This window comes from Zea mays, chromosome 6, assembly GCF_902167145.1.
Source record: "Zea mays cultivar B73 chromosome 6, Zm-B73-REFERENCE-NAM-5.0, whole genome shotgun sequence".
Lineage (NCBI taxonomy): Eukaryota > Viridiplantae > Streptophyta > Magnoliopsida > Poales > Poaceae > Zea > Zea mays.
In genome coordinates this window covers 115879128-115950689 of record NC_050101.1, presented here as the reverse complement: position 1 = coordinate 115950689, position 71562 = coordinate 115879128, and the positions used below count along the sequence as shown (strand labels likewise).

Genomic DNA, 71562 nt, shown 5'->3' with positions numbered 1-71562 from the left:
CCGCGCCGAGGAGAGGGTGCAAAAGGTTGTGGAGAAGATGTCCCACTCCGACGCACTGCTTCCACCTCTGAGTCCTTCGCAGCGCTCAAGGCCCATTGTCCCCGCCTCCCCCTCCCGCGCCGCCTAGGTCTCGTTGGACAAGATGTCGATCCGGGGTCGACGAGCACTAGACCTTCTCCGATTCTCTAGCGACCCTCCCCCACAACCACGGTCTCGCGCGAGCTTGGTCAGCTTCGTCAGCGAAGCTGGGCAGCAGGCATGGGCAGTCGGGCTGGTCTAGGGACGCCAGCTCGCATCTGGCGGTTTCCGTCCGCAAAGGTAGCAGCAGACGTCGCCTTTGACCGTCTGTGCCTCGATCCCGCCGATGCTTTCCGTGTTGTTAAGCTGCTCAAGAACCCCCACTTCATGGCGAAGCCCGCTGCGATTGACTCGATAAGAAGCATTATTCAGGTTTGAACTCTTGCTTTTGTGTAAGCAATGTCAATCCACTAAAACCTCTTCATGTGTAAGCACAATTTCACATGTCTTCCATGTTATACAGATTACTTTGCATATTCATCTGACCTTGTAATCTGTATCAGAAAGAAACATTCTTCTGTGTAATACTTGTTATTTAATTAATGGTTAGTCATATTGGAAATACTGCAATCTTTCTACAAATTCGCATGCCTTTCTTGCTTCAAAAAAACTAAGGTTCATGCGTTGCATTGCTAGATTTATGGGTCACTAATATATGGTGTAAATTCAACAACACCTCTTAATGTCTTTCATGACGTACAATAACAATATTCATCTTCAGTTCGATTTCATAGCTTGTAACTACCAATCTACCATAGGATCTTACATTGTGTTAGTCTACTTATGCGCGGAGATGAGGCCAAGAGGGTCTGTCCTGGTATTAATCTTGTTCAGGTCCCAGTGGCGCGTGGCAAGGCTGACCTTAATCTTTACAGAAGTGCTGGTGCTGAGGTTGGTTCACCATCGTAGACTAATTTACTACAAGTTATAATTGTGCAGGACTTACATGGCATATTATTATAGAACAATAAGTTTATATTTTGCACCTAAACTTTCAGGTTGTTGCAATCCTTGCAAGCAAAGGGAAGTGCGAGCGGGCATCCATCGACGAAGTTTATCTTGACCTTACTGATGCAGCAAAGGAAATGCTCTTACAAGCTCCCCCAGATTCACCAGAGGGGATTTTTATGGAGGCGGCAAAGTCAAATATCTTGGGCCTTCCAGCTGTAAGAACGCTCTCACAGTTAGATTTGTTACTACTCTGCTATTTGATGTAGCATGGTCATAGGCCATGATATATTCAGGATGCCAGCGAGAAGGAAAAGAATGTGAGGGCATGGCTTTGTCAATCAGAAGCTGATTACCAGGACAAGTTACTGACATGTGGAGCTATAATTGTTGCACAGTTACGAGTCAGAGTTCTGGAGGAAACCCAATTCACATGCTCTGCTGGGATTGCTCACAATAAGGTTTATAATGAGTCATAATAGTGAGTAGATGCTTTTCTTTCTATTGACAAAAATGTTCAGTAGCCCATGGTTATTATCGTGTTAGTTTTGATGTGCTCAGGAAATCAGCTAAGGTTCATGTTTTTCTGTTTTCTGCATTCCTTTATTCCTTTCTCTTGCTATCTTAGTTTTCCACTCATTGTTCTTATACTGTGCAGATGTTAGCTAAACTTGTCAGTGGAATGCGCAAGCCTGCTCAGCAAACAGTTGTCCCTTCTTCATCAGTTCAAGACTTACTAGCATCACTACCTGTGAAAAAGATGTAATGATCTACCTCTAACAAGATGCCTCTGTCCTTTATGGTTCTTGCTTTCCTGGGAAAAGTTTTTGAGACTGTGTCACTATTAGATCACAGAACATTGTGCTTTAGTTGGAACTCTGCATGTGAAACTGAATTTTCTCTGCCCTAAAGTTTTATTTGTTTAAGCAGCCTCGGTTCATACTAAGTTGAAGCGTTGAACCGAAGAATCTTCTCCCCTTTGTCGATGCTGATAGTGTGTAAATTGAACTATATGATTGTCACGTCGATTTACAACACTGGAGCTACTTGAACAGCTTATAGGGCTGGAAGCTTACAAAATAAGCATTACGATTTGGCACATAGCATATCCAGTTAAGAACATTTCTCCTTTTTAGTATGATCAGTAGTACCTGATTCGTTTCCAAATATTATATACATATATACATATCCAGGCTGAGTTCCAAATATTAGTTCTTTTTAAAGCTCATTTCTGTTATGTGATTTTTTCAGGTACCATGTCCATGAGAAGATCACTAATTTCATGGCACCGGAGCCCATGGTTCTTCCTCCAATGGCTCCGAAGTTGTTTGAGAATTTATTTGGGAATAGCAGCTAGAATCCATATACTGCAGTAGGTTAAATTTCACATTTCTTGCTGTTGCTTTTTCTACTTCTATAAACTGCACTCGGTATGATGTCACTAGACTAAATTGAAAGTTTTGATGGCCTCATCAGTTTTGTGCGCACACAATTTTTCTGGATTCCGTGTGCATCTCACTAGATGTATCAGGTACGTAGTCTGATTTGCAGATTTTTGTGGAGATGTATAGGTTTTGGTTACTGGTTTGTAAGCACTTCTGAGTTCTTAGTGAGAAAAGAAGAAAATATGTATTGTCAAACCCATGTGATCCATGGAACTGAATTTTGGTATGCATTATGGCAGTTTTTAAATGATGGGGAGTGTAAGGATAGATCATCCTCTCGGTTGATTCTGACTTCAATCTAGCCTCCTGTTTACTGATAAGCACTGTTGCTTGTCATGTTGTCAGATTCTCTTTGTTTCTGGCGTCTTGCTGACCATTGGGTCAAAACCAACTGTGCAGTTCTTCACTAAGCCTAAGGATCACAAGGTACTGATCTTCTCCCTACAAAACCCGAGTTGTTTTAGTTCCATTTATATTTATATATGAGTATTACAAATGAACCTCAAACTATGCAGGGTTCAATATTTTTCGGGTTTGGCTTTTTCCTGGTCCTCATTGGATGGCCTGCTTTAGGCATAATGGTGGACTCGTATGGCTTCATCATGCTCTTCAAGTTGGTAGTTTCTTTCATGTTGTTCTTGCATGATCTACTCAACAGTTGTAAATAGTTTGTTATGTGATTTATAGAAACTGTAGCAATGCATAGGCACCAAACTATATAACTAATGTCCATCCTCTGGTACACACCAAAACACACACACAACCAAAAAGAAAATTAAAAAATTAATTTATCAAATAATTTATGTGTCGTCACTCATGCCCAGTGCCACCAAGGTAGTACCAATTACCCCGATTAACTGACAGCTCATCAACATTGCATACACAATCCTTTAGAATGTTTGGAACAGGCTTGGACTTGTGCAAACTTTGTGAATCATGGTCACAGTGCTTCCTAAAATGAGACAAACCTTCATGGACAAAACTTCTCTCGATTCCAATTGAATGGGAATGTGAAGATCTCGACGGTGGTCAATCAGTTCCTCTAGGTTTTGTATGGGGTTCAGTAGATGATTGATATTTAAAACAGGAGAATTTATCCTAACCACTGAAAACATCATGCCCTTTACTCCTAGGAATCTACAAACAACACTCCTTGGGTTGAGGACGGAAAGGAGGTGGTGGAGGTGTGTTCGAGAGATCATGGGGAACGAGTCAAGGAGAAATTAATCTGTGCTGTACTGTAATTGATTTGTGTAACCATGTATCGGTACCAGACACCACAATAAGAACATGTACAAGAGATTCTTTAGCATCCATTGTGTGTAAAAGCTAGGGTTTGTGGTTGCCTTTTATTTCGTTTTTCCTCAGCTGTCATAGGATGGTACACCACAACAAGAACATGTACAAGTATGCCATAGCTTGTCTTTCTTGCTTCTTAAGACATTGTTATGCCTTTTGGCACTTATGGCATATGACTTTTTCACAAATGGATTACGAAACATTTTCTCATAACGGTATAACACACATTCGCATATAAATTATCTTAGTATTATATATGTTTCCGTTGCAACGCACGGGCACTCACCTAGTAAAACATAATTTTCAGCAAGGTATAATATATAGTAGAATATAGGTTTGGTCGGTATGACCAACTTTTGAAGGGATATTAAAGTCAAGGCAGGGACAGAGGTATATAATCCTTAGAACGACCATTCTACTCTAGGTTAGCGGTCCTACAGTCAGCACAGCTTTGATACCACTTATGTCACACCCGGTTTTAGAAGGCAAACCGAATGCAAACCATGTACGTGCCAGGATCAGCAATTCACGTACACAGCATTTACATAACATGGACATCATCACAAAGTGCTCAAATAGTATTAAAAGGGAAATAATAGTCGATTACATCATATGTCTGAGACATCCACATAGTCTTTACAATAAATCAAAGTGCGGAAAAGAAACGTAGATAAACGCGGCCTTCACAGGCAACCGACTGGGGGTTGCCGCTAACCCACGCCTAGAACTCGTCGTAGTCTTGGAACTCCTGGAAGTCTCCTTCCACAGCTTCATCTTCTCCTGAGTAGTGGTTGCAGTGCTGACAACCTGGGGATGGGGGGGGGTTGGTGTGTAGAGCAAGGGTGAGTACACATCAACATACTCAGCAAGTATCCTGTTTGGCTGTAGTGGACTAGCTTTATGCGGGGGTAAGTCAAGCAGTTGCTTTTAGTTGGTCAGATTATTATTTACTAGTAGAAAGCCAGGTTTTAGCATTAACCCAAGTTATTATCCCGATGTACCCTTTCCAAACGGAAAGAATACCACTTACCAGCACCATAGTCAAAACCAAGAACCATCAGTCTCATTGCCACCTGTAAACCAAAATGTCTCTGATCAAGTACCACTAATCACTGGAGCTCCCTTGGCCGCTCATAACCGCGAGCACGGCTGATATATCAGTTTTCAAACACTCTGCAGAGGTTGTGCACTTTACCCACAAGCTGTGATTCCCTTTCTGCCCGGAGATCATGACTCTCCATTGATCATTACCAAGGTGACCCAGCAGGGCATCACTATGTAGCCTTTACAAAAAGATTCCCCGGGGCTGTAGCCACCCGTTAGGTTTCCTAAATGCACCGCACTCCTCCCCAAGGGGCGAACCCAAGCTTGGCAGAGCGAGCCGCATACACCGAGCCCCATTGACGGCACAACGGCTAAGCGAACTACACCCCGGATCCTCTAATTATTCAGCTAAGGGCACCCCATTCCACCCTCATGGTTGCACTGTTTTCCCGGGCGGTCATCCAAAGAACAGGTCCTTACGGAGAGGCACTCGAGAAACCACTCGAGCCCCCTTGAAGACCACAAGTATAACATCATAATAAAAGAAGGGAAAACAGTGTATCATTGATAATTCTCATCATGTTCATTGATTAGAGTTGGGCAATAGCATAAAGCTAAACAATAATAATCCAACCCAAATAGGTAAACAAGGACATGGATAAGCAAAGCTAGTAAATCCTTAGGTATAAACGTGTAATGCGGGAGGTGAATTAAAGAATGTATAGGACAGAGTTAGGTCAAGGGACACTTGCCTCCACCAACCGACTGCTGCTCAGGGGCTTCTCCTGCGAGTTCTTCGGGCTCTTCAACCGGATCGTTCTCTATGCGAGTGCAAACATACATACATCCATCCATTCAAATTAGGAAACAAACAGTACACCATACAAGAGAACACGTAGATTAAATGTGCATAGAATATGACATGCGACATTGCATTTACCATGGTTAGAAAGAGACAGGGGAGGGTCTCGCAGGGGTTTAAGCTTATGCTCGAGGCGCATTACGGGTAGAAGAATAACTAAACGTTACGTGCTCTAGTTCTACTTAGCTCCAATAGTAAGGATTAGCTACATGCACTAATAGAAACGTGACCACTTTTAGTAGATCAACATTAAATGAGATAGACGGTTAACTATATACATTAACTAACGTAACCAATTTCTAAATTGAGTTTCCTATTTTATTAACATGAATAACGTGATTAGCACACATAAAATATAGGGGGTAGACAGACTCGTCCAGGGGTAGACGAAGGCACGGCGAGCCGTGCCAAGGCACTGCGCACTACGCGAGCACGCGCGCGAGGCCGCACGCACGAGCCGTGAACTAGCCGCGCGCACGTCGGGGCCGCGCGCTGGCCGAGCTCAAGGCCACGCGCCATAGGCACGCTGGGCCGAGCTCCAGGCCGCGCCGGGGCCGTCATGACGCGAGCAGGACACGCCGGGGCAGGCGGGCGAGCACAGAGCACGGGCGGGGGACGGCGCGGGCGCGACGGGCAGGGGCCGCCATGGCCGGGGACGGGCGCGGCCGGGGCGGGCGCGGCCGGGGCTGGGGGCGTCGGGGCCGGGGCGGCGCGGGGTCGGGGCGGCGCGGCGGGGCCGGGGGCGAGCGCAGCCGGGGGCGATCGGGCAGGTGCGGGGTGGCGCGGCCGGGGCCTGGGAGGGGGAGAGGAGAGGGAGAGGGCTTACCGCGCGGGGGAGGGCGGCGCGGCGGCGGCGGCGCGCAGGGGGAGGGGGCGGGCGGTTGGGCAGGGAGAGGGAGAGGGGGGAGAGAATGACGGGCGGGGCCTGCAGGGGAGGGGAGAGAAATTTTGGGTGGAGGGGGGGCGCGGCTGGGCCGCTTTGGGCCCAAAGCGGGGGCGCGGGGGGGGGGGGGGGGGCGAGGTGGGCCGCGGCCAGGCTGGCCCACGGCGCGGGGGAGGGAAAGGGGAGGGGGCCGGCTGGGCCGGGCGCGAGGGGGAGGGGCGGCTGGGCCGAAATGGGAGGAGAGGGGGAAAGAGAGAAGAAAAAGGTTTTCCCTTTTTTAAGACCCATTTCCTAGATGAATGCATTCACATTTTCAAACAATCAAAAAAATGCATGGTTCGGCATGGTGCATCAAACAAAATAAAGTATTTTAGGGTTTTGCTTTACATGGGATCTCAAGCCGAAACCCGCTATAACTTTGGAAAAGATCAAGGTTTAGCGAGGAGAAAAGGGAAAAGGAAAGGGTAACGCCCGAATTTGGTGAGGGAAAAGAAGAAAAATTCTACCCCCAAATTCAGGGCGTTACAATCATGATCCATACTCGTCAATCGTAATCGTAATCAAAATCAGGATCTAGTTGCTTTCATCGATTTAATGGACGTCAAATAGCTTTCTTCTTTCTCGTCACTCGTTTTCTTTTTGGAGGAACCTCTACATCATTTTGATCGCCTAATAAAGATCCTTCCAACATTTCAGTTTGTACATTAAACGTGCTGGTAAGTTCTTCGTCTTGGAAAATCTCAGCAGCCCCCACTTCCTGCTCGATTTGACTTTCAACATAACCAGCATCACAAGGAGCATATAGTCGTTCACGAGGATTAACTTTGTACACTACCCTCCAATCAACCAAACCCTTTTTCTTAGATGGATATGTCATATAATACACCTGCTCGCATTGGTGGGAAAGGATTATAGTGTCGTGGCCTTTTAATCTATCGTTGTGTTTGACTTCCACCATGCCATATTGATTTTCTCGCGTTGTATTTGGAGAAAACCAATCACAATCAAAGAACACCACTTTGAGTTGTTTATCTCCAAAAAACTTGTACTCGAGTATATCATTAATGACTCCATAATAATTAGTCACCTTCCCTTCATCATCGACAGCTCTAGTTACAACTCCGGAATTTGTCGTGGCTGCTAGAGGATGATCATCTTTGAACCTTGTGGAACGGAATCTAAAACCATTGACATCATACCGACCATAACGTCTGCCAGTTACTGCTCCTAGGGATAATTGTCGAAGGTCCGGGTGTATATTATCATTTTTATCTACATAATCTCGAAACCAACACAAGAAATTAAGTCCCCCATCGTTTCCCTCTCGACGAATCTGGTCACCTTCACAGCCAGAGATGCAATTTTGAGAATCAAATTCCCTGTTAGTACAAGGAAACAAACCTTTTAGTATAACAACAAAAATTCTAGCGACAATGACTAAAATAAAGTTTACACTTACAAGAGAAACTGACTCATCTCTTCCCTGTTGTTATACAAGTAGAGTAAAGCAGTCTTCCATTCGTCATTGGTGAAACAGTATGTTGTGCTGGGTCCTACAGTTTTGCCCCTCCATTGAAAAATTTCAGTATCACTGATAGGGGGCTCGTCGACATGATACCGCAACGTTGGGCATTGACATTGTGTTCCTCTGCAAAGTACAAGCCCGTGAACGATGCTATCTCTTTGTATTTGAATTCTTCAGCGATGCACCCTTCAACTCGTCTCTTATTACCAGCCATTGCCCGTAGCTTCTTTAGTGTCCTTTCGATGTGATACATCCATCTATATTGCACAGGACCTCCTACCTTAGCTTCGTATGGTAGGTGAACAAGTAGATGTTGCATCAGATTGAAGAAACCTGGTGGAAATATTTTTTCAAGTTTGCATACCAAATTCGGTATTTGTTGCTCAAGCTTCTCCATAATCTCTTTCTTTATTTCTTTAGCACAAAGATGTCTATAAAAGTAGCTTAGCTCCGCTAATGCTTTCCAGACATCATTTTTTACAAAACCATGAAACATAACAGGAAGGAGTCTTTCCATTATTATGTGGTAGTCATGACTCTTCAACCCAAAAAACTTGCCCGTCTTCAAATTCACAGACCTTCTAAAGCCCGCAGCGTAACCATCTGGGAACTTTAAGTTTTTCAACCATTTCATCAATTGTTTCTTCCTTTTAAGTTTAATACTGAAAGGAGCACGTGGCTTCTTCTGGTTCTCTACTATCTCCATAGTTGGTCTTCTACAGATTAAGGCCAAGTCTTTTCTAGCCTTAGGGTTGTCTTTTGTTTTGTCAGTGATATTCATGCAAGTGCTGATAATGCTTTCACCCATATTTCGTTCCTGGTGCATCACATCAATGTTATGCATTAGAATCAAGGCTTTCATATAAGGGAGTTCCCATAGACCACATTTGTGAGTCCAATTATGCTCGGTTCCATAACCTTCAAAACGATTTCCATGTTCGTTTATTTTCAAATCATTAAGTCTCGCGAGAATCTCTGCACCACTAAGACGCTTGGGTGGTCCCCTCGTCACAATCGTGTCCTTTTTAAAAGCGTTCCTATCGAACCTGAACGGGTGATCCTCTGGCAAAAAACATCTATGGCAATCGAAGTAACATATCTTTCCACCAAACTTTAGTCGAAAGCATAAAGTGTCTTCAACGCATATCGGACATTTCAAAATCACATGACAACTCCATCCAGCAAAGATACCATAAGCCATAAAATCGTGAATATACCACAAAAACACGGCTCTAAGGTTGAACTTCTGTTTTTTGTAACAATCGTACGCCTCGACTCCTTCCCACAAAATTTCCAATTCTTCAATGAGGGGTCTCATCATCACATCGATCTTTGTTCGAAGATGATCCGGACCAGGTTTTACAAGACACAAGAAAATAAATTCATATTTCATGCAAAGAGCTGGTGGAAGGTTGTATGGAACAACAAAGACGGGCCAACATGAGTAGGACGTTGCAGTTAGATTGAAAGGCGAGAAACCATCTGTTGCTAAACCGAAGCGGACATTCCGCACTTCATCAGCAAAGCTGGAATCAAAAGCATCTAGTGCCTTCCATGCATCTGTATCAGCTGGGTGTGCCATGACATTTGGATTCTCATGTACCCCTTCTTTGTGCCATCTTATGTGTCTGGCTGTATTTTTGGAGATGAACAAACATTTCAATCGAGGTATAAGAGGCATGTAACGAAGCTGCTTACGTGCAATCTTCGTCGTCACAGTCAAACCATCGTCGTTTTCAACCTCAACGAATCTACGCTCACCACATACAGTACACTTCTTCTCACTCGCGGTCTCCTTCCAGAAAAGCATGCAGTTATTGTCAGAGACATCGATTTTTTTCGTAGTCCATACCGAGCCCAAAGAGCAACTTTTTGGACTGATACATGTCCTTTGGCATCTTGTGATTCTCCGGAAGTACATCACGGATCAAGTTCAAAAGCTCCTTGTAGCAGTTGTTTGAGAATGCAAACTTAGACTTAATAGCCATAAGTCGAGTCACAAATACAAGGACGGTCACTTTCGTGTGCTCATGCAACGGCTCTTTGGCAGCTTTAAGGAGCTCGAAAAACTTCTGAACCTCAGGTGTAGCTGGATCCTCATAATCGGTGGGTTGACCAGGGTTCTCCGAATCGACGGTTAGAATCTCATGGCGTACATCGTCAAGCATCTCTTCCATCCTATCGTAGTCCCCCTCTTCATGTGACTGAAATTCCGATACAATATGAGCAGGTGGGTCCTCACCGTGGTGCACCCACACCTCATAGCCTAGCACATAACCGTTCTTGCAAATATGTATCGACATAGTCCTCCTGTCAAGGAAATTAATGTTCCGACACTTGCTACAAGGGCACCTAACATCGGTTCTAGTCTCTGACCGAGCAAAAGCACGGTCGAAAAAAGCATCAGTCTTGGCAACTCACTCACTTGATAGAGCACATCTTTTCTTCCAACCTTCATACATCCATCGACGATCCTCCTCCATACTAGATACGAGACGTTAACTTAATTAGTTATGATTACTAATTAACCACACTAATATAAATAGCCACTAATTAACCACACTAATACAATAGCACTACAAAAAAATCATTTCACGGGACCCTAAATCAAATAAAACAATCTTATTTCCGAGGGCTTAATAATTACCCTCGGAAATTAAAAGTTTAAATTATATAGCCACTAATAAATAACTTAAAACAAGTTAATTTAATTGCATAATTAAATTAAGTCGTCGGACATAACAAAACTAAACATTGCTAGTAGCAAACAATATATGCATATACAAAATTATACGAAACATTATAAAATTCCTTACTTTGTCGGACGATTAGCCGGTGAAGCGGACGCCGGTGGGGTCGGGGACGGGGGCAGAGGCTCCGGCGGCCGCAGACAGCGTCGGGGCGGCTCCGGTGTCGCTTGGGCGGTGGTGGAGTTGCCGGTCGACGTGGACAGAGGATCGGGCGCGGGCTGGGCGTCGGGACGGGGCTGGAGATCCCCGGGAGAGGCTTCGGCGGTGCCGGGCGACGGCGGCGGCTACGCATGTGAGCGGGAGAGACAGAGAGAAATGAAACCGACGCGGCCGCGGGGTCGGTTAAAATCCATTAGTTCCGACGGCCACGTAGGAGACCGTCGGACATAAGCTTATATTCGACGGCTTGTCTGACAGCCGTCGGACATAAGCTTATGTCCGACGATCCGCCTGCCAGCCCTCGGATATTCTCCCTTATGTCCGACGGCTGCCAGGGGTCGTCAGACATAAGCTTAAGTCTGACGGTCTCCTAGGCAGCCGTCGGACATAACGGAGCCGTCAGATTTGTATCGTTTTCTGGTAGTGCTGCATGCACTCCTGAGATACTCCGGCGACTTGGCGAGGAGCCGTGTGGAAGTTTCGCCGACCGACGGTGTCACACAGATAGGAGAGAGAGAGAGTACACCACAAGCGGGAGATGGCCGGACTCGATGCAGGATTCAACGTTACCTGCTAAATTTAAGCTGGAAAAGCTTAAGCATGTGCGAGATATATATAAATATATGTGTTAGCTAGCTATTTATGTCTAACTAGGCGAGAAAATATACAATGTTAGACGCGCGCGCTTACAACATGCTGCTTCAGTCACTCGACAAATTCTTGAAAACTCCCGGCAAAGTCTTTGCTGGGTGTGACTAGATCTGGGCAAAGAGATTTCAGTGAACTGTACATCAGAACGACTTCTTTGTCGAATACTTTTTATCGGACATTCGGCAAAGACTTTGCTGAGTAGCACCTGGTGCACGGCAAAAAAAAGTCACCGCCACGACGCTAAGTGACGGTGACAGAGCATTGGCCGACTGTCCTCTCTAACACTCGGCAAAGAAGCCCCCTTTGTCGAGTGCTTGATGGCCTGGCACTTGGCAAAGAAGGCTCCAGGGGGTCCTTTTACCAGTCCCTTTGCCGAGAGTGCAGGAGGCATTCGACAAAAAAGCCTCCTTTGTCGAGTGTCTGCTGGACTAGCACTCGACAAAGAAGGCTCCAGTCGGCCCCTTTGCCAGTTCCTTTGCTGAGTGCGTTGTAAGGCACTCGGCAAAGCAGGGAGTTTCTTTACCGAGTGTCGGAACCACAACACTCGGAAAAAAGGTTTAGCGGTTCCCAGGTGTGCCTTTTTTGCTGAGTGCTTTGGTCGTTATTGGGATCTTATTTTTAATTGCTACATGGCATCGAAAACAAGGCAACGCAAGTTAAGTTCAAACCTCCATTCATAAATTATCACTTCTCCGAAGGGATAATTCAAGGACGAAGGTACGAAGAAGGGTGTGAATATGATAATGTTTAAATGGAAAGATGTTAAAAAAACGACATGAAATACTCATCTCGTATGCCTGCACAATTTTATTCCATCTTCCTTCATATTAAATACATTTGTAAACATACCCTCGGCTTATTAACACAAGATAGCTCGAAGATTGCGCGTACAAAATGAACGATGCCCAACGACATTGGCACGTCATTTGTTGGTCGTTCTCATTTGCTGTTAAGGCTTGCTATACCTTCGAAGCTTGCTTCGAACGATTTGACTGCCTTCAAACAAGCCTTAGCTAGTTGCGAAGCACACACTTTTTCATTAGAGATGGCTCAGGAGCGATCTGTCCCAGAGGTGCTCTTGCCACCTTCGTCGAATGCACCAGAGGCAAAGCTTGGTGATTTGAATGAGGCAATAGAGGCCACCACCTGCTAGACCGAAGTTGTTGCCGTGGATCCTTCTGAGGACAGCGACGATATTGACATTGAGGAGGACAATACCATCATCCATCCAACAAAGCCAAGTCATGTGGACTTTGGCAAATCAAAGATCAAAGAGGGATATATTGAGGTACTCAATCGATTTGGTTATATTGACTGGGTTTGACTAGGAGGCGATGATTTAGTGCCAAAGCCAAAGGAAGACATAGTTGTTGTCTTCCGAAGCTTCCTAAGAGTTGAGCTTATATTTCCATTGCATAAGGAAATAGTTGCTAAATCTCTATGTGCATATACTTCCAGAAGGTGTTTTGCCATATTGAAATAGTTTTACAAAGATCAGTGGAACATATTTCTAAAGTTAGAGCTTGTAGAAGATTCAATACAATCTAGATCCAGAAGATCAAAATATGCCCTGATGATAGTTATTGTACTCCTGTGAGTTTTCCTGAAGTTTCTCACATAAGGTTTTAACGAGGCACCAAAGTGCAAATGCAATACGCATCACCATGTGCTCTTTCTCCATATTTTCCACTGGGTTTTTAGAAGTTTTAACGAGGCATATGTTGGTCGCGGTATTCGCCCAAGGGGGAGTGTTAAGAAACCTAACTCTAAGGTTTGGTGGGCTCATACTGAATATACCCCTAAGGGATACCACATCTCTATATATAGAATTTATACCCCTCATATGGAATAGAGAAGAGAAAGAGGTTAAAGGCTCAACCCTATATCATGTCTCTTGTGTGTGTTAATCTGTCGTGCTTCTGGAAAAGGAAACTAGAGCTACAGCTTCTCCGCGCCTAATCTGCTGATGGACGTGAAAGGAACAGATTTGGCGATCTATGTAACGTAGTTATTCAACAAGAAGCATAATTAAGTGGAATTGTTTTCATACCATTTCGTGGGCTGTGTAGAGCCCGAGCAGTCCCACCCCACCCCACCCCACCCCACCCGTAAAGTCATTCTGGGCTGCTGGCCCAAGCCCAGTACACCCAAACTACACTCCCACGAACCACGACCAAAAATGCCCCGCTCGGACAAAATGAAACTGAAGAGGCATTCTTTTGCCAACGGGCAGAAGGGAGAAGACCAGGAATAAAAAAGAGGCGTGGTAGTGGACAGTGAGAGCTGACAGGGACAGTGCCCACCAATGGTCCCCTTCTCACGGTCACGCTAGCAGCAGCAGCCCTCCCCCATCACCGAGGAGAGAGAAGCCTGTCGCCGCGCGACCGCCCCACATGGCCACCGCGCTCGGTGGGGGGCCCAACCCCACCGCCGACGCCATGGAGGTCGACCCTCCGCGCGCCTCCGCCGACGAGAAGGTGAGTGCGCGCTTCACTTCATCTCTGCGCTCGCCGGCGGGGAGGGGACTTCTGCGCTCTAGGGGCTATGGTTGCTTGCTTGTTGCTCCCCCTCCTGCGTGTGCGTGGATCTGCATACGCGCCGCGGATCTGCTAGTTGCGGCGTTCTCGGTTCCCTGGACGCGGTCCTGGTTCTCGTCTAACTGCGACATCTGTGCTGCTGCTTCTCATGATTTGGGCTGCTCGCTTGCTGCTGCTTCGCTCCAATGGCTTGCGCCCTCTTTTTTTTTTGTGCGCATTTGGATGCAGATGGATTCTCGTTGGAGACCGTTAGAGCTGCGGTAGCATTGCTTTCGGGGGAGGGGACCTGCTGCTCGATGCTCTCTCCTCTTCGGCCAACTTTGCGTGCGCGCCATGCTAGCGTTCCCACTCTCGTGTTGCTTTGGATCGTGTCCAAAGCCGGACGGAATGTGTTCTACAAGTTGTCTGGTAGCTACAGTTTCAGTTACCCGGTTTTGATGTTTGACTTTCATGTGAAGTGCCAGTTGGCTTAGCTGTTACATTTCTGTCCAAAGTTTTCCATGGCCTTCTCAGCCTTTCGCAATCTAGTGGTTTTCTTTGCATTGTAAGTTTCTGACCTGTACCTTAGTTGCTTGCGTATGGATTCAATGAGTCGGAAATACTCGGTGGTTTGAAGTGCATATTTTATGCTGCTCTTGGTAATGTGGCATCGGGTATCCATGTAGTGGTATTTTGGTTTGTTCAGTCGGGGGCAACGTTATCCTTCTGTGCTGGTGCTTGCTAATGTTTCTGCCACAAACCTGGTGAAACATCGGAATGCTAATGCCGAAGTACCTCACCTAGTACATAGCCCTTTTTTTATTGCTTTGGTGCTACTCATTTTGATTATGTCTCACCTGTCATTTGTGTTACATGACAGCATGTCGCCACTATTATTGCGGGGGGAAGTGATGCAGTGACAGGCCACATAATATCGACTACGATTGGGGGAAAGAATGGTGAACCAAAGAGGGTAGGTTTTGGAGAAAGAAATTCACTTCATCTTGCTGAATTACATGACAATGCTAATAACATTCTAACTTAGCTCTTGATTTGGTGCCCTTTAGACCATCAGCTATATGGCTGAGCGAGTTGTTGGAACTGGATCGTTTGGGGTTGTCTTCCAGGTTAGCGTTTCTTTTTCTCCAACTTGGCCTAGTTTTTTCTCTCACTTTGGCTCATATTTTGTTGATGGTGCGTGCATAAACTCAGGCAAAATGCATTGAGACTGGTGAAACCGTTGCAATTAAGAAGGTTCTACAGGACAAAAGATACAAGAATAGGGAGTTACAAATAATGCGATCAATTGACCATTGCAATGTCATTTCCCTGAAGCATTGTTTCTTCTCTACCACAAGTAGGGATGAACTTTTCCTTAACTTAGTCATGGAGTTTGTTCCAGAGTCACTTTATCGCGTTCTGAAACACTACAAAGACATGAAGCAGAGGATGCCCCTTATATATGTTAAATTGTATATGTACCAGGTGGGTAGTGGTAGAATTGCATTCTATCTTGATATGCATGTGCTAGAAGAGGTGTTTAATATATTTACATTTTTCATATCTTGTGCAGATATTCCGGGGACTAGCTTATATTCATACTGTACCAGGAATTTGTCACCGAGATATTAAGCCTCAGAATATCTTGGTATGCTGGTTTAGTGTTTTTTATGCTAAGCATGTGCTTGTTCCCGCTTCTTGTTCATGACGTTCAGTTGGAAAATGCTGGCCTTCTCTTTTTCTTATTGTTTGATAGGTGGATCCTCTTTCCCACCAAGTCAAGGTTTGTGACTTCGGGAGTGCTAAAATCTTGGTATGTACATGCTCTAATGATAACAGCAAGAAATAAGATCTTTTAATTTCAATATGTTTTTTATAGAATTGAAACTGACAAGACAAAATAAATTTGCATTGAGCTGATACGAGATATTGATATGCACATATGCTAATTTGTATGTCATGAAATGATTAACGAGACTCTAGCATGAATGACATGCTGATTCATATGGTTGAACGTCTCTATTTATTTTTCAGAGTTAGGTCAAGACGTGGGAACTGTATGATTCTTGCTTAATGTAATTTTAGCTGTAAGGGCTTGCTCGTTGGAAAAACCTGTGTATTGGAGGGTATGGGCAGGGGATTTGAGGACCTCCAATCTGGAGGGACCAAATGCCATGCCCTATACCCTCCAATCCCAATTGGGAGGAGATTAACCGAACAAGCTGCAAGGGATGTCTTTTAAAATGTAGTATCAAATCATGGACTTGACCTTATTGAGTTTAATTCTAAATATTAAGGATGTATTAATTGAATTTTAATTTCTTTAATTCTTTCAGTTGAAAATCTTCAGCATTAACACTTTTGATCCTGTGGATTCAGCTGACCTCATAGCCTTATTTGATATTTTATCAAAATCAATCCAAATTACTAGGAATTCTGAACTTCACTCAATGATATTATGATAACATTCTTGTAAAACAAATCTACTATGATAACATTGGAACTCAAGGTTAAACACTTGTTGGGTTGTATGAATTGGAAGTAGTATTGTGTATGTGTGGTGTTAGCTGGTTTCTCTGCGCCATGTTACTATGAAAAACCTTATTCTATCCTTCCATCGGTAAACTTTGTTCTAGATAAAACGCTAAATCCAACTTTGAGTACTTCATGCCAAAATAAGTGCACATCTTGCTTATCGAGAAGTCAAGCCTTTTTAAGTCGACTAAATATATACAAAAAGATACTAATATTTATGATGCATAACAAGTATTATTACATTGATCATGGAATATACTTTCATAATAGACTTATTTTGATATACAAATATTGATACTATTTTCTATATACCTGGTCATTTTTTTTAAAAAAAGTTTGACTTGAGGAACAAGGTGTGTATTTATTTTGGGTCAGAGGGAGTACTCTCCAAACATTTTGCATTCCAATACTTCTCTGATTTTTTTTGTTCAGAACTTTGAATCTTATCTTTAAAATATGCCAACATATCAGATTAAAGGTGAAGCTAATATATCATATATATGCTCACGCTATTATCGTGCTCCTGAGCTCATATTTGGTGCAACTGAATACACAACATCTATTGATATATGGTCAGCTGGATGTGTTCTTGCTGAGCTTCTTCTTAGTCAAGTAAGTGCTTTAGTTACCCGCTTTCTTTTTTTTTGCTTGCATCTCTCTACATCTTTTATGCCATTGTGATGCCATTTCAGCAGTGAAGTTATACTAATTTACTTATATTTGTTTCTTGCAATTTATTAGCCATTATTTCCTGGGGAAAGTGCTGTGGACCAGCTGGTTGAGATTATCAAGGTAATGGTTTTGCATGCATTCAAAAACTGACTATTGTAAGGAAGATATTTGCGATTGAGGCGGTGGTCCAACTCCTCGCCTTACCACCTTAAGAACACTGGTTTGCTACTTTCCAGAATTGAACAAAGATTAACTTTTTGCAGGTTTTGGGCACCCCAACACGAGAGGAAATTCGTTGTATGAATCCCAACTATACAGAATTCAAGTTTCCTCAGATAAAAGCATGTCCATGGCACAAGGTGTGTGCACATTTGTAGTCTGTGAAAAATCCTCTAATAGGGTGTTTGGATCCCTTCATTTTAGAGGAATTGAAATTCACTCAATAAAGTAACTTATTTAGTTTGGAATTTGACATTCCACCACTTTCCGAAGTTCAGATATAAGCCTATCTCAAATTCATGGGGTGGAGGGTGGGAAATGATTTTATTCATTAGTAGAATTGGTTTCTAATTTGTAACTTACATGACACTCTTCGTCTCACTCCTATATAATAAAAATGTAGCACATAAATATCTCCGACATCTTGCTAATAATAGTATACAAATATATTTTGCATAAAACCGAATTAGCTTAATTGATATATGCCTAAATTATTATTATTAGAATGGAATTCAATTCCAATGATCCAAACTGGGCGTAAACAAAATCTGTTGATATGGTCACTCAGGTGGAGAGCACATAATCTCAGTGGTGTTTTGCCCATTATTTTTTCTTACTAAGCAAATTTCTCAGCATCGTCACCATTTCTAAATTGCAATAGAGTTCTTTTGATCCTATATGACCGACCATATTGCCACTCATTAAAATGGAATATCAGCCCCATTCAGTTTTGTACGCTGGATATCTCGATAAGTTATAATAGATGGCAAACAATAATGTTTATGTTATTATCATGTGTACAATATGATCTCCCTTATTCTTGATGTTCCTGATGGTGGAGTCCTTATCACAATGGTTATGCTGCAGATCTTCCACAAGAGAATGCCTCCAGAAGCAATAGATCTTGTTTCCCGTCTTCTTCAGTATTCGCCGAATCTGCGATGTAGCGCAGTAAGTTTTTTTCATCTTCTATTGTGTCATCCTCATTATGCCACTTAAAATAAATTGACATCATCATCTCAAGGCTATATGTCAGTGGGACATCAAATTGTTAACATATAATGTTATGCTTCTCAAATCTTCACTGATTTTGTCTTCTCTCTCATACAAATTCATGATGAAGAAACAATCAACCTGAAGCTCTCATGACTTCATATTTTGTTCTACTAGGTGCATGCTTTGTAATAGATTTTGACTTTTTGAGTATACCAAAACCACAAGACATACAAACTACACAAGAACTTTGAACTTAAAAATTAAAATTTTCTGAAGCCTAAATTTATACTTCATTTGTTGCTTATGCTTGGTAATGGAGACTAAAATTTGCACCAAATCAACATAACAATAATAATAACTGTGTTGGGCTGGTAGGAGCTGGCTTTGCCTCTCCCTTGCACTCCTCTTTTCTTAATCAAATGACACGCAGCTCTCCCATTTGAGAAAACAATCAACATAATAAAGTGTTGATAAGAGATCCACCATCCACAAATTGTAACCGGTGTGCTAGTGCTAATGTAGCACCTGTGCTCTACCATTCTGCAAACCTATGTTGCCTTTGTGTCTAGGTAAATGCATAAACTTTTAGTCATATGTTCATATATGTGAATATACTTGTACGGTATATTAACCTCGCTTTTTGCTGACTTGAGTTCATTGCTGTTTGAATTATTGTTCTAGCTTGAGGCGTGTGCTCATTCATTCTTTGACGAATTACGAGAATCACATGCAAGACTCCCTAATGGACGCCCATTTCCTCCACTATTCAACTTTAAGCAGGAAGTAAGTGATTCCAGGACAAAAATGTTTCCCATTGTGTCCCTAAATATTAGTCCTTTTTGAAAGCTTGATTACATATGAAAAATGATGTCAATTGGCCACAGGAAAATAGTGTTAATACATTCACTGTATACTTCATTATGGTGTCATTTTACTGACACACGAATACATGATGATATGCATTAGTGGTAAAATCACATGCACCGAACATGTCTTGCAATGTTCTATGTTGCCTGTCATGCATTGTGCCCTGCTTTTTTGCAACAACATGGTTCATTATATATGAGTGCTGCTTTCTTTCTAGATAGCATGCCTGAAGGAGGAACACACTGCTAGCATATTAGGGCAATTCTTCAGGTGGTGATAGCTATTGGTGGCATTCATGGGGCCTGTATTGTACAGTTTGGGTAAATGGTAGGGTGGGTGATGTCGAAGCCACAAGGTGGATGAGAGATGGGTTGTTAGTAACATGACTATCTGAAAATAAGTGATTTGGCTTTTTTAAGGGGGTGTTTGGTTTCTTTAGTTGCCCTACTAAACTTTAGAGACTAAACCTTAGTCCCTAGAGTTTCTCTTTGCAAGGATTCATTTAGTTATACCGTTTGGCAATTTAGGGACTAAAAGTGACTAAAATTTAGATACTAAAGTTTAGGAGGTGGGAACCAAACACCCCTAAGGCCTTGTTCGGCTGTGTCTAGATTGGAGTGGATTGATAGGGATTAAATTATCTTCTATTCAATTTTGACTAGAGAGGGATTTAATCCCCTCCAATCCCCTTCGATCCAGATGCAACCGAACAACCCTAAGGCCTTGTTCGTTTGTGTCGGATTGCACCCGGAATCGTTCCACCTAATCAAAGTTTATATAAATTAGAGAAGCAATCCGGTTAGGAATCGTTCCGACCCACCAATCCGACAAAAACGAACAAGGCCTAAGGCCTTGTTCGTTTATACCGGATTGATGGGTCGGAACGATTCCTAGCCGGATTGCTTTTCTAATTTATATAGACTTTGATTAGCTGGAACGATTCCGGGTGCAATCCGACGTAAACGAACAAGGGCTAAGTGTGTTGGGCTGTGGCTGTAAGTTTACAGCTAGATTATGCACAAGAACCAAAAAAACTTTGTGGGGGGAAGAAAGTGGACCATATATTGTTAGTGAAGAGGTAACTACTACATGGATGAAGTGCAAAGATCCATACCAGAAACAGGCTATATTATTAGCCTTGCTCTTAGATAAGTTGTATAGATAAGTTGTATGAAATGGAGGCGGCTAGGGTTATTAACATGGGGAAGGAGTAGGCACTGTTGGAACAAGGAAATAGCCTCATCTCCCCAATATGACTCCCCACCACAATCCAATCCCAGCCGCCCTTCACTTCGTGAAGGCAGTTAAACTCAGTGGCGCGGTCACGTGTGTCTTGCATGATTGCTTCCTTATAATCTGGACTGACGCTTTCCTTTAAACCGCATAGGTCCCTGAGCTATATAATCATTTGTTGTGTTCCCTTCCTTTGCAGCTAGCAAACGCACCACCGGAGCTTGTCAGCAGGCTATTACCAGAGCATGCTCGACGGCATTCAGGATTCGGTTCCTTATTTGGGAGTGGACCGTAGCCCGTAGGAAAATCTCGTTTTAATGTTGGGCTGCTGTACGCCGTCAGAGGGCAATCTGCATATCCCAAATCTAAGTTTTAGAACCTGACCATCTTGTTGAGAAGTTGCCAGCCTTAGAAAAACCCGAGGTGGCCTCTTGTGTCCATGCTCTGCCAGTAGCGGCACATAATGCTGGGGGGATGGTTAGGTTTGTTAAGCACAGAGGGTAACTGACTGAGCTAATGTATTTTCACGTTTTATGTCTGTATCGAACTTGTACCTGTGTACCCTGTACCAATCGCAGCTGATGTAATCATGTAAATGCTTCTAAACTACTTCAAGCTATTATGATGGCCAATTCGCAATTTTACAGTACACCAAACGCCCCAATCATTTCATTCTTGTTTTTTTAGGTTAGTGTGTTGGTTTGAGGACGAGGAATGGAGTGATTTATATCTGTTTTTTATGATGGAATCATGGAATCAATGTTTGTAGGGGATGAAACCGAACCATCCGTGTTGCATGGTTTTAGGGTTGAAATTGTTCATGTCCTATGTTTGAAGGGGACAATGTTATGTTTCATGATTTTAGGGATGGAATCATTCATGTCCTGTGTTTGGTTGGTGAGTCTTTTTCTTACGTGCCATTATAAAAGTTAAGCCGATACAGGTGGCGCTAATTCGAACTCTGTTTTGTCCTCCACGTCATTTTATCCACTTTTGTCTCTTTGCATCTTAGTTTATAATTCGTTTGACTTTTTTTATCAAGTTTAACTGGCTTATCTTATTCTTTTTTTTTTTGAAAAAATGAATAATTCACAGCCATACTTAAATATTATATGATAAATAATACCGCTATAAAATTAATAATAATTATGATTTTTTAATAAAATGAGTCCGTGAAACTTGGGATAAAAAAAGTCCAATAAATTATAAACTAGAACAAGGGGAGTATCAAACAGGTGAATAAAATGACTATTTTGCTTTGAAGTCAATGGCTATTTCGCTTTAGTCCGTTGAACTTCTAGTTTTCTTTTGTTACCTCAAGAAATGCTCAAAGTTAGTCAGAGCTCTAGTATCACAACTATTATGGTGCCAAAATTTAATAAATATTTTTATAATCACTAGTTAATTGGTATTCAAAATTTAATAAGATGAGTTCTACATGTCAATAGAAATATACTATTCCTATTTAAAAATTGTAACATATCTATTGAAAAAATGATTAGGATGCTAGCATGCTAACATCAAGTACTGTTTTATCAGATTTACCATCTATGTCTGAGTGCAATCTCACTTTCTCTCTTAGACTATTTTTTAAAGAACCCCAACATTTTTTTATAGAAATTCCATTTAACACTCATATAAGCAAGCTTTAGTGTCAATAAGGCTGATCGATGTGTAACTACCGCCATAATGGGGTCAAAGAGTCATATTGTGCTGGTATGTTGATGACATACTAAACTTTGGAACAAGCCTTGACGTGATCAACGAGGTCAAGTCTTTCTTGTGCCAAAGCTTTGATATAAAGGATCTAGGTGAGGCTGATGTTATTCTAAACATCAAGCTGATCAAGGGAGAGAATGAGATTACTACTCTAATACAATCTCATTATGTGGAGAAACGATTGAGTCATTTTGGCTATAAAGATAACAAACCGTCTCCAACACCCTATGATCCTAGTTTGATCCTTCAAAAGAACATGAGAATTGGTAGAGACCAATTGAGATATTCATAGATTATTGACTCACTCATGTATTTCATTGGTGCTACAAAACCAGACATCTCTTTTAGTGTCAACAAATTGAGTCGGTTTACTAGTAATCCTGAAGATGACCATTGACGCGCTAGAGCATGTTGTAACATCCCATCCACTTTCATACCGGTAGTACTTACTCCTATCAGCCCTCTAGGATCATAGATCATCCCCACAAACTAACACGAGGTCTTTGTGCGCACTTTGTCCTCAATCATGCGCACCCGAGAAGACTTCCCGGTCGATCACCGATCCTAAGATTGCTTTGGGCCAGACACGCTTAACTTAGAGGGTCTTTCAGGATAGACTTCCGAAGAAGAAGATACACCTTGTTGGTATGAGTACGCTATTAATTCTATTAAAGCCTTGGACTAGTATATCACACAATCCACCCAAGGCCAGGATATCACAATCCTCCTCCATAGAAGACTGATGTCCTCGTCGGTCAACCCCAACAGGAACCTCCCCCTTGGTCACTGAGAGCACCTAGATGGGGGGGTGAATAGGTGATCCTGTATAAACACTAATAGCCACAAAAACTTAGTTTAAGGTGTTAGTACGGCTAAGTAGCGAGTTCTTGTGAACACAATAATCACAGAGAAAGCAACACAAGTGACACGCGATTTTTATCCCGTGGTTTGGCCAAGTAATACTTGCCTACTTCCACGTTGTGGCGTCCCAATGGACGAGGGTTGCACTCAACCCCTTTCAAGTGATCCAATGATCAACTTGAATACCACGACTTTCTTCCTTATAGTTTTTCTCCCGTTTGCGAGGAATCTCCACAAGTTGGAGCCTCTCGTCCTTACAATAAAGATCACAAATAAGGCACAAGAGTAAGGCTAGGAGAGAAACACACACAACACACAAATCCGCAGCACACACACGCACACAAGCCAAGACTTGAGCTCTAAACGTAGCATAGAGAGTTCACAACTCGAACAGAGCTCAAATCACTAACACAATCGATCAAATGCGCGGAGGCGGAGTGTGGGAGTCTTAGAATGCTTAGTGAATGCTTAGGTGTCTCCTCCATGCGCCTAGGGGTCCCTTTTATAGCCCCAAGGCAACTAGGAGCCATTGGAGATCAACATGGAAGGCTATCCTTGCCTTCTATCGAGTGGCGCACCGGACAGTCCGATGCGTGTCTGGTGCGTGATCTCCTTCCAAATTTGGCATATCCGACCGTTGCTCCTCTGGGCTGATTGGCGCACCAGACACTGTCCGGTGCACACCGGACAGTCCGGTGCACCAGCTGACCGTTGGAGCAGTCCACGTGTCGTGCGAAGATTGCGCGGCCGATCGTTGCTCAGGTGACCGTTGGCTCACCGGATAGTCCGGTGCACCACCGGACAGTCCGGTGAATTTTAGTCGTACGCCGCTGATCCTTTTCCTGAGAGCAGCCATTTCACCGGAGACCAGCCTGGCGCACCGGACATTGTCTGGTGCACCACCGGACAGTCCAGTGTGCCAGACTGAGCTGAAGTTTGGCTGCACACAGCCAAGTCTTTTTGCAATTCGATTCTCTTCTTCTCAGCACTGTTTCTAGCACTTGGATAACCATGTTAGTACATAAAACAATTCACCAAGTCTAGAAACATACCTTTTGCCTTGATTTGCAATTCTCACTTTATTTGGCACAAAAGAACTTAATTAAATGTGTTGGGCACTTAATCACCAAAACATTATAGAAATGGCCCAAAGACACATTTCCCTTTCAATCTCCCCTTTTTGGTGATTTATGCCAACACAACCAAAAGCAACCAAAAGAAGTGCAACATCAATGCAATTTGAGGACAAAATTGTTTTTGACAATAATTTGGCATATTTGGATCGCTCTTTGCCACCACTTATTTTGTTTTTGCAAATCAAATTCATTTTCCTATCTCTAAGTCAAACACGCTTGTTTGGGCACAAAGAGAGATGTTCCAAGAGAAAAATTGATCAAGTGCCAAAACTCCCCCTTTTTTCCATAATCAAAGTTCTCTCCCACAAGAGACCAAATTTTGCAATAGGAGTATTTTGGACAAATCAAAAGTTCTAACTCTATTGTTTTCAAAATTCACAAGTGATAGCTGATCCATTTGCTTTGGCCTTAATTTCTCCCCCTTTGTCATTAAGCACCAAAATGGGATCATTTTTTGCCCTTTAACCCCATTGCCTCACCAAAAATGTCAATTAAGAGAAAAAAGGCAATGAGAGCATAAGTATGAACTTGGAAGAGAGTTGAGAGCACCTAGAGGGGTGGGGTGAATAGGTGATCCTATAAAAATCAACAACTAATAGCCACAAAACTTGGTTATAAAGATGTTAGTGCAATAGAACCAAGTGGCTATAGAGCGAGCTCTTGCGAATCACAATAATCACAAAGAAAGACAACGCAAGAGACACAGTGGTTTATCCCGTGGTTCGGCCAAGTATAACACTTGCCTACCTCCACGTTGTGGCGTCCCAATGGACGAGGGTTGCACTCAACCCCTTTCAAGTGATCCAATGATCAACTTGAATACCACGGTATTCTTCCTTATATCTTTTCCCGTTTGCGAGGAATCTCCACAAGTTGGAGACTCTCGCCCTTACAAGATTGATCACAAAGAAAGCACGGAGTAAGGTTGGGGAGCAACACACACAAATCCGCAGCACACGCACTCACACAAGTCAAGACTTGAGCTCAAGATGAAACACAGAGAGTTCACAACTAGAACGGAGCTCAAATCACTAACACAATCGATCAAGTGCGTGGAGACGGAGTGTGGGAGTATTATATTGCTTAGTGAATGCTTGGGTAGCTCCTCCATGCGCCTAGGGGTCCCTTTTATAGCCCCAAGGCAGCTAGGAGCCATTGGAGGCCAACAAGGAAGGCCAAAGTTTCCTTCTGTCGGGTGGCGCACCGGACAGTCCGGTGCACCACCGGACAGTCACTGTAGCATGTCCGGTGCGGATCTCCTTCCTAATTTGGCGCAGATGACCGTTGCAGCGCCGTGGCAGTTGGCGCACCGGACACTGTCCGGTGCCCCCTGCCGACCGTTGGCGCGGGCCACGCGTCGCCCGCGGATTGCGCGGCCGACCGTTGCGCTGGCGGCCGTTGGCTCACCGGACAGTCCGGTGCACCACCGGACAGTCTGGTGAATTATAGCTGTACGCCGCCAAATTCTCCCGAGAGCGGCCAGTTCGCCGGAAGCCAGCCTGGCGCACCGGACACTGTCCGGTGCACCACCACCGGACACTATCCGGTGTGCCAGACTGAGCTGAGTGTTGGCTGCTTAGAGCCAAGTCCTTTTCTTCTTCTCTTTTCTCTGTTTCTAGCACATAGACAAAACATGTTAGTACTCAAAACAATGTACTAAGTCTAGAAACGTACCTTGTTACATGATTTGCACTTCTCTTTTCATTTGGCACATACTCAACTCACTTAGTATGTGTTGGACACTTAATCACTAAAATATAATAGGAATGGCCCAAGGGCACGTTTCCCTTTCAATCTCCCCCTTTTTGGTGATTTATGCCAACACATCCAAAAGCAATGCAAAACATGCAACATTGATTCAAATTGAAGACCAAATTGTTTTTGACTCAAATTTGGTATATTTGGATCATTCTTTGCCACCACCTGGTTTGTTTTTGTAAATCAAATTCATTTTCCTATCTCTAAGTCAACCTCACTTGTTTGGGCATAAAGAGAGATAATCCAATGGAAAATTTGATCAAGAGCCAGAAACTCCCCCTTTTTCCCATAATCATAAATTCTCCCCATAAGAGGCCAGATTTTGACAATAAGAGTATTTTGACAAATCAAAAGTTCTAACTCTACTATTTTCAAAATTCTCAAGTGGTAGCTGATCCATTTGCTTTGGCCTTAATTTCTCCCCCTTTGGCATTAAGCACCAAAACAGGGATCATTATTGGCCCTATAACCCCATTGCCTCACCAAAATTGTCAATTAAGAGCAAAAAGGCAATTAGAGCATAAGAATGGACTTGGAGGTGAGTACACTAATACCGGAGTGCAGTGGAAGTCTTTGCATGGTCCAAGTTCACCTTTCCATTTCAATTCACCTTTGAGACTACATTAAGTAAACTCAAACACAAATGTTAGTCTCAAAGGGTCAAGTTGTAGCACTTCTCCTTCTAAATATGTGCATCATTCACACATGGACTTGTGAGGTCCGGGGATCTCTTGCACAACTTGAGCACCATAAATAAACAATAAATCTCATAAATGCATAAAGTAACTTGATCAAAGACATAAAACACATGTATGCTATAAATCAATCCAAGTTACGCGAATCTAAGACATTTAGCTCACTACGCAGCCTACAAAAGGTTTTCTCATCTAAAGGCTTGGTAAAGATATCAGCTAGCTGGTTCTCGGTGCTAATATAGAACACTTCGATATCTCCCTTTTGCTGGTGGTCTCTCAAAAAGTGATGTCGGATGTCTATGTGCTTAGTGCGGCTGTGTTCAACAGGATTATCCACCATGCGGATTGCACTCTCATTGTCACATAGGAGTGGGACTTTGCTCAGATTGTAGCCAAAGTCCCGGAGAGTTTGCCTCATCCAAAGTAGTTGCGCGCAACACTGTCCTGCGGCAACATACTCGGCCTCAGCGGTGGATAGGGCAACGGAGGTTTGTTTTTTAGAACTCCAAGACACCAGGGACCTTCCTAGGAATTGGCACGTCCCTGATGTACTCTTCCTATCAACCTTGCATCCAGCATAATCGGAGTCTGAGTATCCAATCAAGTCAAAGGTAGACCCCTTTGGATACCAGATCCCGAAGCAAGGCGTAGCAACTAAATATCTAAGAATTCGCTTAACAGCCACAAGGTGACATTCCCTTGGATCAGATTGAAATCTAGCACACATGCATACGCTAAGCATAATATCCGGTCTGCTAGCACATAAATAAAGCAATGACCCTATCATAGACCGGTATGCCTTTTGATCAACGGACTTACCTCCTTTATTGGGGTCGACATGTCCGTCGGTTCCCATTGGCGTCTTCGCGGGCTTGGCGTCCTTCATCCCAAACCTCTTGAGAAGATATTGAGTGTACTTCGTTTGGGAGAGGAAGGTGCCGTCCTTGAGTTGTCTTACTTGGAACCCAAGGAAGTATGTCAACTCGCCCATCATTGACATCTCAAATTTCTGTGTCATCACCCTGCTAAACTCTTCACAAGACTTTTGATTAGTAGAACCAAATATTATGTCATCGACATAAATTTGGCACACAAAAAGGTCACCGTCACAAGTCTTAGTGAAAAGAGTGGGATCGGCTTTCCCAACCTTGAAAGCATTAGCAATTAAGAAATCTCTAAGGCATTCATACCATGCTCTTGGTGCTTGCTTAAGTCCATAGAGCGCCTTAGAGAGCTTAAAAACGTGGTCGGGATACCTGTCATCCTCAAAGCCAGGGGGTTGTTCCACGTACACCTCCTTGATTGGCCCGTTGAGGAAAGCGCTCTTCACATCCATTTGAAATAACCTGAAAGAGTGGTGAGCGGCATAGGCTAACAGAATGCGAATAGACTCTAGCCTAGCCACAGGAGCAAAAGTCTCCTCGAAATCCAAACTTGCGACTTGGGCATAACCTTTTGCCACAAGTCGAGCCTTGTTTCTTGTCACCACCCCGTGCTCGTCTTGCTTGTTGCGGAACACCCACTTGGTTCCCACAACATTTTGCTTGGGACGTGGCACCAGGCTCCAAACTTCATTCCTCCTTAAGTTGTTGAGCTCTTCCTGCATGGCCAACACCCAGTCCGGATCTTGCAAGGCCTCTTCTACCCTGAAAGGCTCAATAGAAGAGACAAACGAGTAATGCTCACAAAAGTTAGCTAATCTTGAGCGAGTAGTTACTCCCTTGCTTATGTCACCCAGAATCTGGTCAATGGAGTGATTCCGTAGGATCGTCGCTCGGACTTGAGTTGGAGGGGCCTGTGGTGCTTCTTCCTCCATAGCTGGTTCTTCTTGTGCTCCCCCTTGATCACACGCCTCTTTTTGAGGAACCGAAAGGGAAATGTGCCCTTGGGCCATTTCTAGTATATTTTGGTGATTAAGTGCCCAACACATATTGAGTGAGTAATTATATACCAAATGATAGATGAAGTGCAAATCGACAATAAGGTATGGTTCTAGACTTAGTACATTGGTTTTTGTGTACAAATATATTTGTCTAAGTGCTAGAATCAGGAAAAAAGGATTGGAAAAGAGTTGGCTGTGTACAGCCAACTGCTGCTCAGTCTGGGTGCACCGGACTGTCCGGTAGTGCACCGGACTGTCCGGTAGTGCACCGGACAGTGTCCGGTGCGCCAGGCTGGGCTCTAGCGAACTGGCCACTCTCGGGAATTCGTCGGTGCCGTACGGCTATAATTCACCGGACTGTCCGGTGGTGCACCAGACTGTCCGGTGAGCCAACGGCCACCAGAGCAACGGTCGGCCGCGCAATCCGCGCGCGACGCGTGGCCCACGCCAACGGTCGGCTGGGGGCACCGGACTGTCCGGTGTGCACCGGACAGTGTCCGGTGCGCCAACCAGCCCGAAGATCCAACGGTCGGCTGCGACAGGAATGGAAGGAGATCCACACCGGACAGGCTACAGTGGTTGTCCGGTGGTGCACCAAACTGTCCGGCGCGCCACTCGACAGAAGGCAAGAATTGCCTTCCTTGTTGGGTTCCAACGGCTCCTAGCTGCCTTGGGGCTATAAAAGGGACCCCTAGGCGCATGGAGGAGTACCCAAGCATTCCTTGATCATTCCTAAGCACCAAGACTCCATTCTCGCGCATTCGATTCTTTGAGATAGTAACTTGAGCTCCATTTGTGTAGAGAACTCCATGAGTTGTGTTGTGAGCTCAAGTTGTGACTTGTTTGCGTGATTGTGCTTGTGCTTTGAGTCTTGTGTGTGTTGCTCTTCCCACCCTTACTTCTGTGCTTCTTTGTGATCATAAATTGTAAGGGCGAGAGGCTCCAAGTTGTGGAGATTCCTCGCAATCGGGAGAAAAGTATAAGAAAGAAAAACACCATGGTATTCAAGTCGATCATTGGATCACTTGAGAGGGGTTGAGTGCAACCCTCGTCCATTGGGACGCCACAATGTGGAGTAGGCAAGTGTTATACTTGGCCGAACCACGGGATAAATCACCGTGTCTCTTGTGCTTGTTTTCTTTGTGACTATTGTGTTTCACAAGAGCTCTATCCTTAGCCACTTAATTCCATTGTGCTAACACTTAACCAAGTTTTGTGGCTACAAGTATTTGTTTTTTACAGGATCACCTATTCACCCCCTCTCTAGGTGCTCTCAATTGGTATCGGAGCCGTTCTCTTCACGCAAGGGACTAATCGCCCGAAGAGATGGATCCTAAGGGAAAGGGGATGGTGGTCAACGACAAGACAAAGGAGTCCATCGTCAACGAGCCAAGAGATGATAAGCCCTCGGACTCTGGCTCGAGTCATAAGAAAAGAGACGGGAAGAAGAAGAGGCGCATCAAGAAGATCGTCTACTACGACAGCGACGAGTCTTCTTCTTCCCCAAGAGACGACGACGACTAGAAAAAGAAACCGATTAACTCAAACTTTTCATTTGATTATTCTCGTATTCCGGTTAACTCCAATGCTCATTTTCTTTCTATTCCACTTGGGAAACCTCCACACTTTGATGGAGAAGACTACTCATTTTGGAGTCACAAAATGCGTAGTCACCTATTCTCTCTCCATCCAAGTATTTGGGAGATTGTTGAAAACGGAATGCTTTTTGATAGTACTGACAATCCCGTTTTCATTAATGAGCAAATCCATAAAAATGCACAAGCTACCACTGTTTTGCTAACATCCTTGTGTAGGGACGAGTACCACAAGGTGAGCGGCTTGGATAACGCCAAGCAAATTTGGGACACCCTCAAGATTTCTCATGAGGGGGACGACGCCACCATGATCACCAAGATGGAGTTGGTGGAAGGCGAACTGGGAAGGTTCACAATGATCAGGGGAGAGGAGCCAATGCAAACGTACAACAGGTTCAAGACCCAGGTCAACAAAATCAGGAGCTATGGAAGCGCGAGATGGACGGACCACGACGTCGTCCGACTTATGCTCAGGTCCTTCACTGTTCTTGATCCTCATCTTGTGAACTCAATCCGTGAGAATCCTAGGTACACAAAGATGACACCCGAAGAAATACTCGGAAAGTTTGTAAGCGGGCGTATGATGATCAAGGAAGCAAGATACGTTGATGAGGCATTGAATGGCCCAATACCCATCTATGAGCCTCAAACCGTTGCTCTCAAAGCAACAAGCAGCAAGGATGCGCTACCTAGCAAGGTGGCACAAGTTGAGGCGGCTGGACTAAACGAGGATGAGATGGCTCTAATCATAAAGCGCTTCAAGACCGCATTGAAAGGACGCAAGGAGTACTCAAACAAGAACAAGGCAAAGGGAAAGCGCTCCTGCTTCAAATGCGGTAAGACTGGTCATTTTATAGCAAATTGTCCCGATAACTCTAGTGACCAGGAACAAGGAAAGGGCGGGAAGAAAGAGAAGCAAAAGAGCTATAGGAAGGCAAAGGGCGAGGCACACATCGGAAAGGAATGGGACTCGGACTGCTCATCTTCTGATTCCGACGACGAAGGACTCGCTGCCTCAGCCTTCAACAAGTCCTTTCTCTTCCCCAACGAACGCCACACCTGCCTCATGGCAAAGGAGAAAAAGGTAAGCGTTCGTGAAACTCCTAAGTATACTACTTCAAGCGATGATGAATCTAGTGATGATGAAGTAGACTATACTGAATTATTTAAGGGTTTAGATAGATCAAAAGTAGATAAAATTAATGAATTGATTGATGCCTTAAATGAGAAAGATAGACTACTAGAGAGGCAAGAAGACATTCTGTATGAGGAACATGACAAGTTTGTTAGTGTTCAAAAGTCTCTTGCCTTAGAAATAAAGAGAAATGAATTATTATCTTCTGAGTTATCTACTTGCAATGAAACTGTGGCTAGCTTAATGATGATTTGAATGCCAAGCTAGAAGTAGTTAACAAATCTAGCTCTTGTGTAGAGAATGTTGTAATTTGCAATAGATGCAAGGATTTTAATGTTGATGCTTGTGATGAACATTTAATTTCTATTTCTAAATTAAATGATGAAGTAGCAAGTCTTAATGCTCAACTTAAGACTTGCAAAAGTGATTTTGATAAATTAAAATTTGCTAGGGATGCCTACACTGTTGGTAGACACCCCTCAATTAAGGATGGACTTGGCTTTAAGAAGGAAGCCAAGAACTTAACAAGCCAAAGGACTCCCATTTTCAACAAGGAAAAAGGGAAGGCCCCCATGGCTAGTTGTATTCAAAACAATCATGCGTTCATCTATGATAGAAAAGTTTCTAGGAATACTCATTATAACAGGAGTTATGGTGCTTATGATTCACATGCTATGATTGCTTCAAGTTCTACTTTTGTGCATGGTAGAAGTAGGCCTAGGAAGGGAAATGTTATTCATCATGTGCCTAAGAAAATGCCTAATGAATCTGCTACTGTTTTTCATGCCTGCAACACTAATTTTGTACTTTCATGTAAAAATAAGAAAGTGGTTGCTAGGAAGGTGGGGGACAAGTGCAAGGGAGACAAAACTTGCATTTGGGTCCCAAAGACTATTGTATATAACCTTGTAGGACCCAACAAGAGTTGGGTACCTAAGACCCAAGCCTAAATTGCCTTACAGGTTTATGCATCCGGGGGCTCAAGTTGGATCATCGACAATGGATGCACAAACCACATGACGGGGGAGAAGAAGATGTTCACCTCCTACGTCAAAAGCAAAGATTCCCAAGATTCGATCATCTTTGGAGATGGGAACCAAGGCAAGGTCAAAGGCTTGGGCAAGATAGCTATCTCAAATGAGCACTCTATTTCTAATGTATTTTTAGTAGAGTCGCTAGGCTATAATCTCTTGTCGGTTAGTCAATTGTGCCACATGGGCTACAATTGTTTGTTCACAAATGTAGATGTGTCTGTCTTTAGAAGGAGTGATGGTTCATTAGCGTTTAAGGGTGTACTAGACGACAAACTCTATTTAGTTGATTTTTCGAAGGAGGAGGCCGATCTAGATGCATGCTTAATTGCTAAGACTAGCATGGGCTGGCTGTGGCATCGCCGTCTAGCACATGTTGGGATGAAGAACCTTCATAATCTTCTAAAGGGAGAACATGTGTTAGGACTAACCAATGTAACTTTCGAAAAAGATAGACCTTGTGCAGCTTGTCAAGCAGGTAAACAGGTGGGAAGCACTCATCACAGCAAGAACGTGATGACCACGTCAAGACCTCTGGAGCTACTTCATATGGACCTTTTCGGACCCGTCGCCTATCTCAGCATCGGGGGAAGTAAGTATGGTCTTGTTATTGTTGATGATTTTCCCACTTCACTTGGGTATTCTTTTTGCAGGATAAATCAGAAACCCAAGGGACCCTCAAGCGCTTTCTAAGGCGGGCTCAAAACGAATTTGAGCTCAAGGTGAAAAAGATTAGAAGCGACAACGAGTCCGAGTTCAAGAATCTTCAAGTGGAGGAGTACCTTGAGGAGGAAGGAATCAAGCACGAGTTCTCTGCTCCCTACACACCACATCAAAATGGTATGGTAGAGAGGAAGAACAGGACGCTTATAGACATGGCAAGGACGATGCTTGGAGAATTCAAGACGCCCAAGCGGTTTTGGTCGGAAGCTGTGAACACAGCTTGCCACACCATAAACCGGGTCTACCTTCATCGCCTCCTCAAGAAGACCTCGTATGAACTTCTAACTGGTAACAAACCCAACGTGTCATACTTTCGTGTATTTGGGAGTAAATGTTATATTCTAGTGAACAAAGGTAGAAATTCTAAATTTGCTCCCAAAGTTGTAGAAGGGTTTTTGCTAGGTTATGACTCAAATACAAAGGTGTATAGAGTCTTCAACAAATCATCGGGTTTGGTTGAAGTCTCTAGCGATGTTGTATTTGATGAGACTAATGGCTCTCCAAGAGAGCAAGTTGATCTTGATGATGTAGATGAAAATGATGTTCCAACGGAAGCAATCCGCACCATGGCGATTGGAGATTTGTGACCACAGAAACAAAAAGAGCAATATCAACCTTCTTCCTCAACAATGGTGCACCCCCAACTCAAAAAGATGAACAGGTTCATCAGGAAGAGGTGTGTGATCAAGGGGGAGCACAAGATGATCAAGTGATGGAGGAAGAGGAACCACGGGTCCCTCCAACTCAAGTCCGAGCTACGATTCAAAAGAATCATCCTGTCGACCAGATTTTGGGTGATATAAGCAAGGGAGTAACCACTCGCTCTAGATTAGTTAATTTTTGTGAGCATTACTCGTTTGTCTCTTCTATTGAGCCTTTCAGGGTAGAAGAGGCCTTGCTAGATCCGGACTGGGTGTTGGCCATGCAGGAAGAGCTCAATAACTTCAAGCGAAATGAAGTTTGGACCCTGGTGCCACGTCCAAAGCAAAACGTTGTGGGAACCAAGTGGGTGTTCCGCAACAAGCAAGACGAGCACAGAGTTGTGACAAGGAACAAGGCTCGACTTGTGGCAAAAGGTTATGCCCAAGTCGCAGGTTTGGATTTCAAGGAGACTTTTGCTCCTGTGGCTAGGCTAGAGTCTATTCGCATTCTATTAGCCTATGCCGCTCACCATTCCTTCAGGTTGTTCCAAATGGATGTGAAGAGCGCTTTCCTCAACGGGCCAATCAAGGAGGAGGTATTGAGAGCACCTAGAGGGGGGGGGGGGGTGAATAGGTGATCCTGTAAAACTTAAAACTTAAGCCACAAAACTTGGTTGAGTGTTAGCACAATAATCACCAAGTGGCTAGAGAGAAGATCTTGCACAATACGATAACCACAAAGAGATCAACACAGTAGTTTATCCCGTGGTTCGGCCAAGTACAACACTTGCCTACTCCACGTTGTGGCGTCCCAACGGACGAGAGTTGCACTCAACTCCTTTCAAGTGATCCAATGATCAACTTGAATACCACGATGTTTTGCTTTTCTTTTCTTATCCCGTTCGCGAGGAATCTCCACAACTTGGAGCCTCTCGCCCTTACACTTTTGATGTTCACAAAGAATCACGGAGTAAGGGAGGGATGAGCAACGCACACAAGACTCAAAAATCAGAGCAACAATACGCACACAAGTCGCAACAAGAGCTCGCAACACAACCCAATGAGTTTCCAACTCAACTAGAGCTCTAGAAGCTGTCACAAAGAAACAGATGCGTGGAATCGAAGTCTCGGTGCTTAGGATTGCTTTGAGTATGCTTGGTGTTCTCCTCCATGCGCCTAGGGGTCCCTTTTATAGCCCCAAGGCAGCTAGGAGCCGTTGAGAGCAATCTGGGAAGGCAAATCTTGCCTTCTGTCGTCTGGCGCACCGGACAGTCCGGTGCACACCGGACACTGTCCGGTGCACACCGGACACTGTCCGGTGCCCGATTTCTTTCCTTAACTGGCGCAGTCGACCGTTGGCAGCCAGAGAGCCGTTGGCGCACCGGACAGTCCGGTGCCCCCTTCTAGTCGTTGGCTCGGCCACGTGTCCCGCGCAGATCGCGCGGCCAACCGTTGGCCCGGCCGACCGTTGGCTCACCGGACAGTCCGGTGCACACCGGACAGTCCGGTGAATTATAGCCGTACGTCGCCGGTGAATTCCTAAGAGCGGCCAGTTCGCTCGAGCCAGCCTGGCGCACCGGACAGTCCGGTGCTCCCAGACTGAGCAGAGTCTTGGCTGCTCGAGCCAAGACAATTCCAATTCGATTTTTCCTGTTTCCACCACTTAGACATAATACATTAGTCTCTAAAACAATGTACTAAGTCTGAGAAACATACCTTTATCCTTGATTTGTACTTTGTCCACCATTTTACACTTAGGCACTTGTGTTGGACACTAAATTACCAAAATACTTAGAGATGGCCCAAAGGCACATTTCCCTTTCAATCTCCCCCTTTTTGGTGATTTATGCCAACACAATATAAAGCAAGTAGAACAAATACAAACTTACTTCAAATAAGAACTCAAATTGTTTTGATTCAAATTTGACATATATGGATCACTCTTTGCCACCACTTGGTTTGATTTTGCAAATCAAACTCAAATTTCGATCTCTAAGTCAAACACACATGTTAAGACATAAAGAGAGTCATTCCAAGAGAAATTGATTCAAGATTTCAAAAACTCCCCTTTTTCCCATAAGCAACACTTCTCCCCACAAGAAGCCAACTTTTGACAAGAGAGACAATAAAAAAAGGTTTGACAAACCAAAAGCTCCATTCTACTATTTTCAAAATCTCTCAAGTGGTAGCTGATCCATTTATCGCTTTGGCCTTTATTTTCTCCCCCTTTGGCATCAAGCACCAAAACGGGATTAACCTTGGCCCTTGAACCCCATTGCCTCACCAAAATCTTCAATAAGAATACAAAGGCAATAAGAGTACATGAGATGAACTTGGAATACGTTACCCTCTCATCAGAGTGCAGTGGAAGTCTTTCATGGTCCAAGTCCACCTTTTCCCTTTCAAACCTTCTTTGAGACTAAATCAGCAAACTCAAGCACATGGTTAGTCTCAAAGGGTCAAGTTGTAACACATCTCCCCCTAAATATGTGCATCGCTTTGCAACGGACTTGTGAGGTCCAGGGAGTGTTGTACAACTTGAGCACCATAGCTAAGCAACAAAATGCATAGGGAACATGATCAAAGGCATAAACACATGTATGCTATAATTCAATCCAGGTTCCGCGAATCTAAGACATTTAGCTCACTACGCAACCTGCAAAAGGTCTTCTCATCTAGAGGCTTGGTAAAGATATCGGCTAGCTGGTTCTCGGAGCTAACATGGAACACTTTGATATCCCCCTTTTGCTGGTGGTCTCTCAAAAAGTGATGCCGGATGTCTATGTGCTTTGTGCGGCTGTGTTCAACAGGATTATCCGCCATGCGGATAGCACTCTCATTATCACATAGGAGTGGGACTTTGCTCAGATTGTAGCCAAAGTCCCTGAGGGTTTGCCTCATCCAAAGTAGTTGCGCGCAACACTGTCCTGCGACAACATACTCGGCCTCAGCGGTGGATAGGGCAACAGAGGTTTGTTTCTTAGAATTCCATGACACCAGGGATCTTCCTAAGAATTGGCACGTCCCCGATGTACTCTTCCTATCGACCTTACATCCAGCATAATCGGAATCTGAATATCCAATCAAGTCAAAGGTAGACCCCTTTGGATACCAGAGCCGGAAGCAAGGCGTAGCAACTAAATATCTAAGGATTCGCTTCACCGCCACTAGGTGACACTCCTTAGGATCGGATTGAAATCTAGCACACATGCATACACTAAGCATAATATCCGGTCTACTTGCACATAAATAAAGTAAAGACCCTATCATAGACCGGTATGCCTTTTGATCAACGGACTTACCTCCTTTGTTGAGGTCGGTGTGTCCGTCGGTCCCCATCGGAGTCTTTGCGGGCTTGGCGTCCTTCATTCCAAACCGCTTCAGCAAGTCTTGCGTGTACTTCGTTTGAGAGATGAAGGTGTCATCCTTGAGTTGCTTCATTTGGAACCCAAGGAAGTAGTTCAACTCGCCCATCATCGACATCTCGAATTTCTGCGTCATCACCCTGCTAAACTCTTCACAAGACTTTTTATTAGTAGAACCAAATATTATGTCATCGACATAAATTTGGCACACAAAAAGATCACCGTCACAAGTCTTAGTGAACAGAGTTGGATCGGCTTTCCCAACCTTGAAAGCATTAGCAATTAGAAAGTCTCTAAGGCATTCATACCATGCTCTTGGGGCTTGCTTAAGTCCATAGAGCGCCTTAGAGAGCTTACACACGTGGTCGGGGTACCGTTCATCCTCGAAGCCAGGGGGTTGCTCTACGTACACCTCCTCCTTGATTGGCCCATTGAGGAATGCGCTCTTCACATCCATTTGGAACAACCTGAAAGAATGGTGAGCGGCATATGCTAGCAAAATACGAATGGACTCTAGCCTAGCCACAGGAGCAAAAGTCTCCTCAAAGTCCAAACCTGCGACTTGGGCATAACCTTTTGCCACAAGTCGAGCCTTGTTCCTCGTCACCACTCCGTGCTCGTGTTGTTTGTTGCGGAACACCCACTTGGTTCCCACAACATTTTGCTTAGGACGAGGCACCAGCGTCCAAACTTCATTTCTCTTGAAGTTGTTGAGCTCCTCTTGCATGGCCAACACCCAGTCCGGATCTAGCAAGGCCTCCTCTACCCTGAAAGGCTCAATAGAAGAGACAAAGGAGTAATGCTCACAAAAATTAACTAATCGAGACCGAGTAGTTACTCCCTTGCTTATGTCACCCAAAATCTGGTCGACGGGATGATCCCTTTGAATTATCGCTCGGACTTGAGTTGGAGGTGCCGGTTGTGCTTCTTCCTCCATTACTTGATCATCTTGTGCTCCCCCTTGATCACACGCCTCCTGTTCATCGTTTTGACTTGGGGGATGCACCATTGTTGAGGAAGAAGGTTGATCTTGCTCCTTTTGTTCCTGTGGTCGTACATCACCAATCACCATGGTTCGTATAGCGGCCGTCGGAACATCTTCTTCATCTACATCATCAAGATCAACAACTTGCTCTCTTGGAGAGCTATTAGTCTCATCAAATACAACGTCGCTAGAGACTTCAACCAAACCCGATGATTTGTTGAAGACTCTATACGCCTTTGTATTTGAGTCATAACCTAACAAAAACCCTTCTACAGCTTTGGGAGCAAACTTAGAACTTCTACCTTTCTTCACTAGAATGTAGCATTTGCTCCCAAATACACGAAAGTACGATACATTGGGTTTGTTACCGGTTAGAAGCTCATACGACGTCTTCTTGAGGAGGCGGTGAAGGTAGACCCTGTTGATGGCGTGGCAAGCCGTGTTCACGGCTTCCGACCAAAAACGCTCGGGGGTCTTGAATTCTCCAAGCATCGTCCTCGCCATATCGATTAGCGTCCTGTTCTTCCTCTCTACCACACCATTTTGCTGTGGTGTGTAGGGAGCGGAGAACTCGTGCTTGATCCCTTCCTCCTCAAGGTACTCCTCCACTTGAAGGTTCTTGAACTCGGACCCGTTGTCGCTCCTTATCTTCTTCACCTTGAGCTCAAACTCGTTTTGAGCTCTCCTTAGGAAGCGCTTGAGAGTCCCTTGGGTCTCAGACTTATCCTGCAAAAAGAATACTCAAGTGAAGCGGGAAAAGTCATCAACAATAACTAGACCATACTTACTTCCCCCTATGCTTAGATAGGCGACAGGTCCGAAGAGGTCCATATGTAGCAGCTCCAGGGGCCTTGATGTGGTCATCATATTCTTGCTATGATGTGCTCCTCCCACCTGTTTACCTGCTTGACATGCTGCACAAGGTCTATCTTTTTCGAATTGCACGTTAGTTAAACCTATCACATGTTCTCCCTTTAAAAGCTTGTGAAGGTTCTTCATCCCCACATGTGCTAAGCGGCGATGCCACAGCCAGCCCATGCTAGTCTTAGCTATTAAGCATGCATCTAGACCGGCCTCCTCTTTTGCAAAATCAACTAAATAAAGTTTGCCGTCTAATACACCCTTAAAGGCTAATGAACCACATCTACATTAGTGAATAGACAGTTATAACCCATATTGCATAATTGACTAACAGATAGTAAATTGTATCCCAGAGACTCAACTAAAAACACATTAGAGATAGAGTGCTCATTTGAAATTGCAATTTTACCTAACCCGTTTACCTTGCCTTGGTTCCCATCACCGAATATTATTGAATCTTGGGAATCCTTGTTTTTGACGTAGGAGGTGAACATCTTCTTCTCCCCCGTCATATGGTTTGTGCATCCGTTGTCGATAATCCAGCTTGAACCCCCGGATGCATAAACCTGCAAGGCAAATTTAGGCTTGGGACTTAGGTACCCAACTCTTGTTGGGTCCTACAAGGTTAGTCACAATTGTCTTAGGGACCCAAATGCAAGTTTTATCTCCCTTGCATTTTGCCCCTAATTTCCTAGCAATCACTTTTCTATCCTTTCTGCAAATAGCAAAGGAAGCATTTAAAGCATGATAAATTGTAGAAGGACCATCCATAACTTTCCTAGCAACTTGAACAATATTCTTTCTAGGCACATGATGAATATAACTCCTAGACATATCTCTATCATGCGAATATGAAGAGCTAGAAGCAAACATATCATAAGAATCATAGGTATGTGCATCAAAAGCATTGCAACTCCTATGAGACTATTTTCTATCATTGTACATAAAAGCATGGTTCTTTTTAGCATTACTAACCATAGGGGCCTTCCCTTTCTCCTTGGCGGGGATGGGAGCCTTATGGCTTGTTAAGTTCTTGACTTCTCTCTTGAAGCCAAGTCCATCTTTAATAGAGGGGTGTCTACCAACCGTGTAGGCATCCCTAGCAAATTTCAGTTTATCAAAATTACTCTTGCTAGTCTTAAGTTGGGCATTAAGACTAGCCACCTCATCACTTAATTTAGAAATTGAGGCTAGGTGTTTGCTACAAGCATTAATATCAAAATCTTTACACCTATTGCAAGTTTCAACAATTTTTACACAAGATGTTGATTTACTAGCTATTTCTAACTTAGCATTTTAATCATCATTAATGCTCCTTAAGCTAGAGATTGTCTCATGGCAAGAAGATAATTCACAAGAAAGCATTTCATTTCTTTTAACTTCTAGAGCATGAGATTTTTGAGCTTCTACAAATTTGTCATGTTCTTCATACAACAAATCCTCTTGTTTTTCTAAAAGCTTATTCTTATCATTCAAGGCATCAATCAATTCATTAATTTTATCTACCTTGGTTCTATCCAGGCCCTTAAATAAACATGAATAATCTATTTCATCCTCATCACTAGATTCGTCCTCACTTGAAGAAGCATAAGTAGAGTTTTGAGTACATACCTTCTTCTCCCTTGCCATAAGGCATGTGTGACACTCGTTGGGGAAGAGAGATGACTTGTTGAAGGCGGTGGCGGCGAGTCCTTCATTGTCGGATTCGGAAGAGGAGCAATCCGAATTCCACTCCTTGCCTAGATGCGCCTCGCCCTTTGCCTTCTTATAGTTCTTATTCTTCTCCCTCTTGTTTCCTTGGTCCTGATCACTATCATTGTCGGGACAGTTAGCAATAAAATGACCAAGCTTACCACATTTGAAGCATGAGCGCTTCCCCTTTGTCTTGGTCTTGCTTGGCTGCCCCTTGCGACCCTTTAGCGCCGTCTTGAATCTCTTGATGATGAGGGCCATTTCTTCATCATTAAGTCCGGCCGCCTCAATTTGTGCCACCTTGCTAGGTAGCGTCTCCTTGCTTCTTGTTGCCTTGAGAGCAAGGGTTTGAGGCTCGTTGATTGGACCATTCAATGCGTCGTCCACGTATCTTGCCTCTTTGATCATCATTCGCCCGCTCACGAACTTTCCAAGTATCTCCTCGGGCATCATCTTGGTGTACCTAGGATTCTCACGAATATTATTCACAAGATGAGGATCAAGAACAGTGAAGGACCTTAGCATTAGTCGGACGACATCGTGGTCCGTCCATCGCGTGCTTCCATAGCTCCTTATCTTGTTGACAAGGGTCTTGAGCCGGTTGTATGTTTGGGTTGGCTCCTCCCCCCTTATCATGGCGAATCTCCCAAGTTCGCCCTCCACCAACTCCATCTTGGTGAGCATGGTGACGTCGTTGCCCTCATGTGAGATCTTGAGAGTGTCCCATATCTGCTTGGCATTGTCCAAGCCGCTCACCTTATGGTACTCATCCCTGCACAATGAGGCTAGCAACACAGTAGTAGCTTGTGCGTTTTTATGAATTTGCTCATTAATAAACATGGGACTGTCACTACTATCAAAATGCATTCCATTCTCTACTATCTCCCATATGCTAGGATGGAGAGAGAACAAGTGACTACGCATTTTGTGACTCCAAAATCCGTAGTCCTCTCCATCAAAATGAGGAGGTTTACCAAGTGGAATGGATAATAAATGAGCATTTGTACTTTGCGGAATACGAGAGTAGTCAAAAGAAAAGTTTGAATTAACCGGTTTCCTTCTCTCGCAGTCGTTGTCGTCGTTGTCCTTTTGGGAATAAGTGGACTCATCACTGTCGTCATAGTAGACGATCTCCTTGATGCGTCTTGTCTTCTTCTTCTTCTTCCCATCTTTGCGTCTGTGGCCCGAGCCCGAGTCTGTAGGCTTGTCATCCTTCGGCTCGTTGACGAAGGACTCCTTCTCCTTGTCGTTGATCACGATTCCCTTCCCCTTAGGATCCATCTCTTCGGGCGGTTAGTCCCTTTCTTGAAGAGAACGACTCTGATACCAATTGAGAGCACCTAGAGGGGGGGGTGAATAGGTGATCCTGTAAAACTTAAAACTTAAGCCACAAAACTTGGTTGAGTGTTAGCACAATAATCACCAAGTGGCTAGAGAGAAGATCTTGCACAATACGATAACCACAAAGAGATCAACACAGAGATGACACAGTAGTTTATCCCGTGGTTCGGCCAAGTACAACACTTGCCTACTCCACGTTGTGGCGTCCCAACGGACGAGAGTTGCACTCAACTCCTTTCAAGTGATCCAATGATCAACTTGAATACCACGATGTTTTGCTTTTCTTTTCTTATCCCGTTCGCGAGGAATCTCCACAACTTGGAGCCTCTCGCCCTTACACTTTTGATGTTCACAAAGAATCACGGAGTATAGGAGGGATGAGCAACGCACACAAGACTCAAAAATCAGAGCAACAATACGCACACAAGTCGCAACAAGAGCTCGCAACACAACCCAATGAGTTTCCAACTCAACTAGAGCTCTAGAAGCTGTCACAAAGAAATAGATGCGTGGAATTGAAGTCTCGGTGCTTCGGATTGCTTTGAGTATGCTTGGTGTTCTCCTCCATGCGCCTAGGGGTCCCTTTTATAGCCCCAAGGCAACTAGGAGCCGTTGAGAGCAATCTGGGAAGGCAAATCTTGCCTTCTGTCGTCTGGCGCACCGGACAGTCCGGTGCACACCGGACACTGTCCGGTGCCCGATTTCTTTCCTTAACTGGCGCAGTCGACCGTTGGCAGCCAGAGAGCCGTTGGCGCACCGGACATGTCCGGTGCACACCGGACAGTCCGGTGCCCCCTTCTTGTCGTTGGCTCGGCCACGTGTCCCGCGCAGATCGCGCGGCCGACCGTTGGCTCACCGGACAGTCCGGTGAATTATAGCCGTACGTCGCCGGTGAATTCCCGAGAGCGGCCAGTTCGCTCGAGCCAGCCTGGCGCACCGGACACTGTCCGGTGCACCACCGGACAGTCCGGTGCTCCCAGACTGAGCAGAGTCTTGGCTGCTCGAGCCAAGACAATTCCAATTCGATTTTTCCTGTTTCCACCACTTAGACATAATACATTAGTATCTAAAACAATGTACTAAGTCTGAGAAACATACCTTTATCCTTGATTTGTACTTTGTCCACCATTTTACACTTAGGCACTTGTGTTGGACACTAAATTACCAAAATACTTAGAGATGGCCCAAAGGCACATTTCCCTTTCAGGTATACATAGAGCAACCCCCTGGCTTTGAGGATGAATGGTACCCCGACCATGTGTGTAAGCTCTCTAAGGCGCTCTATGGACTTAAGCAAGCCCCAAGAGCATGGTATGAATGCCTTAGAGATTTTCTAATTGCTAATGCTTTTAAGGTTGGGAAAGCTGATCCAAATCTTTTCACTAAGACTTGTGATGGTGATCTATTTGTATGCCAAATTTATGTCGATGACATAATATTTGGTTCTACTAACCAAAAGTCTTGTGAAGAGTTTAGCAGGGTGATGACACAGAAATTCGAGATGTCTATGATGGGCGAGTTGAACTACTTCCTTGGGTTCCAAGTGAAGCAACTCAAGGACGACACCTTCATCTCTCAAACAAAGTACACGCAAGACTTGCTCAAGCAGTTCGGGATGAAGGACGCCAAGCCTGCAAAGACTCCAATGGGAACCGACGGACATGTCGACCTCAACAAAGGAGGTAAGTCCGTTGATCAAAAGGCATACCGGTCTATGATAGGATCCTTGCTTTATTTATGTGCTAGTAGACCGGATATTTGCTTAGCGTATGCATGTGTGCTAGATTTCAATCCGACCCAAGGGAGTGTCACCTTGTGGCCGTTAAGCGAATACTTAGATATTTAGTTGCTACGCCTTGCTTCGGGATCTGGTATCCAAAGGAGTCAACCTTTGACTTGATTGGATATTCAGACTCCGATTATGCTGGATGCAAGGTTGATAGGAAGAGTACATCAGGGACGTGCCAATTCCTAGGAAGGTCCCTGGTGTCTTGGAGTTCTAAGAAACAAACTTCCGTTGCCCTATCCACCGCTGAGGCCGAGTATGTTGCCGCAGGACAGTGTTGCACGCAACTACTTTGGATGAGGCAAACCCTCCGGGACTTTGGCTACAATCTGAGCAAAGTCCCACTCCTATGTGATAATGAGAGTGCAATCCGCATGGCAGATAATCCTGTTGAACACAGCCGCACAAAGCACATAGACATTCGGCATCACTTTTTGAGAGACCACCAGCAAAAGGGGGATATCGAAGTGTTTTATGTTAGCACCGAGAACCAGCTAGCCGATATCTTTACCAAGCCTTTAGATGAAAAGACCTTTTGCAGGCTGCGTAGTGAGCTAAATGTCATAGATTCGCGTAACTTGGATTGATCTATAGCATACATGTGTTTTATGTCTTTGATCATGTTCCTTCATGCATATTATTGCTTACTTATGGTGATCAAGTTGTGCGAGCAATCCCCGGACCTCAAAAGTCCATGTGTGAGTGATGCACATATTTAGGGGGAGATGTGCTACAACTTGACCCTTTGAAACTAACCGTGTGCTTGAGTTTACTCAATCTAGTCTCAAAGGTGGATTGAAAGGGAAAGGTGAACTTGGACCATGCAAGACTTCCACTGCACTCCGATGAGAGGGTAATTTATTCCAAGTTCATCTCCATACTCTTATTGCCTTTTGACTCGTAATTGACGATTTTGGTGAGGCAATGGGGTTTAAGGGCCAAGATTGATCCTGTTTTGGTGCTTAATGCCAAAGAGGGAGAAAATAAGGCCAAAGCAAATGGATCATCTACCACTTGTGAAATTTTTAAAAAAGAGCAGAGTAAAGCTATCAAAATTTGGTCTCTTGTGGGGAGAATGTTTGATTATGGGAAAAAGGGAGAGTTTTTGGCTCTTAATCATTTTTACTCTTGGATTATCTCTCCTTGTGTCTAAACATGTGTGCTTAACTTAGAGATAGGAAAATGAATTTGATTTGCAAAAACAAACTAAGTGGTGGCGAAGAACGATCCAAATATGTCAAATCTTGTCAAAGACTATTTTTGTTCTCAATTGCATTGATGTTGCACTTCTATTTGTTGCTTTTTAATGTGTTGGCATAAATCACCAAAAAGGGGGAGATTGAAAGGGAAATGTGCCCTTGGGCCATTTCTAGTATATTTTGGTGATTAAGTGCCCAACACATATTGAGTGAGTAATTATATACCAAATGATAGATGAAGTGCAAATCGATAAGAAGGTATGGTTCTAGACTTAGTACATTGGTTTTTGTGTACTAATATATTTGTCTAAGTGCTAGAATCAGGAAAAGAAAAGGATTGGAAAAGAGTTGGCTGTGTACAGCCAACTGCTGCTCAGTCTGGGTGCACCGGACAGTGTCCGGTGCGCCAGGCTGGGCTCTGGTGAACTGGCCACTCTCGGGAATTCGTCGGTGGCGTACAACTATAATTCACCGGACTGTCCGGTGGTGCACCGGACTGTCCGGTGAGCCAACGGCCGCTAGAGCAACGGTCGGCCGCGCAATCCGCGCGCGACGCGTGGCCCACGCCAACGGTCGGCTGGGGCACTGGACTGTCCGGTGTGCATCGGACAGTGTCCGGTGCGCCAACCAACCCGAAGATCCAACGGTCGGCTGCGACAGGATTGGAAGGAGATCTGCACCGGACATGCTACAGTGGCTGTCCGGTGGTGCACCGGACTGTCCGGTGCGCCACCCGACAGAAGGCAAGAATTGCCTTCCTTGTTGGGTTCCAACGGCTCCTAGCTGCCTTGGGGCTATAAAAGGGACCCCTAGGCGCATGGAGGAGTACCCAAGCATTCCTTGATCATTCCTAAGCACCAAGACTCCATTCTCGCGCATTCGATTCTTTGAGATAGTGACTTGAGCTCCATTTGAGTAGAGAACTCCGTGAGTTGTGTTGTGAGCTCAAGTTGTGGCTTGTGTGCGTGATTGTGCTTGTGCTTTGAGTCTTGTGTGTGTTGCTCTTCCCACCCTTACTTTCGTGCTTCTTTGTGATCATAAATTGTAAGGGCGAGAGGCTTCAAGTTGTGGAGATTCCTCGCAATCGGGAGAAAAGTATAAGAAAGAAAAACACCATGGTATTCAAGTCGATCATTGAATCACTTGAGAGGGGTTGAGTGCAACCCTCGTCCATTGGGACGCCACAACATGGAGTAGGCAAGTGTTATACTTGGTCGAACCATGGGATAAATCACCGTGTCTCTTATGCTTGTTTTCTTTGTGACTATTGTGTTTCACAAGAGCTCTGTCCTTAGCCACTTGATTCCATTGTGCTAACATTTAACCAAGTTTTGTGGCTACAAGTATTTGTTTTTTACAGGATCACCTATTCACCCCCCTCTAGGTGCTCTCAGCAACCTGTCCATCGTCTTGAGTTGGGGGATGCACCATTGTTGGGGAAGAAGGTTGATCTTGCTCTTGTTGTTCTTGTGGTCGCACATCTCCAATCGCCATGGTTCGTATTGCGGCCATCGGAACATCATCTTCATCTATGTCATCAAGATCAACTTGCTCTCTTGGAGAGCCATTAGTCTCATCAAATACAACGTCGCTAGAGACTTCAACCAAACCCGATGATTTGTTGAAGACTCTATACGCCTTTGTATTTGAGTCATAACCTAGTAAAAAACCCTTCTACAGCTTTGGGAGAAAATTTGGAATTTCTACCTTTCTTCACCAAAATGTAACATTTGCTCCCAAATACACGAAAGTGTGAGACATTGGGTTTGTTACCAGTAAGAAGTTCATACGAGGTCTTCTTGAGGAGGCGATGAAGGTAGAGCCAGTTTATGGCGTGGCAAGCTGTGTTCACAACTTCCGACCAAAATCGCTCAGGCGTCTTGAACTCTCCAAGCATCGTCCTTGCCATGTCGATAAGCGTCCTGTTCTTCCTCTCTACTACACCATTTTGCTGTGGTGTGTAGGGAGCGGAGAACTCGTGCTTGATACCTTCCTCCTCAAGGAACTCCTCTACTTGCAGATTCTTGAACTCGGATCCATTGTCGCTTCTTATCTTTTTCACTTTGAGCTCAAATTTGTTTTGAGCCCGCCTTAGAAAGCGCTTAAGGGTCCCTTAGGTTTCTGATTTATCCTGCAAAAAGAATACCCAAGTGAAGCAGGAAAAATCATCAACAATTACTAAACCATACTTACTTCCCACGATGCTAAGGTAGGCGACGGGTCCGAAGAGGTCCATGTGGAGAAGCTCCAGTGGTCTTGATGTAGTCATCACATTCTTGCCGTGATGAGTGCTTCCCACCTGTTTCCCTGCCTGACAAGCTGCACAAGGTCTATCTTTTTCGAAGCAGACATTGGTTAGTCCTAACACATGTTCTCCCTTTAGAAGTTTATGAAGGTTCTTCATCCCAACATGTGCTAGACGGTGATGCCACAGCCAGCCCATGCTAGTATTAGCTATTAAGCATGCGTCTAGATCGGCCTCCTCATTCGAAAAATCAACTAAGTAGAGTTTGCCATCTAGTACACCCTTAAACGCTAATGAACCATCACTCCTTCTAAAGAAAGATACATCAACATTTGTAAACAAACAATTGTAGCCCATGTGGCACAATTGACTTACAGACAGGAGATTATAGCCTAGTGACTCTACTAAAAATACATTGGAAATAGAGTGCTCGCTTGTGATGGCTATTTTTCCCAAACCTTTGACCTTGCCTTGATTCCCATCTCCAAAAATAATCGTATCCTGGGAATCCTTGTTCTTGACGTAGGAGGTGAACATCTTCTTCTCCCCCGTCATGTGGTTTGTGCATCCGCTGTCCATAATCCAGCTTGAGCCCCCAGATGCATAAACCTGCAAGGCAAATTAGGCTAGGGTTTTAGGTACCCAACTCTTGTTGGGTCCTACAAGGTTAGTTACAATAGCTGTTGGTACCCAAATGCAAGCCTTGTCTCCTTTGCATTTGGGTCCCAATTTCTTAGCAACCACTTTTTCATTTTTACATGAAAGTACAAACGTAGTGTTGCATGCATGAAATATAGTAGTAGGTTTATTACACATTTTCCTAGGAGCATGAGACACAAAATTTCTCCTAGGCCTACCATTAAAATTGGAACTTGAAGCGAACATAGCATGTGAATCATAAGCATCATAATCATATCTCCTATTATGACTAGCAATTTTCCTATTATACATGAAAGCATGATTCTTTTGAACACTACTAGCCATAAGGGCCTTCCCTTTCTCTTTGTTGGAAATGGGAGCCCTTTGGCTTGTTAAGTTCTTGGCTTCTTTTCGAAAGCCAAGTCCATCCTTAATTAAGGGGTGTCTACCAATAGTGTAGGCATCCCTATCAAATTTTAGCTTATCAAAATCAACCTTGCAAGTCTTAAGTTGAGCATTAAGACTTGCCACCTCATCATTTAATTTAGCAACTAGGTGGGTGCCCGTGCGATTCCACGGAACACAAATTGCGAGCCTCTAACGGACTTAGAGCCCTGGCAGAGCTCTAGGTACGTGCTCGTGCGTTGCCACGAGACAAGAAAAATACCGTGCATCGTGATATAATACCCGTGTATTGTGACAGCGACATAATTACTCACTTCCAGTGGCATAGAGGAGCATCTAGGGCTAATGGATCCAAACAAGTTGTTATCCAAGCAAACAATATGCAAACATAGGCAGGATTCATACAAACCATTCCCCAAACTCATGCCAGACAGAGAATCAACTGACATGCTCACATAATTTTTACAATCACCAAAAACAAAATCATTTCAAAAAAATACATTCAACATGAACCCAACAAAGCTTACATCAGGCATCCTATTAACCTGCAACTTGCAAGTTCTTAGATACGAGGAGATGGTTCAGTTGGTCCATATTAACCTGGAAGTTCTTCTAAGATTCAAAGAAATACACAAATGTCATATATCAGTTCTAGAAAAAAAAGATTGTCGTATTTTTTAGACACACTTTTTCCCTGGACCGTAGCATTTCACAAGACGTATGGATTAATGCATGCCTTAGCATTCAGTGTTTTATTCAACAATAAAAGAACACTGTAAATGTTCTGATAGAATTATGTCATGTTTTTTCAGAAATTGTTATGCGAACGGCCAAAAAATTAGAACCTACTTATACAAGATCTAGTGAAATTCTAGTTGTGTTGATGCATGCTACCAACAATACATCCTGCATTCAATCGGTTCCATCGAGCTGCCCTTGGAAGAGTGAACACTATAACACAAACAAAATATAAATCTGAAAGAAGATACTCAAAACAATTGTACATAACATAATCCACAAAAAACACTATAACACAAACAAAATATAAATCTGAAAGAAGATATCCCCCACTCATGCTCAACCAGTGATATCATGCACAGGTACCATATACGCACAAAACAGGGAGAGGATTATTATGGCGTTGACTCATACACAATGGCCATATAAATTCATCCATTGGTAATCAGTTTTCAACGCAGAACTCAAATGTCAGTCACTTAAAATAACTGTTTGGAATAAACAGTCACCTAAAAAGAGCAAGCAATGACAACAAATTTTATGTACAAGCTTAAGATAAATTCAGAAATTAAGATACACAAGGAATAAAGCAAAACAACAAAACAAACAGAGGATCAGAATTCTGGCTTGGTTTTCTCAGATGAGAAATTATAGCGCTCATTATGTTCATGTCGATCATCTAGGAAAGGGTCATCATATCCTCATAAGTGTGCAACATAGTTAAAAGAACAAAAAACACAAAAGGAGGCTACAAAATAAGCACTACATAAAATTCATAAATACTTTTATGCATAAATGGAGGATCAGAATTCTGGCTTGGTTTTCTCAAAAGAGAAATTATGGCGCTCAATATGTTCACTGTCGATCGTCTGGAGAAAGGGTCATCATATCCTCATAAGTGTGCAACACAGTTAAGATAACAGAAAAGGCACAAAAAGAGGCAACAAAAAAACACCACATGGAATTCAGAAATATTTTCTCATAAATGGATGATCAAAATTCTGGCTTGTTTTCTCAGATGAGAAATTATAGTGCCCAGTATGTTCACTATCGATCATCTGACCTTCCACTGATAACATTAAGTATAGAGTGAACAAACATTGAGTGACGTGTCGATAAAAATATGTCGTCCAGAGAATATTTTGCCACAAAGTTCATAGCGGCTGAGATCATGAGCCCTATTCTCCTTCTCTCAATGTCGTATTTCCATCTTGACATAAAATATAAATCTGAAAGAAGATATCCCCCACTCATGCTCAACCAGTGATATCATGCACATGTACCATATACGCACAAAACATGGAGAGGATTATTATGGCGTTGACTCATACACAATGGCCATATAAATTCATCCATTGATAATCAGTTTTCAACGCAGAACTCAAATGTCAGTCACATAAAATAACTGTTTGGAATAAACAGTCACCTAAAAAGAGGAAGCAATGACAACAAATTTTATGTACAAGCTTAAGATAAATTCAGAAATTAAGATACACAACGAATAAAGCAAAATAGCAAAACAAACAGAGGATCAGAATTCTGTCTTGGTTTTCTCAGATGAGAAATTATAGCGCTCAGTATGTTCATGTCGATCATCTGGGGAAAGGGTCATCATATCCTCATAAGTGTGCAACATAGTTAAAAGAACAAAAAACACAAAAGGAGGCTACAAAATAAGCACTACATAAAATTCAGAAATACCTTTTATGCATAAATGGAGGATCAGAATTCTGGCTTGGTTTCCTCAAAAGAGAAATTATGGCGCTCAATATGTTCATTGCCGATCATCTGGGGAAAGGGTCATCATATCCTCATAAGTGTGCAACATAGTTAAGATAACAGAGAAGGCACAAAAAGAGGCAACAAAAAAACACCACATGGAATTCAGAAATATTTTCTCATAAATGGATGATCAAAATTCTGGCTTAGATTTTCACAAGAGATGCATCTGCTAGAGATAAGCAGTAAGGACATTTATCTTATCATAACTATCTATTGGCTTCAGGATTGGAACACCCTCACCTAGTAGTTAGCCATCTAATTCAGCTAAATGCTATGGAAACCATATATGGGTTTTAGGTACATCATACATGAACATCTAATCACGAAATCCTAAAGTTGACAGGGGTATGAGTTGACTGCACTTTGGATAGTAGACATTTAATATTTAAAATACAATTAAATACACTATAGTTCAGATTTTCACAAGAGATGCATCTGCTAGAGACTAAAATTTTTTAGTGTGCTAAACTGAAGATCACTTGGCACATACCACTTTGTCACGCTCTTAGTGAAATGGATTGGCTTGTTTGCTGCGATAGACTATGGGTCTACACTTGCTATCGTGAGAGTGTACATGTCCGAGAATCTTGGTAATTTAGAAGAAATAGTGAGGCCATTGCTGCTGAAAGAACCCTGAGAGAAAACCCACAAGTTAGCAAAGCTATAGACACCAAATTGTTAATAAGTACTGAATCAAACCAGAAGAGACATCTCAGAACTGTCAATAATAATTCTCCTTAATTCAAACAAGATCACGTCAATATCTAATCAGTGAGGCATTCAACACCACATCAAGGGGACGTGTTCACCAAAAAGCTACTGATTGAAATCACTGTGTGCACACGTAATCACTGTATTGATACCCGTGCGTTGTTCCTGTGTGCACACGTATAATCAAGGGGGCACCACATCAATTGAACATGTCCATTAGCACTGATTGAACCAGAAGATTTCAATTAAGGAGTGCATATAATCCTGTGTGCACACGTAATCAGAAGATTTCAATTAAGGACACCACATCAAGGGGACACATCAAACCAGAAGATTTCATGCATATAATCCTGTGTGCACACGTAATCCTTTAGCACTGATTGAAATCATTGATCAATACTAAAGACATCAAATAATAGCGAGCCATGCAAATGGGTCTAAGATTAATGCCTTTAGTCCTATTTAAATAGTACACTTGAGAAATCGATATTGTATCAGATTTCCAAGTGGTAGTAAAGATCATTGACAATATCCTTTGTTGTATAAAAAATATTGGTTTTGTGTATTAACAAACATAAAGTGTAACTTACAAGCGACGACGAGACGACCCACTTGGCGTGGTCAAATACGACGATGGTGAACCAGCCATCACATGCAGTCCAGACCCTTGGCGGTGAAGGCGATCTTGTGCTCCAATAGCGTGCCCCACGCCTTGCCGCTCAGCGCGTATCAGATGGCTAGCTTGAACATGTCCATTGGCAGGAAGGTGACGACGTTGTATATCCACATGACGCCGGCCCACTCCCACCCGATGTCGAGGATGCACGCGTAGCCGATGATTGGAATAGCCGCGAGAAGGGTGGTGATCTGCAGTGCACATATATTAAAGTTGGTTGCAGTCACAAAATGGTTTTGACAAGAAAGGGGCATATTTTTCTTCTAAAGTTTGTAGGCTATGACAGCTCTAAAAAAAGAAAAAACTATAAAAAAATACACTATAAGCTATGGTCTCAGTAGGGTCATGGGGAGGAATTTGGGGGGAGATTGCTGCATGTGCTCCAACATCTAATTCAGGCTATGACAGCTTGAAACTGTTAGAAGAACAATCTCACATTATTGCCTAGTCTCAAGCTGAACAGAAACAACAATATGAGGTTATAACAAAATTGCATGCAAGAATTGAGGAGCTAGAGCATATGGAAACATGAACATAAGAAGATTCAAAGGCAGCTTGATGCATACAAAGAGATGATGGGCAACACATTAAGATATGCTCACTGCCTAAAAGATGAACCTTCAAAGCAGGAAAGCACCCTGCAATGGAAATTGACGAAAGCATGAAGTGCTCTTGATGAAGCAAATTGTGCCCTTACTGGAAGAAGAGTGAGCTGAGCCAGTTAGAAATCAATCTCCATCATCAAAAGCAAGCAACTGAGCATAAATCTCTATAATCTGTGTGCAGAGGTTTTGATGAGCTGTACTGTAGTGCATCATATAAATGACATCATAAATATCTATAATCTGTATGACCACCATTTGATTGATGAATAAGATGACATTGTCGAACTTAAAGAATACCGCAAAGTAGAAGTTCTACAAGCGATAACGACTGATCAGCTGGAAGTCAATAGATCACTACAGTAAATTGCAACAGGCAACATCATGAGTCCAGACTATAAGCTTAACACAGATAAGGAATCGATAGAACATTGCATCCATCTTTTTAAAAGAAAAAACAGAACAACGACCCATTTTTGGAAAAAACATGGAAAATTGAAGACGAACAGACCTGCACAGAATTGTAAAAGACCTCCTCCTCGTAGTTAAATAGATATGGATATAGATATAGTAGATGTTAGCCTATCTGCAGCAAAAAAAAACGGAGCGATAACCAATTCTCCAGGACAGTAGCGGACGCCAGCAATATCTAGTATATCCGCGCCAAAAAAAATATCGGAGGGAGAAACAAACCTCCTTCAGCACACGGGTAGCGCACGCCATTTTCCGCAGCATCGAGTATATCTGCGCCAAAACAATCGGAGGGAGGAACCCTGGGCCGCCGCAGGATCGAGTGACCGACGAACGTTTTCCCTTTCAGCTCGACTCGCACGAAAGGTACGGTAAACATATGAGGATAGAGACGACGTACCTCGGGCGAGCAGAGCTGGGTGAACTTCTCTCGGATGATCCGGGGCCCGAACAGCATAGAGGTGGGGAGCTTGCCTTCGCCGTCCTGGGGTTTCACCTCTGTGTCCATCCACTCCAGCCACTTCCCCTCCACGAACTGCTCGATACGGACAATAAGCTAGCACATCAAGAAAATGACACACACGCCAGGATCGGAGGGGAGCCTCTCGAATCTAGGGGAAAGCAGCTGCCCGATCGCGGCTATGCCTCACCTTCTCCAGCACGTGCCGTTTTCTTGAACCAGGACCAGCCGCCTAGGCACCCGCCGTGGACGAGCACGATGTGCTTGCCGCAACCCTGGGCAACTGGGAGGACGGGGGCCATGCGACGGATCTGGGGCGTCGGGCAACGCGAGACCGGGGGCGTCGGGCGGCGGCGTGCGAGGGACGGGAGGAGGGCCGAGGGAGGGGAGAGTGGGAGCAAGGGGCACGATGTGGCGAGGTGGGAATGAGTGGAGCGGATGATGTCGCGGGGTGCGAGTCGCAGGCAGAACGGCGTAGGTGTGCACGCCTACACTCCTTTCTTAAGGAGTAGTAGAGATAGATGCAAGATGTTCATCACAAGCATTGATATCAAAATCCTTGCATCTATTGCAAATTACAACATGTTCTACACATGAACTTGATTTATTAGCTACCTCTAGCTTAACACTTAAATCATCATTAAAAGTCTTTAAACTAGAGATAGATTCATTGCAAGTGGATAACTCAGAAGATAGTAATCCTTTTAATCTCTAAGGCAAGAGACTTTTGAACACTAACGATTTTGTCATGTTCCTCATACAAAATATCCTCTTGCCTCTCTAGCAGTCTATCCTTTTCATTTAAAGCATCAATCAATTCATTGATCTTTTCTACCTTTGCTCTATCTAAACCTTTGAATAAGCTAGAATAATCTACTTCATCATCACTAGAATCATCATCTCTTGAAGTAGTATACTTATGAGTTTCTCGAACGCTTGCCTTTTTCTCCTTCGCCATGAGGCAAGTGTGGCGTTCGTTGGGGAAGAGAGAAGATTTGTTGAAGGCCGAGGCTGCCAGTCCTTCATCATCGGAGTCGGATGATGAGCAGTCCGAGTCCCATTCCTTGCCAAGATGCGCCTCGCCTTTAGCCTTCCTATAGATTTTATTCTTCTCCTTCTTCCCATGTCTTTCTTCCCCCTGATCATTTTCATTATCGGGACATTGAGCAATAAAATGACCTGTCTTACCACATTTGAAGCAGGAGCGCTTTCCCCTTGCTTTATTCTTGTTGGGGGTACTCCTTGCGTCCTTTTAATGCGGTCTTGAAGCGCTTGATGATGAGAGCCATCTCATCTTCGTTTAGCCCGACCGCCTCAACTTGTGCCACCTTGCTTGGTAACGCCTCCATGCTGCTTGTTGCTTTGAGAGCAACGGGTTGAGGCTCGTAGATGGGTAATGGACCATTAAGCGCGTCGTCTACATATCGGGCTTCTTTCACCATCATGCGCCTGCTCACAAACTTTCCGAGTATCTCCTTGGGCATCATCTTTGTGTACCTGGGATTTTCACGGATGAGGTTCACAAGATGAGGGTCAATAACAGTAAAAGACCCGAGCATAACTCGGACGACGTCGTGGTTCGTCCATCTCGTGCTCCCATAGCTCCTAATCTTGTTGACCTGGGTCTTGAGCCTGTTGTACGTCTGTGTTGGCTCCTCTCCCCTGATCATAGCGAACCTTCCCAGCTCGCCTTCCACCAACTCCATTTTGGTGATCTTTGTGGCGTCGTTTCCCTGATGTGATATTTTGAGGGTGTCCTAGATTTGCTTGGCGTTGTCCAAGCCGCTCACCTTGTTGTACTCATCTCTGCACAAAGATGCTAGCAAAACAGTGGTAGCTTGTGCATTTTTATGAATTTGCTCGTTAATAAACACAGGGTTATCCGTACTATCAAATTGCATTCCATGTTCAACTATCTCCCAAATACTAGGACGGAGAGAGAATAGATGATTACACATTTTGTGACTCCAAAAAGAGTAGTCCTCTCCATCAAAGTGTGGAGGTTTACCAAGATGAATTGAAAGCAAATGAGCATTGGAATTAAAAGGAATACGAGAATAATCAAATGAATAATTTGAATTAACCGGTTTCTTTTTCTCATCGTCGTCGTCTCTTGGTGAAGAGGAAGATTCATCGCTGTCGTAGTAGACGATCTTCTTGATGCGCCTCTTCTTCTTTCCATCTCTTTTCTTATGACTCGAGCCTGAGTCGGTTGGCTTGTCATCTCTAGGCTCGTTGAGGAAAGACTCCTTCTCCTTGTCGTTGACCACCATCCCCTTTCCCTTAGGATCCATCTCTTCGGGCGATTAGTCCCTTACATGAAGAGAACGGCTCTGATACCAATTGAGAGCACCTAGAGGGGGGGTGAATAGGTGATCCTATAAAATCAACAACTAATAGCCACAAAACTTGGTTATAAAGATGTTAGTGCAATAGAACCAAGTGGCTATAGAGCGAGCTCTTGTGAATCACAATAATCACAAAGAAAGACAACGCAAGAGACACAATGTTTTATTCCGTGGTTCGGCCAAGTATAACACTTTCCTACCTCCATGTTGTGGCGTCCCAATGGATTAGGGTTGCACTCAACTCCTTTCAAGTGATCCAATGATCAACTTGAATACCACGGTATTCTTCCTTATATCTTTTCCCATTTGCGAGGAATCTCCACAAGTTGGAGCCTCTTGCCCTTACAAGATTGATCACAAATAAAACACGAAGTAAGGTTGGGGAGCAACACACACAAATCCGCAGCACACGCACTCACACAAGTCAAGACTTGAGCTCAAGATGAAACACAGAGAGTTCACAACTAGAACGGAGCTCAAATCACTAACACAATCGATCAAGTGCTTGGAGACGAAGTGTGGGAGTATTAGATTGCTTAGTGAATGCTTGGGTAGCTCCTCCATGCGCCTAGGGGTCCCTTTTATAGCCCCAAGGCAGTTAGGAGTCGTTGGAGGCCAACAAGGAAGGCCAAAGTTTCCTTCTGTCGGGTGGCGCACCGGATAGTCACTGTAGCATGTCCGGTGCGGATCTCCTTCCTAATTTGGCGCAGATGACCGTTGCAGCGCCATGGCCGTTGGCTCACCGGACAGTCCGATGAATTATAGCCGTACGCCGCCAAATTCTTCCGAGAGCGGCTAGTTCGCCGGAAGCCAGCCTAGCGCACCGGACACTGTCCGGTGCACCACCACCGGACACTATCCGGTGTGTCAGACTGAGCTGAGTGTTGGATGCTTAGAGCCAAGTCCTTTTCTTCTTCTCTTTTCTCTGTTTCTAGCACTTAGACAAAACATGTTAGTACTCAAAACAATGTACTAAGTCTAGAAACGTACCTTGTTACACGATTTGCACTTCTCTTTTCATTTGGCACATACTCAACTCACTTAGTATGTGTTGGACACTTAATCACCAAAATATAATAGGAATGGCCCAAGAGCACATTTCCCTTTCAAGAGTACACTAATACCAGAGTGTAGTGGAAGTCTTTGCATCATCCAAGTTCACCTTTCCCTTTCAATTCACTTTTGAGACTACATCGAGTAGACTCAAACACAAAGATTAGTCTCAAAGGGTCAAGTTGTAGCATGTCTCCCCCTAAATATGTGCACCAATTGCATATGGACTTGTGAGGTCCGGGGAGATTTTGTACAACTTGAGCACCACAAATAGATAACACAAAATGCATAAAGTAACATGATCAAAGGCATAGAACACATGTATGCTATAGATCAATCCAAGTTACGCGAATCTAAGACATTTAGCTCACTACGCAACCTGCAAAAAGTTTTCTCATCCAACGGCTTGGTAAAGATATCGGCTAGCTGGTTCTCGGTGCTAATATGGTACACCTCGATATCTCCCTTTTGCTGGTGGTCTCTCAGGAAGTGATGTCGGATGTCTATGTGCTTAGTGCGGCTGTGTTCAACAGGATTATCCGCCATGCGGATAGCACTCTCATTGTCACATAGGAGTGGGACTTTGCTCAGATTGTAGCCAAAGTCCCGGAGGGTTTGCCTCATCCAAAGTAGTTGCGCGCAACACTGTCCTGCGGCAACATACTCGGCCTCAGCGGTGGATAGGGAAACGAGTGTCCGTTTCTTTGAACTCCAGACACCAGGACCTTCCTAGAAATTGGCACGTCCCTGATGTGCTCTTCCTATCAACCTTTCACCTGGCATAATCGGAGTCTGAGTATCCAATCAAGTCAAAGATAAACCCCTTTGGATACCAGATCCCGAAGCAAGGCGTAGAAACTAAATATCTAAGAATTCGCTTAACGGCCACAAGGTGACATTCCTTGGGGTCAGATTGATATCTAGCACACATGCATACACTTAGCATAATGTCCGGTCTACTAGCACATAAATATAGCAATGAACCTATCATGGACCGGTACACCTTTTGATCAACGGACTTACCTCCTTTGTTGAGGTCGACATGCCCGTCGGTTCCCATCGGTGTCTTCGCAGGCTTGGCGTCCTTCATCCCAAACCGCTTGAGAAGATCTTGTGTGTACTTCGTTTGGGAGATGAAGGTGCCGTCCTTGAGTTGCTTCACTTGGAACCCAAGAAAGTAGGTCAACTCGCCCATCATCGACATCTCGAACTTTTGTGTCATCACCCTGCTAAACTCCTCACAAGACTTTTGATTAGTAGAACCAAATATTATGTCATCGACATAAATTTGGCACACAAAAAGATCACCATCACAAGTCTTTGTAAAAAGAGTGGGATCGGCTTTCCCAACCTTGAAGGCATTAGCAATTAAGAAATCTCTAAGGCATTCATACCATGCTCTTGGGGCTTGCTTAAGTCCATAGAGCGCCTTAGAGAGCTTGAATACATGGTCGGGGTACCTGTCATCCTCAAAGCCAGGGGGTTGTTCCACATATACCTCCTCCTTTATTGGCCCATTGAGGAAAGCGCTCTTCACATCCATTTGAAATAGCCTGAAAGAGTGGTGAGCGGCATAGGCTAATAAAATTCGAATAGACTCTAGCCTAGCCACGGGAGCAAAAGTCTCCTCGAAATCCAAACTTGCGACTTGGGCATAACCTTTTGCCACAAGTTGAGCCTTGTTTCTTGTCACCACCCCGTGCTCGTCTTGCTTGTTGCGGAACACCCACTTGGTTCCCACAACATTTTGCTTTGGACGTGGTACCAGGCTCCAAACGTCATTTCCCTTGAAGTTGTTGAGCTCTTCCTGCATGCCCAACACCCAATCCGGATCCTGCAAGGCCTCTTCTACCCTGAAAGGATCAATAGAAGAGACAAACGAGTAATGCTCACAAAAGTTAGATAATCTTGAGCGAGTAGTTACTCCCTTGCTTATGTCACCCAGAATCTGGTCAACGGGGTGATGTCGTTGGATCGTTGCTCGGACTTGAGTTGAAGGGGCACACAATGCTTCTTCCTCCATCACTTGTTCTTCCTGTGCTCCCCCTTTATCCTGTCCCTATTCTTGAGATACCTGTTCACCATCTTGAGTTGGAGGATGCACCATTGTGGAGGAGGATGGCTGATCTTGCTCCTGTTGTTCCTGTGGTCGCACATCACCAATCGCCATCGTGCGCATTGCGGCCGTTGGAACATCATCTTCATCTATGTCATCAAGATCAACTTGCTCTCTTGGAGAGCCATTAGTCTCATCAAATACAATGTCGCTAGAGACTTCAACCAAATCCGATGATTTGTCGAAGACTCTATACGCCTTTGTATTTGAGTCATACCCTAGTAAAAACCCTTCTACTGCCTTGGGAGCAAATTTAGAATGTCTACCTTTCTTCACCAGAATGTAACATTTGCTCCCAAATACACGAAAGTAGGAGACGTTGGGTTTGTTACCGGTAAGGAGTTCGTAGGAGGTCTTCTTGATAAGGCGATGCAGATAGAGCCGGTTTATGGCGTGGCAAGCTGTGTTCACAGCTTCCGACCAAAACCGCTCGGGCGTCTTGAACTCTCCAAACATCGTTCTTGCCATGTCGATAAGCGTCCTGTTCTTCCTCTCTACCACACCATTTTGCTGTGGTGTGTAGGGAGCGGAGAACTCGTGCTTGACGCCTTCCTCCTCAAGATACTCCTCAACTTGCAGATTCTTGAACTCAGACCCGTTGTCGCTCCTTATCTTTTTCACCTTTAGCTCAAATTCGTTTTGAGCCCTCCTTAGAAAGCGCTTTAGTGTCCCTTGGGTTTCTAATTTATCCTGCAAAAAGAACACCCAAGTGAAGCGGGCAAAATCATCAACAATTACAAGACCATACTTCCCCCGATGCTAAGTTAGGCAACGGGTCCGAAGAGGTCCATGTGAAGAAGCTCCAGTGGTCTTGATGTTGTCATCACATTCTTGCTATGATGAGTGCTTCCCACTTGTTTCCCTGCCTGACATGCTACACAAGGCCTATCTTTCTCGAAACAAACATTGGTTAGTCCTAACACATGTTCTCCCTTTAGAAGTTTATGAAGGTTCTTCATCCCAACATGTGCTAGACGGCGATGCCACAACCAGCCCATACTAGTCTTAGCAATTAAGCATGCATCTAGATCGGCCTCCTCTTTCGAAAAATCAACCAAGTAGAGTTTGCCGTCTAATACACCCTTAAAAGCTAATGAACCATCACTCCTTCTAAAGACAGATACATCAACGTTTGTAAAAAGACAATTGTAACCCATGTGACACAATTGACTTACAGACAGAAGGTTGTAACCAAGCGACTCTACTAGAAATACATTCGATATGGAGTGCTCGTTGGTGATGGCTATCTTGCCCAAGCCTTTGACCTTGCCTTGGTTCCCATCTCCAAAGATGATCGAATCCTGGGAATCCTTGTTCTTGACGTAGGAGGTGAACATCTTCTTCTCCCTCGGATGCATAAACCTGCAAGGAATTTAAGCTTGGGTTTTAGGTACCCAACTCTTGTTGGGTCCTACAAGGTTAGTCACAATAATTCTTGGAACCCAAATACAAGTCTTGTCTCCCTTGCATTTGGATCCCAACTTCCTAGCCACTACTCTTTCATTCTTACATGAAAGTACAAACGAAGTGTTGCAAGCATGAAAAACAGTAGTAGGTTTATTACACATTTTCCTAGGCACATGATGCACAACATGATTTTTCCTAGGCCTATTTCTACCATGCACAAAAGTAGAGATAGAGGCAAACATAGCATGTGAGTCATTGTAAGCAATATGAACATAACTCTTATTATGACTAGCAATTTTCCTATCATAAATAAAAGGATGATTCCTTTGAGGACTACTAGCCATAGGGGCCTTCCATTTCTCCTTGTTGAGAACGGGAGCCTTTTGGCTTGTTAAGTTTTTGGTTTCCTTTCGAAAACTAAGTCCATCCTTAATTGAGGGGTGTCTACCAATAGTGTAGGCACCCTAGCAAACTTTAACTTATCAAAATTACTTTTGCAAGTCTTAAGTTGAGCATTAAGACTTGCCACCTCATCATTCAATTTAGTAATAGCAGTAAGATGTTCATCACAGGCATTAACATCTAAATCCTTACATCTATTACAAATGACAACATGCTCTACACATGAACTTATTTTACTAGCTTCCTCTAGTTTAGCATTCAAATCATTATTTAAATTATTTAAACTAGAAATAGATTCATGGCAAGTAGACAACTCAGAGGATAGCATTTCATTTCTTTTAATTTCTAGAGCAAGAGATTTTTTAGCACTAACCAATTTATCATGTTCTTCATATAAAATGTCCTCTTACTTCTCTAAAAGTCTATCCTTTTCATTTAGAGTATCAATCAATTCATTAATTTTCTCTACTTTAGATCTATCTAAACCTTTAAATAAACTAGAGTAATCTACTTCATCATCGGAGGATTCCTCATCACTAGAAGTAGAGTACTTAGGAGAATCTCGAATACATACCTTCTTCTCCTTGGCCATGAGGCAAGTGTGGTGTTCGTTGGGGAAGAGCGAAGACTTGTCGAAGGTCGTGGTAGCCAATCCTTCATCATCGGAGTCAGATGAGGAGCAATTAGAGTCCCATTCCTTTCCAAGATGCGCCTCACCCTTCGCCTTCCTATAGTTCTTCTTTTCCTTCTTCCCATGTCTTTCTTGTCCCTGGTCATTTTCATTATCGGGACATTGAGCAATAAAATGACCAGTCTTACCGCATTTGAAGCAGGAGCACTTTCCCCTTGTTTTGTTCTTGTTGGGGTACTCCTTGTGTCCTTTAAGCGCGGTCTTGAAGCGTTTGATGATGAGAGCCATCTCATCTTCATTTAGCCCAGCAGCCTCAACTTGTGCCACCTTGCTAGGTAGCGCCTCCCTGCTACTTGTTGCTTTGAGCGCAACAGGCTGTGGCTCGTAGACGGGTAGTGAACCGTTCAAGGCGTCATCCACATATCGTGCCTCCTTCACCATCATGCGCCCGCTCACAAACTTTCCAAGGATCTCCTCGGGCGTCATCTTTGTGTACCTGGGGTTTTCACGAATAAGATTGACAAGATGGGGGTCAATTACAGTAAATGACCTTAGCATGAGTCGGACGACATCATGATCTGTCCATCTTGTGCTTCCATAGCTTCAGATCTTGTTGATTAGGGTCTTGAGTCTGTTGTAGGTTTGTGTTGGCTCTTCTCCCCTGATCATGGAAAATCTTCCCAGCTCGCCTTCTATCAGCTCCATTTTGGTAATCATGGTGGCGTCGTTTCCCTCATGAGATATCTTGAGGGTGTCCCATATTTGCTTGGTGTTGTCCAAGCCGCTCACCTTATTATATTCATCCCTGCAAAGTGAAGCTATCAAGACAGGAGTAGCTTGTGCATTTTTATGAATTTGCTCATTTATGAAAACGGGATTGTCAGTACTATCAAAATGCATTCCGTTTTCAACAGTTCCCAGATACTAGGATGGAGAGAAAATAAATGACTATGCATTTTATGACTCTAGAAAGAGTAGTCTTCTCCATCAAAGTGTGGAGGTTTCCCAAGTGGAATTGATAGCAAATGAGCGTTTGAATTAAATGGAATACAAGAGTAATCAAATGAATAGTTTTGATTGACCGTTTTCCTTTTTGAAGAGTCATCGTCGTCGTGTGGTGAAGAAGACGAGGCATCACTGTCGTAGTATATGATCTTCTTGATGCGCCTCTTCTTCTTCCCTTCCCTCTTCTTTTGACTCGAGCCTGAGTCAGTAGGCTTGTCGTCTCTTGGCTCGTTGAGGATAGACTCCTTTTCCTTGTCATTGACCACCATCCCCTTTCCCTTAGGATCCATCTCTTTGGGCGGTTAGTCCCTTAGATGAAGAGTACGGTTCTGATACCAATTGAGAGCACCTAGAGGGGGGTGAATAGGTGATCCTGTAAAATTAAACACTAATAGCCACAAAAACTTAGTTTAAGGTGTTAGTACGGCTAAGTAGCGAGTTCTTGTGAACACAATAATCACAGAGAAAGCAACACAAGTGACACACGATTTTTATCCTGTGGTTCGGCCAAGTAATACTTGCCTACTTCCACGTTGTGGCGTCCCAATGGACGAGGGTTGCACTCAACCCCTTTCAAGTGATCCAATGATCAACTTGAATACCACGACTTTCTTCCTTATAGTTTTTCTCCCGTTTGCGAGGAATCTCCACAAGTTGGAGCCTCTCGCCCTTACAATAAAGATCACAAAGAAGGCACAAGAGTAAGGCTAGGAGAGCAACACACACAACACACAAATTCGTAGCACACACACGCACACAAGCCAAGACTTGAGCTCTAAACATAGCACAGAGAGTTCACAACTCGAACGGAGCTCAAATCACTAACACAATCGATCAAATGCGCGGAGGCGGAGTGTGGGAGTCTTAGAATGCTTAGTGAATGCTTAGGTGTCTCCTCTATGCGCCTAGGGGTCCCTTTTATAGCCCCAAGGCAGCTAGGAGCCGTTGGAGATCAACATGGAAGGCTATCCTTGCCTTCTATCGAGTGGCGCACCGGACAGGTCCTGTAGACTGTCCGGTGCGCGATCTCCTTCCAAATTTGGCATATCCGACCGTTGCTCCTCTGGGCTAATTGGCGCACCGGACACTGTCCGGTGCACCAGCTGACCGTTGGAGCAGTCCACGTGTTGCGCGAAGATTGCGCGGCCGACCGTTGATCAGGCGACCGTTGGCTCACCGAACAGTTCGGTGCACCACCGGACAGTCCGGTGAATTTTAGTCGTACATCGCTGATCCTTTTCCTGAGAGCAGCCATTTCACCGGAGACCAGCCTGGCGCACCGGACACTGTCCGGTGCACCACCGGACAGTCCGGTGTGCCAGACTGAGCTGAAGTTTGGCTGCACACAGCCAAGTCTTTTTGCAATTCGATTCTCTTCTTCTCAGCACTGTTTCTAGCACTTGGATAACCATGTTAGTACATAAAACAATTCACCAAGTCTAGAAACATACCTTTTGCCTTGATTTGCAATTATCACTTTATTTGGCATAAAAGAACTTAATTAAACATGTTGGGCACTTAATCACCAAAATATTATAGAAATGGCTCAAAGGCACATTTCCCTTTCAGTCACGTCTGTATGTCTAGTGTTGTCATATGACTTGATATGTGACCACTCTAGGCCCATATGCGCCATATACCTGAAACCATAGCCCACACACGCCCGTGAAACCGCGTGGGTCTTCTCTAATACTATTTGTAACACCCCGTCCACTACCTAACCTATGGTACTTACTCCTAGCAGTCTTCTAGGATCATAAACCATCCCGACATACCAACACGAGCCTTTTGTGCGCACTTTGTTCTAACTCATGCACACCTGAGAAGACTTCCGAGCCGATCACCCATCCTAAGATTGCTTTGGGACAAGCACACTTAACTCATAGGTTATTTCGAGACAGGTTTCCAAAGAAAGAAGATGCATCTTGTCGGTATGAGTACTAGGATAGAATTGAAGACTTGGTAGCCTGGCACACCGGACCACTTTGCTAGAGTGGTCAGAATTGAAGATTTAGCGGCCTAGTGCACTGGACCTTGGGTCCATGTGCACTGGACCTCCTGGTCCAATGGCTACTTCAGGCAGGGCAAGTGCGACTCCAATGGTTAGCTGACGTGGCAAGGGTCCATGGTGCACTGGTCCAGTCTGGTGCCAGTCTAGTTTGGAAGGTATCTGTTAGGATCTTTGTGATCGCGGGACTTTAGACAGTCCAGTGATGTACCAAACCAGTCCGGTGACCTCATGGACAACAGGTTTTCCTGATTTGCAGGAACGACTATTTTAGCCCTTAGGGCTATAAATAGACCCCATTTTGACCCCAGCTAGAACAACAAGGCAGCAAGCAAGTGGAGAATAAGTGCATACTTATATTCTATCCCTCGCTTGTGTATTATGTGATAGATCAAGTGATTGGCATGTGTTCTAGCCAAAGAGATAGGCGTATGTGTCATACTATTGCTGCATAGAAGAGCTAGTGTGACCTTGAGCGACACATTCAATTCTATCGAAGAGCTACCAATTTTTGATAGCCTCGGTTCTGTTGTAACTCTCATCAAGGTATAGTGAAAGTCTCAGTTTGTCACCTTAGTGATAAACTTGAGCAAACAAAGGAAGGAGTTGAAATATACTCCAAGCCAGATTGGCTAACTTTAACATAGAGTAAGCAAGCATTTGAGGCTTAATCAAACCATAGTGATGCACTTTTCTACTTATATTTGTTATGTTTTCTGGGAAGTGAAGATATCTTTTGAGACAAGGGCATCTTTATGCTGCATAAGACTCTGCAAATCAAGTAAGAAAGTTCGAATAGAGTTTAAGCTTTTATTAACGCCTATTCACTCTCCTCTAGGCGACATACATGTCCTTAGTACCCTAAAAGGCACTTTCACTCATCTTGCCTCGATGGACTAGAGCGAGACGGGGTTGGGCATGGAGTGGTGAAGGACATGGGCGCACGTCATGCACGTGAATGGTTCGCCGAAATCGGGGGGGGGGGTCTAAGTCTTGCAGGCACACAACTTTCTTCTGCAGTTTTGTTTTTCCACTTAATCTGTTGCAAATTTTCGAGTGCGGAAAACTTATTCTGTTATGGATTTTTTGGTGTGGATTTTTGGGAACTTAATCTGTTACAGATTTTTATGCAGATTTTTGGAAATTATGGATTTGACTCGTTTTTTGGGACGTCAAAACCCTAGCGTGGTTTCTCCTAATAACTACGTACGAGTGATGTCGTAGATGAATAGCACACACCAATGCATCTAGGGTTTTGCCTCTTTTTCCTTGCCACGTCCCCGTGTACACTACTTCACCCCAATTATCGGTGTGCATCGGCGAATGAGAAAGTAGGCCACCATAACTGTTGTTCTCTGCGATTCTGTACTGGAGAGGGCGGGTAAGGGTTTTAGGAAGTGCTCTGCATGATTGCTTGATCACTTGACTTGTCATCTTCGTCAACTTCATCGCCGCAGCTTGTCTTCCTCCTTGTTGCATGGGCGCTTGACGTCGTTGGCAAGAACGAGACGGTACTGAACGTTGACGTCGTCTTTTCTACCTGATTGCCGCCAAGAAAGAAATGTACGACCATCTCCCTTTAATTATGTATTTCATATTGGGTAATAATCTGTTTATACACGGTTCTGGTACAGTAAGTTTTAATCTTAATTAGTATGATGATGTGCATGTTTAGATCTATTTATTTTATGTGCACATGTCTTCATGGTCATGCTTTATATGGAACTCAGTATGAACACTCATGTCACATATGCACATACCTCGTACCTTATCCCTATTAACCTATTTGGAACTCAGTAGGCACTTAACTAACCAAGTGCTCCATTGACATTACATTGTGTCACTGTCTGCTTATTTGCTGCCTAATTCATTGTTATTGCTTGGTATATACAATCGTAATATGTTTTCTGCTATACTGTATTTGGTTGGATAGAACGATCAAAACTCAATCCCATAGCACGTTCTTCGAACAGCTTTTTTAACTACTAGGAGGATGTGCCTGACACGTCTCTCCGGGTGGACATGAATGGAGGAATGCTCTGCTCGTGCCTGAAGAAGTCATGGGTGTTAGGATGTGTCCTCTACACTAGCCGGTTAACAGTAACCGGGGTAGGGTTAATCCTAACCGTCAAACCGCGCCCCTGATCGGGGGGGCTATCCTAACCGTTGGTTGCAGCCCCCGGTCACACGACGCCATATAAATAGATTAAGGGGGCCGACGGGTTTAGCCAACGCTAATCGCTCGACCACAAACCCTAATCGACACTTTGAGAGGAACCGATCCCCTAGGCGCTCGGAGTGACTGGAATCGCTGTGACTATGTCTCAGATCCCCGTTATCCCATCGGGATCTGAGATTCCCCCTGCAGGCAACATTGGAGGAGCTGATCCACCGCCGATCAACGACGGGAACCAATCTCCTCGACACCAGCAGGGAGATCGACAAGAAGGAGGAGGCGGGTCTTCGCTGCAAGACGCCGCCGCAATGATGGCTAGGAACAACAACGACGGTATGTATACATGTACCCCTCAGTAGAATAGATCTACTCATCATCGAGGTATTTTAGACACGGATTGGTATTCTAGGGACTTAGGAAACGATCCTAAGCACCAGTAATTTCTAGCAATGGTATCAGAGGCCACCTAAGAACCCTAGATCTCCTAATCCGCATCGTTTTATGAGATCACAGAAAGGTCTCGGATATATGTGATGAACTCATTTTTTTATCATCATTCATCACCCGAGAATAGAGATTAGAATAGATAGAAAGAGTTTCATGCTCTCGGGTTAGAGTTAAGATTTTAGGTCTGGCCACTCTAAAAGACACAGTGTGTCTCGGCCTCAAACCAGAGAGCTCTCACAACTAACTAGGGTTAGGGTTTATGACCTAACCCTAATCGGTTAAGCCGTCAACAGAGACGATGCACAGGCTTATGGATCCAACGATCCGCGGCCAAGAAACAAAGTCAATAAGAAACACAGATAGGGTTAGGGTTTTGAACTCTAACCGAAATAATCCCAAAACCGCACGCTCTGTCCAAAGGCCCAATATCGTTTTTTTTGGGCTCAAATCTGTGATCAGAAAACGTTTACAGAAATCGGATCAAGTGCGCAGAGCACTGCAGACGCATCCATAGGGCCTCAGGACTAAAATAACATCACAGAAAAGCTCGAATAATCAGATCCGAGTTCAAATGTAGAAGACGGTCAAGAGACCGACCTTTTTTTTTCCAGCGGTCTGCTCTGCTGTCTTAGTTTTCTTGTGTTGCTATTAAAAAAAAAACGTCGCCGGCCAAAACAGAAACAGAGGGAGAGTAAAACAGCGGCGTGAGAGAAATTAAAAAAAAAGATAGAGAAAAGTAGCATGCAGCACGCATGCAAAGAAAAAGGAGTAGCATGCATGTATGCAGCGCGCAGTGCGCATCTCCATTGCTAGCAGCCGGCACAAAGAAGGCGCGCGGACGGCCACTCTGTCGGCCGGATTTTTTTGTGGCGGCTGAAGAAAAAATGAAAGAACAGAAATATGAGCTAGGTTTCCTAACGGTCCCGAGTTCCCCGCCATTTATAGCCGCGCAAGTGCGTCTGGACCGTTAGATCGGCACTGACGGACGAGATTAACTGGAGGAGAATGGGACGCGCGCGATGGGCCAAATCGGCAGCCCAGGCCCAGGTTGCGGCCTGGGCGTGCCTGCCTCCTTACACGCTCGGCCGAAAGGCCTAGCTGGCCCACCAGCGCGCGGCTGGCCACACAGCCAGCCATTTTTTTTCAGCGATATTTTTTTTATTATCCTGGAAATAAGAATTAGTAAAACAGAAAAAGAAATTAGAAAAATAGCTAGAAAATTCAGAAAAGTACAGAAATATTTTTCTAGATTTAGACAATTTCAGAGATATTTATGGACTATTTTATTCCGCTGCGTACTTTGGTACTTTATTTATATTTTATGCAATTTTTCCAGTTAATTATGAAACCAACGTGGATTGATTATTGCTTAAATTGCATAGAATTCAGAAAATTTTGTGGTGATTGAATATTTCAACCAACGTTGAATATTGTTACCACAATTTAATACAAGTTTATGTTTTCTATATCATCCAACGATGGTTTAGAAATTTTGTGATCAGAAATTTTCATAGATATGGCATGGTTATTATTTGACCAACGTTGAATATTTAATTCATGCATGTTCTATGATTCAGTATTCAGTATTTATTTCAGATGTCCTAAATATTTTCTGTTTTAATTTTGCAAAGGTGCTCATACCGCCATGCTGATTAGCCAGATTGCTCAGATGAAACCGCTAGATGGTAGTAATTACCATTCTTGGCGGGAGGATATAGACATGATAACCACAGTGGGTGAGATAGATTACGCACTGAGGTTTGATAAACCAGTTGAGCCCACAGTGGGCACTCCCAACTATGACCACAGGTGGATGCAATACAGCATCGACAAGGTCAAGTGGGAGAGATCAAATGACAAATGTATGATTATTCTTAAGAGGAGCATCAAGGAGCCTCTTAAGAGTTCCATACCAGAGTGCGAGACTGCCAAAGAATACCTTGAGAGGGTAGCCTCTCATCACCAAGGGTCTTCTAAGGCTTATGCTTGCTCTCTAATGACAGAATTTGTCAATGCAAAATACGATGGAAATGGTGTCAGACCATTCATTCAGAAAATGATATCCATCGTAGCTAAGATAAACAAATACCTCGGGTCTCCTTTACACGAGGAATTTGTAGTATTTATGATAATGAAGTCTCTGCCCAAGGAGTTTGAGACTTTTCACATACAGTACAACACTAGTGTCACTGATAAGTGGAATATAGACCAACTCTTGGCACAGTGTGTCCAGGAGGAAGAGAGGTTAAAGCAGACTGGAGACTCTGTCAATCTCATCAAAGGCAATGTCCCCAGACAGAACAAGAACTCAAAGAAAAAGTTCAAGAAGCAAGGTAAACAGAATAACCAGGCTTCCTCGAGCAATAATAATCAGCCAAGACAAGGAGGCAGTTTCTCAGTTCCCCCTGATACCTGCCTCTATTGCAAGAAGACAGGTCATTACAAGAGAAAGTGCCCTGAATTCCTGCAGTATCTACTAGAGAGTGGTAAGGACCAAGTTACTTTTGTAAATGAGTCTTTATACTTAGAATATCCCAGTTATTCTTGGTGGATTGACTCAGGTGCAACTGTTCATGTTGCAAACTCTCTACAGGGACTCCGTACAAGCCAAAGGCTCCCAAAGGGCCAAAGAACAATTAGAGTGGCAAATGGAGTTGAAGCAGCAGTCGAGGCCATTGGAGATATACATCTTAAATTAGTTAATGGTTTTGTACTGTTGTTGAGAGACGTACTTTATGTACCTTCCTTGCGAAGGAACCTTATTTCGGTTTCTAGATTAGATGATCAGCACATTCATTGTCATTTTGGTGATAGACAATGTGTCATTCAGTTTGATAATAAAGATGTTGGTCTCGCCATCCGACGAGATATGCTTTATTTACTTTCGCAAAGTGATGTTGTTAATGTATTAGATATACCAGAAAATGATCCAGCCAACAGTGGCAGGAAAAGAAAACGAAGTGATGGAGAAACCTCGTCGAAATTATGGCACTATCGTTTGGGCCATATTTCGAGGGGGAGAATAGAAAGTCTTGTTAAGGAACAGATTCTCCATCCCCTAGATTTCACAGACTTAGAGCAATGCAGAGATTGCATTAAGGGTAAATTCGCGAAGCAGATTAAGAAAGATGCTAAGCATAGTACGAGAGTGTTAGAAATTATTCATACAGATATCTGTGGTCCTTTTCCAGTTAGGACAGTAGATGGGTTTAACTCGTTCATAACCTTCACAGATGACTACTCTCGCTACGGTTATATTTATCCAATTAAGGAAAGATCAGAAGCTTTAGACAAGTTTAAACAGTTCAAGGCTGAAGTAGAGAATCAACACGATTTGAAGATAAAGATTGTTCGATCAGATCGTGGGGGGGAGTACTATGGGCGTCATACCGAGTATGGCCAGGTCCCAGGACCTTTCGCGAGGTTCCTAAGAGAAAACGGTATTGTTGCTCAGTATTCAACACCTGGCGAACCACAACAGAATGGGGTTGCCGAAAGGCGTAACAGAACGCTAATGGATATGGTAAGGAGTATGCTAAGTTTCTCTAACCTGCCATTGGGTCTATGGATGGAGGCTTTAAAAACCGCTATGCATATACTCAACAGAGTTCCTAGTAAATCAGTGACTAGAACTCCATATGAGTTGTGGACTGGCAGAAAACCCACGCTCAACTACTTCCATATATGGGGTTGTCCAGCAGAAGCTAGAATATTTAATCCTGGACAGGGAAAGCTAGATGAGAGAACCACTAGCTGTCATTTTATTGGCTACCCTGACAGATCAAAGGGTTACAGATTCTACTGCCCTGACAGACAAAACAAGTTCATAGAAACCAGACATGCCATTTTCTTAGAGGATGACATGATCAAGGGGAGTAAGGTACTCAGAGAGGTTGACCTTCAGGAAAAGAGGATGTATGTCCCGTTTCCGATGGTTGAAGAACCATACTTCTCGATACCCACTGTGGTTCCACCAACAGTCACACCGACTGTGGGTGAAACCCCTGCTGCAAATGTGGCATCATCTAGTGCAACTACTACAGAGCAAGTAGCTTCACCTTCTGCGCATATTGGCCCTGAGCCAGTTGCACAGGACAGTTCAGAAGATGATGATAGTGTTGCGCCAATGTGACGCACCATTGCAGGAGCCCCA

The 71562-nt window shown here is 43.9% G+C and overlaps 2 protein-coding genes, 1 long non-coding RNA gene, 3 other non-coding genes and 1 pseudogene across 8 annotated transcripts; 2 read left to right on the top strand and 5 right to left on the bottom strand.

The window, feature by feature from the left end:
• Positions 1-13849: 13849 nt before the first annotated feature.
• Positions 13850-21583, top strand: LOC100192496 (putative glycogen synthase kinase family protein). Of its 3 annotated transcripts, none has more exons than XM_020538782.2 (12): positions 13850-14121; positions 15041-15133; positions 15228-15287; positions 15373-15645; positions 15734-15808; positions 15917-15973; positions 17167-17307; positions 17437-17487; positions 17631-17726; positions 18454-18537; positions 19264-19365; positions 21370-21583. In XM_020538782.2, the coding sequence occupies exons 1-12, from the start codon at positions 14038-14040 to the stop codon at positions 21385-21387; spliced, it is 1134 nt and encodes a 377-aa protein (XP_020394371.1). In that variant the 5' UTR covers positions 13850-14037; the 3' UTR covers positions 21388-21583. The 3 variants fall into 3 exon arrangements, with proteins under 3 accessions (XP_020394371.1, NP_001131188.1, XP_035815265.1); NM_001137716.1 differs by lacking the exon at positions 21370-21583 and adding an exon at positions 20882-21312 and having other exon boundaries at positions 13898-14121; XM_035959372.1 differs by lacking the exon at positions 21370-21583 and adding an exon at positions 20882-21331 and having other exon boundaries at positions 13964-14951.
• Positions 21584-49723: 28140 nt separating this feature from the next.
• On the bottom strand, positions 49724-49817 carry LOC111589596 (small nucleolar RNA Z103). The gene has a single exon (XR_004850961.1). It is a non-coding gene; the product is annotated as a small nucleolar RNA Z103 (small nucleolar RNA).
• A 95-nt stretch (positions 49818-49912) lies between these two features.
• Positions 49913-50008, bottom strand: LOC111589594 (small nucleolar RNA Z103). The gene has a single exon (XR_004850958.1). It is a non-coding gene; the product is annotated as a small nucleolar RNA Z103 (small nucleolar RNA).
• Positions 50009-50107: 99 nt separating this feature from the next.
• Positions 50108-50175, bottom strand: LOC111589597 (uncharacterized; annotated as a pseudogene).
• Positions 50176-50640: 465 nt separating this feature from the next.
• Positions 50641-50735, bottom strand: LOC111589595 (small nucleolar RNA Z103). The gene has a single exon (XR_004850960.1). It is a non-coding gene; the product is annotated as a small nucleolar RNA Z103 (small nucleolar RNA).
• Positions 50736-50831: 96 nt separating this feature from the next.
• Positions 50832-50927, bottom strand: LOC111589593 (small nucleolar RNA Z103). Its single transcript, XR_004850957.1, has one exon. It is a non-coding gene; the product is annotated as a small nucleolar RNA Z103 (long non-coding RNA).
• Positions 50928-64956: 14029 nt separating this feature from the next.
• Positions 64957-70286, top strand: LOC118472237 (uncharacterized). Its single transcript, XM_035960121.1, has 3 exons — positions 64957-67295; positions 69041-69895; positions 70003-70286. The coding sequence occupies exons 1-3, from the start codon at positions 67106-67108 to the stop codon at positions 70047-70049; spliced, it is 1092 nt and encodes a 363-aa protein (XP_035816014.1). The 5' UTR covers positions 64957-67105; the 3' UTR covers positions 70050-70286.
• The last annotated feature ends 1276 nt before the right edge of the window (positions 70287-71562 follow it).

What these genes read in the sequence shown, in the direction of transcription:
- LOC100192496 (NM_001137716.1), top strand. Translation starts at nt 14,038, where the DNA reads ATGGCCACCGCGCTCGGTGGGGGGCCCAACCCCACCGCCGACGCCATG. An exon ending in TTAAATTGTATATGTACCAG is followed by an intron (nt 15,646 to 15,733) that starts GTGGGTAGTGGT and finishes TATCTTGTGCAG; the next exon opens with ATATTCCGGGGACTAGCTTA. An exon ending in TTAAGCCTCAGAATATCTTG is followed by an intron (nt 15,809 to 15,916) that starts GTATGCTGGTTT and finishes ATTGTTTGATAG; the next exon opens with GTGGATCCTCTTTCCCACCA.
- LOC118472237 (XM_035960121.1), top strand. Translation starts at nt 67,106, where the DNA reads ATGTCTCAGATCCCCGTTATCCCATCGGGATCTGAGATTCCCCCTGCA. An exon ending in GGCTAGGAACAACAACGACG is followed by an intron (nt 67,296 to 69,040) that starts GTATGTATACAT and finishes AATTTTGCAAAG; the next exon opens with GTGCTCATACCGCCATGCTG. An exon ending in GCAGTATCTACTAGAGAGTG is followed by an intron (nt 69,896 to 70,002) that starts GTAAGGACCAAG and finishes AACTCTCTACAG; the next exon opens with GGACTCCGTACAAGCCAAAG.